The sequence below is a fragment of the Narcine bancroftii genome, chromosome 5 (assembly GCF_036971445.1).
Source record: "Narcine bancroftii isolate sNarBan1 chromosome 5, sNarBan1.hap1, whole genome shotgun sequence".
Classification (NCBI taxonomy): domain Eukaryota; kingdom Metazoa; phylum Chordata; class Chondrichthyes; order Torpediniformes; family Narcinidae; genus Narcine; species Narcine bancroftii.
The window spans coordinates 200,278,168-200,344,248 of NC_091473.1; the positions used below are offsets into that span (position 1 = coordinate 200,278,168).

The window sequence follows — 66,081 nt, forward strand, 5'->3', positions numbered from 1 at the left end:
TCCTGTCTTTTGCTAATAAAAGCCTTGATTTGGATCAACAAGTCTTTGATTCTTTCGATGAGCTCTACAGGCAAGGAGAGAGGTGGCAGAGTGACTCAGATGGGAGAGAGATGGCAGCACAATTCGGCAGGCGGTGGGGTGGAGAGAGACGGCAGTGCGACTGGAAGCAGTGGATACAGCAGCACAATTCGGGTGGGCTTAAATCTGGGACAGCTGGCTTTTGTTCTGAAATCCATAAAGATCCATAATTCAGAACACACTGTTCCCCAAGGGTTCTGGATAAAGGATCGTGTACCTGTACTGATGACACTGGCAGGAAGGGAGATGAGATCTTGCAGGTAGAGTCTGCAGCATCCAAAATTAGAAATGCAGTGTTGTCATCTCAGGATGTCCTGAACCAGTGATGTAGTGAGGAGAGAAATTGGAAAACCTTCCATGTGACTAAGGAGCTGGTGCATGTGTGATGGCTTCACATATATGGACCACAGGGCTCTCTTCCACTGTAGGTGTGATGGGTACAATGGGGCAGGTCAGTGTGGTTCTTTATACCAACATCAGCAATATAAACAGGATAAGGTTCTTCAAAGAAAAATCTGAGACTTGGGTAACAAGTTAAAAGCCCTCAAGAATTCTGATCTGAGTCATTTAAAGAATGGCAAACACAGAAATTTAATGATTTAAGAAGAAGAATAAACAACACAGAAGAGAAAATGAATAAAATAGATATGACCTTAACAGAAATGGGAAAGAAAATGGACAAGATGGAAGAGCGGGAAGCAGCAGTAGAAATGGAGGTAGAGGATTTAAAAAATAAATTAGAGGAATCTAATAAAAAAGTTACAGAGACACAAGAACTGTTAGCTCAGAAAATAGATATAATGGAAAATTATAACAGAAGAAATAACATAAAGATAGTGGGCCTTAAGGAAGATGAAGAAGGCAAGAATATGAGAGAGTTTATAAAAGATTGGATCCCGAGGATCCTAGGATGTCCAGAACTACAGCAAGAAATGGAAATAGAAAGGGCACATAGAGCATTGGCCTTTAAACCACAACCACAACAAAAACCAAGATCTATTTTAGTAAAATTCCTAAGATATACTACAAGAGAAAAGGTACTGGAGAAGACAATGGAAAAAGTAAGAGAGGGCAACAAGCCACTGGAGTACAAAGGGCAAAAAATCTTCATTTATCCAGATATAAGTTTTGAACTCCTAAAGAAGAGAAAGGAGTTCAATACAGCAAAGGCAATTTTATGGAAGAAAGGGTATAAATTTATAATAAAGCATCCAGCGGTATTGAAAATATTTATTCCAGGACAACAAAACAGACTATTCTCGGATCCAGAAGAAGCACGAAAATTTGCAGAACAATTACAAAATAGACTGAGGGATGAGGACGTGTAATGAGAGTAAAAATGACCACGATTTATATGTATGTGGGTAAAGAGGTATAAGTGTTTAGATGTATAATGTGCATACGTGAATGTATCCGTATTTAGAGGAAAATATAGATAGTATAGACAAGAATTAATAAGGGAAGGAAATGGAATAGACGGAATAAGGAGGGAACTAAAAGAGTGACCTTTGTTACATATGAAAAGTGAAACATTTTCTGGGGGGGGCTGGGTGGGGAGGAGTTGCGGTCACTGCAAAATCAGCTGACGCTTGCGAGTGAATTCGCAAACCCAAATGGAGAGGGGAGATGTGGTTGTCCGACAAGGGATAAAGGACAACTCAGGAGGGGAAGGGGAGATTGGGGCTAAAGAAGTTTTAAATAGGAGAATAAGGAAAATGTTTGATGTTTTAGGAATGTTGTCTTATAAAGGGTTTAAAATAAGAAAACAGAAATGGAAAAGGAGGAAAGGTAATGATGGAAAAACGGAAAGGGAAGATAAACAAAGTATAAAATGGCTATGTTGAACTATATGACTTTAAATATTAATGGAATACATAACCAAATTAAAAGGAAGAAACTGCTAAATTTACTGAAAAAAGAAAAAATTGATATAGCATTTGTGCAAGAAACACACTTAACTGAATTGGAGCACAAGAAATTAAAGAGAGATTGGGTAGGACATGTAACAGCAGCATCGTATAATTCAAAAGCAAGAGGAGTGGCTATATTAATTAGTAAAAATGTGCCATTTAAAATAGAAGAGGAAATAATAGATCCAGCAGGGAGATATGTAATGATAAAATGTCAGATATATTCAGAGTTTTGGAATCTACTCAATGTATATTCACCTAACGAAGAAGATCAAAAGTTGATGCAAGATATCTTTTTGAAGGTAGCTAAAACGCAAGGGAACATATTAATAGGAGGGGATTTCAACCTGAATTTGGATTCAAATATGGATAAAACTGGGAAAAAAATTAACAGAAAGAACAAAGTAACCAAATTTATAATTAAATCAATGGAAGAAATGCAACTTTTGGATATATGGAGGAAACAACACCCAAAAGAAAAGGAATATTCATATTACTCGGCTAGACATAAAACATACTCAAGAATAGACCTATTTTTGTTATCAGCTAGTATGCAAGATAGAGTAAGAAAAACAGAATATAAAGCTAGAATACTATCGGACCATTCACCCTTAATATTGACAGTAAAGCTAGAGGACATCCCTCCAAGAATGTATAGATGGAGATTAAACCCCATGTTACTTAAAAGGCAGGATTTTAGAGAATTTATTGAAAAACAAATAAAAATGTATTTTGAAATAAATACGGAATCAGTGGAAGATAAGTTTATACTATGGGATGCAATGAAAGCATTCATTAGAGGCCAAATAATAAGTTATGTAACCAAGATGAAGAAGGACTATAATCAGGAAACAGAGCAGTTGGAAAGGGAAATAGTAAATATAGAAAAAAAATTAGCAATGAAGGAAGATACAACTAAAAGAAGAGAATTGGCGGATAAAAAAATAAAATATGAAACACTACAAACATATAAGGTGGAGAAGAATATAATGAAGACAAAACAGAAATATTATGAACTGGGTGAAAAAACGCACAAAATCCTAGCATGGCAGCTTAAGACAGAACAAGCTAAGAAAATGGTATTGGCATCAAGGAAAAAAGACAAACAAATTACATATAATCCAAAAGAAATTAAGGAAAACTTTAGAGAATTCTATGAACAATTATACCGAACTGAAAACGAAGGGAAAGAAGGGAAAATAGATGAATTTCTGACTAAAATTGAACTACCAAAACTACAAATAGAGGAACAAAATAAATTAACAGAACCATTTGGAATAGTAGAAATACAAGACATAATAAAAAAATTACCAAATAATAAGACACCAGGAGAGGATGGATTCCCAATAGAATTCTACAAAACATTTAAAGACTTATTAATTCCGCCCCTCCTGGATGTAATCAACCAGATTGATGAAACACAAAGCTTACCAGATTCATGTAAAATAGCAATAATTACAGTAATACTAAAGCAAGGGAAAGATCCACTCTCACCAGCGTCATACAGACCAATATCTTTACTAAACACAGATTATAAGATAATAGCTAAACTATTAGCAAACAGATTAGCAGAGCATGTACCGAAAATGGTAAATTTAGACCAAACTGGATTTATCAAAAAAAGACGCACAACAGACAATATTTGTAAATTTATTAACTTAATTCATGCAGTAGAAGGAAATAAAGCACCTACAGTAGCAGTTGCTTTAGACGCAGAGAAGGCCTTTGACAGAGTAGAATGGAATTATTTGTTCAAAGTATTGCAAAAATTCAGTTTACCCGAGAAGTATATTAATTGGATTAAAGCATTATAGAAGGGACCGTTAGCGAAAGTGACAGTAAATGGACATGTATCAAAGCAATTTAACTTAAGCAGGTCAACGCGGCAGGGATGCCCACTATCACCTTTATTGTTTGCGTTAGCTATAGAACCACTAGCAGAATTGATAAGAATAGATAATAATATAAAAGGAATAAAAATAAAAGACAAGGAATATAAAATCAGTCTATTTGCGGATGATGTTATAGTGTACTTAACAGAACCAGAACTATCAATAAAAGAATTATATAAGAAATTGAAGGAATATGGAGAAGTGTTGGGTTACAAGATAAACGTAAATAAAAGTGAAGCAATGCCTATGAATAATGCGGATTTCTCAAAATTTAAGAAGGAATCTCCATTTAGATGGCAAATGCAGGCAATAAGATACCTAGGTGTACAAATAAACAAAAATCTCGGCCAACTATATAAACTCAATTATTATCCACTAATGAAAAAATTACAGGACGATTTAGAGCATTGGAAAGATTTGCCACTAACACTAATAGGAAGGATAAACTGTATTAAAATGAACATTTTTCCAAGGATATTATACTTATTTCAGGCATTGCCAATACAACTGACAGAAAAATTCTTCAAGGAGTTGAAGAAAATAATAAGGAAATTTTTATGAAGACGGGGGAAACCGAGGATAGCACTAGATAAATTAACAGAATGGTATAAACAAGGAGGGTTACAACTGCCAAACTTTAAAAATTATTATAGAGCCGCACAATTAAGATACCTATCGGATTTTTATCAAACAAGGGAAAAACCAGACTGGATGAGATTAGAATTAGATAAAATAGGGGAAAAGATACCTGAACACATATTATATAAATGGGATGAAAAATTGGTACAACATTCAAAATTCCCTCCAAAAGGTGTGATATATAAATTATATAATTTATACCCACACTCCTGTTCGGCTCCGAATCATGGGTCCTCTACCGGCACCACCTACGGCTCCTAGAACGCTTCCACCAGCGTTGTCTCCGCTCCATCCTCAACATCCATTGGAGCGCTTACACCCCTAACGTCGAAGTACTCGAGATGGCAGAGGTCGACAGCATCGAGTCCACGCTGCTGAAGATCCAGCTGCGCTGGATGGGTCACGTCTCCAGAATGGAGGACCATCGCCTTCCCAAGATCGTGTTATATGGCGAGCTCTCCACTGGCCACCGTGACAGAGGTGCACCAAAGAAAAGGTACAAGGACTGCCTAAAGAAATCTCTTGGTGCCTGCCACATTGACCACCGCCAGTGGGCTGATAACGCCTCAAACCGTGCATCTTGGCGCCTCACAGTTTGGCGGGCAGCAACCTCCTTTGAAGAAGACCGCAGAGCCCACCTCACTGACAAAAGGCAAAGGAGGAAAAACCCAACACCCAACCCCAACCAACCAATTTTCCCTTGCAACCGCTGCAATCGTGTCTGCCTGTCCCGCATCGGACTTGTCAGCCACAAACGAGCCTGCAGCTGACGTGGACTTTTTACCCCCTCCATAAATCTTCGTCCGCGAAGCCAAGCCAAAAAAAGATAATATAATTACAAAAATAAATTCTGGGACTTTTGAAAAGTTTAAAAATGATTGGGAAAGAGAACTCAACCTTCATATTTCTAATGAAAATTGGAATAAAATTCTGCGACTGGTAAACTCTTCTTCTCTATGTGCAAAACATTCACTAATACAGTTTAAAGTTGTTCATAGAGCTCATATGTCTAAAGATAAACTCCATCGCTTTTATTCTCATATCGATCCTATATGTGATAAATGTCAATTGGAAATAGCTTCCCTTACACATATGTTTTGGTCCTGTCCCTCTTTACAGAATTATTGGAAGGAAATTTTTTCCATTATATCTACTGTTTTGAATATTGATTTACAACCACATCCCATTACTGCAATTTTTGGATTACCTATGATAGATTTGACTTATTTATCTCTTCCTGCGGATCGTATGATTGCTTTTCTTACACTAATGGCTAGAAGATCTATACTATTAAATTGGAAAGAGGTAAATCCTCCCACTGTTTTCCAATGGTTTACCCAAACTATACTATGTTTAAATTTAGAGAAAATTAGAAACTCTGTCTATGAATCCCCTTCGAAGTTTGAGTTAACCTGGCGACCATTTATTCAATATTTTCATTTGTGGTGAGTTGATCTGGCTCTGTTTTCTTTCTATGATTATGTATGATAATTGGGCTGTAAGATGAGATCGGAGTGATCGGCGTGGTTTAGCTATATCTGTAGGTTTTTTTTAGTTTTTTTAAAGTTTTTTTTAAATTCAGATTTGTTTTTTCTTCTTTTTTGGTTTTTTTTTCTCTTTTTTCATATATTGTTATTAATTATATCTTTTTTTTTAGAGATAGTTCACACCCTAAACTGATCAAAAAAAATTTTTTATGATATATTTTTATTCTGTAATATTATTGTTTAATATCTCTGTATTAATTCATTACTTACTATGTATTTTTTTTATATCTCTTTGAACTGTATGTGTTTATAAATTATAATAATAATAAAAAGATTGAAAAAGAAAGAAAAATTGGTACAACATAGAAGTTCTCCAGTATTACATCATCTCCTCAATATTTGGAAGAAGATTCATGTAGAAAGAAATAAAACAAATTATCAATTACCAAAACTAATATTGACGCAAAACAAGTTACTCCCTTTTACAATAGATAACCTTTCCTTTAGAGAATGGGAAAAAAAGGATTAAAAGAATAGAAAATTGTTTTTCAGGAAATAGATTCTTATCCTTTGAACAAATGAAAGATAAGTACAATATAACTCAAGATACAGCGCTGGCATATTACCAATTGAGATCCTACTTGAAGGATAAATTAGGAAGCAGTTTGAGTTTGCCAGAGGCAAGTAACCTTGAATATGTGATTACAGATACAATGATAATCAAAAGATTTATAACAAATATGTATATTAAACTGCAAGAAAAGGAGAATGAGGAAACAAATGGTAAAACTAAACAAAAATGGGAACAAGATTTAAATATAGAGATAAAAAAGGAAACGGGAGAAATTATGTTCTGGAACGATGAGAAATACAATAAATACGAGGCTACGTATGATACAATATAACTGGATACACAGACTATACATTACACCTCAAAAGTTAAATAAATGGGACCCAACAGTATCTGATAGATGTTTTCGATGTAAAAAAGAAATGGGAACAACAATTCATGCAATCTGGACATGTGAGAAAGTAGAAAAATTTTGGGAAGATCTCAATCAGATATAAAATAAAATAACAGAAAACAATATACCAAAGAATCCAGAGATCTTTCTCCTAAGTAACATAAAAAACAAATAATTTGGAATTGATTTGGAGGATGCACAAAAAAGATTTGTTAAGATAGCTCTAGCCGTAGCAAAAAAATGTATTATGTCAACCTGGAAATTGGAAGATAATTTGAAAATACAACAATGGTATATAGAAATGAATAAATGTATTCCATTAGAAAAAATAACATATAGTTTAAGAAATAATATTGTAATATTCGAACAAATATGGGAGCCTTACATTAAATACAATAGCGAAAACCTACCGGGGACAATCAATACCTAAGTTGATTGAAGGAGAAGGAAAGAAAAGAATGGACTCAGTAGAATTTCTGGTGTATTTTTGTTGAGTGACAACATTGTCTGACTGGTTTAATGTATCCTAGATTGTATACCTTAAATGGGTGTGAGGGGGGGTGGGGGGGTGGGTTGGGAGGAGGGGGGGGGGGAGAAAATGTCACTGTATATGTGTGAAAATGAAAAAGTGTGTATCATGGCTAATGTGATTTATGGTGTGAAAAATAAAAAAATATAAAAAAAAAAGAATTCTGATCTGAGGTTTACAGCATGAACCACAGAGCGGCAAGGAATTAAAAGATGGTGAAGTTGATTCTGTGGTTGAGGATCTGGTGCAGGGTGGGGGCAGGTTGGCCTGAAATGGAGGAGCACCCAGATCATGTCAGGGAGATGTGCTGGGGCTGGTCTGGCTGGGGGTTTGACCCAAAACAGTCGTCTTGCAGATGGAAATGCTGTGGCTGATAAACAGATGAAAGGACACACATTGAATGGACAAGAGAGTCAGAGGCAAGGGTGCTGGCCCTGCATCTGTTCACAGTCTACATCAGCGATCTGGAAGAGGGAACAGAGTGTAGTGTATCGAAGTTTGCTGATTACACTAAATTGAGTGGAAAAGCAAATTGTGCAGAGCAATTGGAGAGGCTGCAGAGAGATAGAGATTGGTTACGTGAGTGGGCGAGGGTTTGGCACATGGAGTACAATGTTGGTAAATGAGAGGTTGTCCAATTTGGAAAGAAAAATAGAAGATCAGATTATTATTTAAATGGCAAGTGATTACAGCATGCAGAAGGTTGGAGGTCCTTGTACATGAATTGCAAAAGGTTGGTTTGCAGGTGCTATCAAGAAGACAAATGTTGTCCTTCATTGCTATAGGGATTGAATTTAAGAGCAAGGAGGTTATGCTGCAACTGTTCAAGGTACTGGTGAAGCCGCATCTGAAATAATGTGTACAGTTCTGGTCTCCTGACTTAAGGAAGAATGTACTGGATTTGGAGGTGGTTCAGAGGAGGTTCACCAGTTGATTCTAGAGATGAGGGGGTTAGTATATGAGGAGAGATTGATGGGACTTAGAAGAATGAGAGGGGATCTTCTGGAAATGTACAAAATAATGAAGGGCACAGATAAGATTGAAGAGGGTAAATTATTTCTTTTGGTGGGGGGAACCAGAAAAAGGGACATCACCTCAATATTCAGGGTAATCGATTTTGGATGGAGATGAGGAGAAATTGGAGGAGTCACATGATGGAGTAGTGGCCGGTTGGGGAACTCCAGCCCTCTCCGGAAAAGTTAAAAAAAGACAGTAAAAAAACAAAGGCACAAACACAAAAACCAAAATAAAGTGAAAGTAAAGGTGTGGAGAAAATGGCAGCGAAGAAAGAAAAGCCAAAAGCAACGGGAAGAAGAGAAGAAGAAAAGACGTCGGAAGAAGAAGGTGAAGGCTTTACCTGTCCAATGAGGCCCGCCGCGGAGAGAGAAGCCCGCTCCCTCAGGTCAGTTGAAGCCCTGAACTCGGGACTACAAAAATGGCTCACGGAGCCAAATAAAAGTGCGCAACCGTGCCTGCACGAGGAGTCACGCATGCGCGAGGCGCAAGACAAAAATAACACTGACGGGAGGGGGAACCAGCTGAAGAGTCGATCTCCACAGCTGAAATTGACAACTACAACACAGCAGCAAGAGGAAAACATAGAAGATAACGAGAACAAGAAAGAAGAGAGTAAAAAGAAATCAAAGAAACAACAGAGGACCAACCCAGAGGAAGAAGACCAGCATAAAGACACTTCTAGTAAAAATAAGAAGACCAAAAATACCCAACAAAATAAAACAAACAACCCAACAAGCAAACCAGAAAGACAGAGGTAAAGGACACAGATCCTGAAGTGGACTCAGAAGAGGAGGAGGAAGAACACAGAGAAATGGAAGATGAAGGGAAGGGCAAGTACATGGATATATTTTTTTAAAGAATATATGGAATCAGTAAAAGAATGGCAATCACAAGAATTCAGTGAAATAAAAAGAAGAATAAAAAGTACAGAAGAAAAAGTGAATAGATTAGAGATGATCATGTCAGATATAGGAAAAAGAGTGGACAAGGTGGAAGAACGAGAAACAGCCATAGAAATGGAAGTAGATGACTTAAAAAAGAAATTAGAATAATCTGATAAAAAAGTTAAAGAGACACAAGAGCTGTTAGCTCAGAAGATAGATATAATGGAAAATTATAACAGAAGAAACAATATAAAGATAGTGGGCCTTAAGGAAGATGAAGAAGGCAAGAATATGAGAGAATTTATAAAAGAATGGATCCCCAGGGTCCTAGGAAGACCAGAATTACAGGAAGAAATGGAAATAGAAAGGGCACACAGAACATTAGCCCCTAAACTGCAACCACAACAAAAACCAAGATCCATTCTAGTAAAATTCCTAAGATATACAACAAGAGAAAATATATTGGAGAAAGCAATGAGGAAAATAAGAGAAGACAAAAAGGTCAAAAAATTTTTTTCTATCCAGATATAAGTTTTGAACTCCTGAAGAAGAGGAAGGAGTTTAATATAGCAAAAACGATCCTATGGAAAAAAGTACCCAGCGGTACTTAAAATAGATATTCCAGGGCAGCAAAACAGACGATTCTTGAATCCGGAGGAAGCACGAAAATTTGCAGAACAACTACAAAACAGACAAAGAGATGAAGACATGTAACGAGAACAAAAATGACCACAAACTATATGTATGTGTGTATGTAGGTATTATATATATATATATATATATATATATGTATATGTGTGTATGTATATATAAAAAAATAGAGTATAGGTAAGAACTAAGAAGGGAAAGAAAGGGAAGAAAGGAAGTATGGGGGGAATTAAGAGTGTGACCTTTGTTATATATGAAGATTAAAATCTTTTCTGGGGGGGCTGGGTGGGGAAGAATTACGGTCACTGCGAAATCAGTTGACGCTTGCGAGTGAATTCGCAAATCCAAATGAAGAGGGGAGATGTGGTTGCCCGACAAGGGACAAAGGGCAACTCAGGAAGGGGAGGGGATAGTGGGGTTAAAGGAATTTTAGATAGGAGAATAATGGAAATATTTTATGTTTTAGAAATGTTGTCTTATAATGTGTTAAAAAAAGAAAGCAGAAATGGATAAGAAAGAAAGGTGATGATGAGGAAACAGAAAGGAAAGATAAACAAAGTATGAAATGGCTATGTTGAACTATATGACTTTAAATATTAATGGAATACATAACCAAATCAAAAGGAAGAAAGTGTTAAATTTACTCAAAAAAGAAAAAATTGATATAGCATTCGTACAAGAAACACACTTAACTGAAGTGGAACACAAGAAATTAAAGAGAGATTGGATAGGACATGTAACAGCATCATATAATTCAAAAGCTAGAGGAGTAGCTATATTAATCAGTAAAATTGTACCAATTAAAATAGAAGAGGAAATAATAGACCCAGCAGGGAGATATGTAATGATAAAATGTCAGATATATTCAGAGTTTTGGAATTTACTCAATGTATATTCACCTAAATAAGAAGATCAAAATTTTATGCAAGATATCTTTTTGAAGATAGCAGACATGCAAGGGAATATACTAATAGGAGGGGATTTCAACCTTAACTTGGATTCAAACATGGATAAAACTGGAAAAAAAAACTAACAGAAAGAACAAAGTAACCAAATTTATAATTAAATCAATGCAAGAAATGCAACTTTTGGATATATGGAGGAAACAACACCCAAAGGAAAAGAAATATTCATATTATTCGGGCAGACATAAAACATACTCAAGAATAGACCTATTCCTGTTATCAGCTCGTATGCAAGAGAGAGTTAGGAAAACGGAATATAAAGCTAGACTATTATCGGACCACTCACCCCTGTTATTGACAATAGAGTTAGAGGACATCCCACCAAGAATGTATAGATGGAGATTAAACTCCATGCTACTTAAAAGGCAGGATTTTAGAGAATTAATTGAACGACAAATTAAAATGTACTTTGAAATAAATACGGAATCAGTGAAAGATAAGTTTATACTATGGGACACAATTAAAGCGTTCATCAGAGGGCAAATAATAAGTTATGTAACTAAGATGAAGAAGGACTACAATCAGGAAACAGAACAGTTGGAAAGGAAAATAACAAATATAGAAAAAGAATTAGCAATAAAGGAAGATATAACTAAAAGAAGAGAATTGGCAGATAAAAAAATAAAATATGAAACACTACAAACATATAAGGTGGAGAAGAACATAATGAAGACAAAACAGAAATATTATGAACTAGGAGAAAAAATGCACAAAATTCTAACGTGGCAGCTTAAGACAGAACAAACTAAGAGAATGGTATTGGCATTAAGGAAAAAAGACAAGCAAATCACATATAATCCAATGGAGATTAATGAAAACTTCAGAGAATTCTAAGAACAACTATATCAGACTGAAAACGAAGGGAAAGAAGACAAAATAGATGAATTTTTAACTAAAATTGAACTACCGAAATTACAAATAGAGGAACAAAATAAATTAACAAAACCATTTGAAATAGAAGAAATACAGGAGATAATAAAAAAACTACCGAACAATAAAACACCAGGAGAGGATGGATTCCCAATAGAATTCTATAAAACATTTAAAGATTTATTAATTCCTCCCCTTCTGGAAGTAATCAACCAGATTGATAAAACACAAAGCTTACCAGATTCATGCAAAACAGCAATAATTACAGTAATACCAAAGACAGGGAAAGATCCACTCGCACCAGCGTCATTTAGACCAATATCTTTACTTAACACAGATTACAAGATAATAGCTAAACTATTAGCAAATAGATTAGCCGACTATGTACCAAAAATAGTAAATCTAGACCAAACTGGATTTATTAAAAAAAGACGAACAACAGACAATATCTGTAAATTCATTAACTTAATTCATGCAGTAGAAGGAAATAAAACTCCAACAGTAGCGGTTGCTTTCGACGCAGAGAAGGCCTTTGACAGAGAAGAATGGAATTATTTATTCAAAGTACTACAAAAATTCAGCTTACCAGAGAAATATATTAATTGGATTAAAGCATTATATAAGGGACTGTTAGCGAAAGTGACAGTAAATGGATATATATCAAAACAATTTAACTTAAGCAGATCAACAAGGCAGGGATGCCCACTATCTCCCTTATTGTTCACGTTAGCCATAGAACCACTAGCAGAACTGATAAGAACAGAAAATAAAATAAAAGGGATAAAAATAAAAGACAAGGAATATAAAATCAGTCTATTTGCAGATAACGTTATAATATACTTAGCAGAACCAGAAATGTCAATAAAAGAATTATATAGGAAATTGAAGGAATATGGAGAAGTGTTGGGGTACAAAATTAACGCAAATAAAAGTGAAGCAATGCCAATGAATAATGCGGATTTCTCAAAATTTAAGAAAGAATCACCATTCAGATGGCAAACGCAAGCAATGCGATACCTAGGTATAAAAATAAATAAAAACCTCGGCCATCGATATAAACTCAATTATTATCCACTAATGAAAAAATTACAACTTAGAGCATTGGAAAGACTTACCACTAACACTGATAGGAAGGATAAACTGTATTAAAATGAACATTTTCCCAAGGATACAATACCTATTTCAGACATTACCAATATGCTTAACAGAGAAATTCTTCAAGGAGTTAAAGAAAATAATAAGGAAATTTTTATGGAAAGGGGGGAAACCGAGGATAGCACTAGATAAATTAACAGAATGGTATAAACAAGGAGGCTTACAACTACCAAACTTTAAAACTTATTATAGAGCCGCACAATTCAGATACCTATCACATTTTTATCAAACAAGGGTTGATAGTCCAGATTGGACTAGATTAGAACTAGATAAAATAGGGGAGAAGATACCTGAGCATATATTATATAAATGGGATGAAAAAGTGGTACAACGTAGAAATTCTCCAGTATTGCATCATCTGCTCAACATTTGGAAGAAGATTCATGTAGAAAGGAATAAAACAAATTACCAACTACCAAAACAAATAATCAGCTAATCCCTTTTACAATAGATAACCTTTCTTTTAGAGAATGGGAGAAAAAAGGGATCAAAAGAATAGAAAATTGTTTTTCGGGAAATAAATTATTATCCTTTGAACAAATGAAGGATAAATATAATATAACTCATGATACAATGTTGGCATACTACCAACTGAAATCCTATTTGAATGACAAATTGGGAAACAGTCTGAGGTTACCAGAAGGAAGTAATTTTGAATATGTGATTACAGATACAATGATAATCAAAAAATTTGTAACAAACATGTATATTAAACTACAAGAAAAGGAGAACGAGGAAACAAATGGTAAAACTAAACAATAATGGGAACAAGATCTAAACATAAAGATAAAGAACGAAACATGGGAGAAGTTATGCTCCAGAAATATGAGAAATACAATAAACACAAGGTTATGTTTGATACAATATAACTGGATACATCGGCTATATATTACACCTCAAAAGTTAAATAAATGGGACCCAACAGTATCAGACAGATGTTTTCGCTGTAAAAAGGAAATGGGAACAACATTTCGTGCAATTTGGACATGTGAGAAAGTGAAAAAATTTTGGGAAGATCTAAACCAGATATTAAATAAAATCACAAAAAGCAATATACCAAAAAACCCAGAGATCTTCCTCCTAAGTAATATAAAAAACAAAGAATTTGGACTCGATTTGGATGGAGCACAAAAAAGATTTGTTATGATAGCAAAAAAAATGTATTATGTCAACCTGGAAATTAGAAGATAACTTGAGAATACAACAATGGTATATAGAAATGAATAAATGTATTCCATTAGAAAAAATAACATATAATTTAAGAAATAATATTACAATATTTGAACAAATATGGGAGCCATACATAAAACACAATAGAGAAAACCTACCGTGGACAACTACCACCTAAAATGACAGAAGGAGAAGATAATGAAAAGAACTGACTCAGTGGAATTTCTTGTTTATTTTTATTGAGTGATAACATTGTTCGACGGGTTTAATGTATCTTATATTCTGAACTTTAAATAAATGGAAGGGGAGGTGAGGGAGGGAGGGAGGGAGGGGAGGAGGGAAGGGGGGGATAAAACGACACTGTATATATTTAAGAAGGAAAATGTATGTATCTTGGTCAATATGGTTTATAGTGTGAAAAATAAAATATTTTAAAAAAAGAGATGAGGAGAAATTGGTTTTCCCAGAGGGTGGTTAATCTATGGAATTCTCTGCCCATTGAAGCAGTGGAGGTGACCTCAGTAAATACATTTAAGACAAGGTTGGATCGATGTTTACATACAGTAAAAGTCCTCAAATTCTGACTGCTCAGGAATCTTGTCTGTCCAGATTTTTGGATTTTCCAGATTCTCGGGCAATGCTTGTAAATCTCAAATTTAATAAACAGGTAAATTTTAATAGTTTATTAATGAAAGTTTTCAAATAAAATACAAAGAAAAAAGAATCAATATTTTGCCTTGCATTTCTGCAGCTTCTGCATGGTCGCTTGTTGCTGCTGGGCTTCTGTGGCACAAAGGCTTAGTGTTTTTGAGAAGTCTAGATTATGGAATGGTCCAGATTTCAGCCAAGACTTTCCTAGAAGTCCAGATTTTTGGACTTTGACTGGACTAATGGAATTAAGGGACATGGGGAAAAAGGCAGGTCAGTGCAGATGAGCTAATCATCAGATCAGCCATGATCTTGTTGATTGGCGGAGGAGGCTCGATGGGACACATAGCCTACTCTTGCTCCTATTTCTTATCTTCTTTTGCTTCTCTCTCCAAAAACACTGCCTGAACAACTGAAGATTCCCAGCAGTTTCTGTCTTTATTTGGGGTTTCCAGCCTCTGCAGTGTTTTCTTTCCTTCGAAAATTGGAGCCTGAGGTCAAGGCCTGAACTGAAGTGAAATCGGTCTGTACATGCTGGAGTTGAGAAGGATGGGAGGTGATCTGATCGGCTTCTCTTGTGGTTTGCAGATTGATGTGGAGATGGAGAAGGCGGTGATTGCATCAAACGAGCTGGTCCTTGCTCTCTGCCATTCTCATGTGGGTTTTTGACCTGACTTGTGGCCTGACTGTTCATCCACTGTGGACCTCGGTGCCTTCTCTTCCTGCCTGGTTGGCAGTGAACAGTGAGTGTCTGCCAGAATCAAGTTTATTGTCATGAGCACTTGTAACAAAATTTGTTGTTATATGGAGTATTTTTGTGCATTCCAGGTGTAAAATTCCTATAAATTAAGGATCTGTAAATATAATATTAGAACCATAGAACATACAGCACAGAAAATAGAGCATTTGGCCCATCTAGTCTGTGCTGAACTATAATCAGCTGAGTTTCACTGACCTGTACCCAGTCCATATTCCTCCATTCCACTCCCATCCACGCACATGTCCAAATTTTTCTTAAGTATTAAAATAAGCCCACATTTATCACCTCAGCTGAGAGTTTATTCCCAACTCCCACAACTCTCTGTGTGAACAAGTTCCCCCTAAACATTTCCCTTTTTGCCCCTAACCCATGACCTCTGGTTTCCCCTCAGTGGAAAGAGCATTCTTGCATTTACTCTGTCTACACCTTTCATAATTTTGTCTCCATCTATCAAATTTCCCCTCATTCTTCTACGCTCCAGGGAATTGTCCCAATCTGCTTAACTTTCCCCTGTATCTCAGTTCCTGAGGTCTCAGCAACATTGATATTCCAAGATCCCCGTGTTCTCCCAGATGCCTCATTGCCCTTCTGTTTACCATGTGTTAGAAATAGAAATACCTTAACAGAAATTGCTCGAGACAAAAATTGAGAACAAAGAACATTTATTATAACAACAATGCAAAGTTGGGTGCTTCCCCTTACCCTGGGAATACACACATACACTGGGGCTCACCCAACTTTTATACAGTGAATTTCAGTATCAGAATACCCTCCCCCTTACATTCTTCTGACCCTTGGATGGGTTTGGCATAGGCAATCCTTCCTGCCTACGTGCAGTTTTAGTGGACTTGGAGGACCAGGGGGTATCCTGTCGGTGTCTTCTCATGTCATTATCCCCATTGTCCTTATTCACAACCTTGCCCTTGTCCCCATTCACACCTTTCCAACTCTCAGAGCTACAGTCCCTTCATATGCAGAGTTCGCTAATCCTGTCTCGGGTTTACTAATTAAATATGCCTAACTTGATAAATCTGTGTATGGCTTACTAATTATATATGTAGAAATTGGTACTTCTGTCTAGGGCTAGGAGACCCTTATCTCATCCAGACTATCTCAACTTCCTACATTCTATTATTCCTTACCTCTCCTTATCTTATTCATACAGTGGGCTCACTGATCCTGTCGAAAGGACTAGAAGGTTCTTATCTTACATAGGCTGACTCTGCTTCCTGCATCCTAATTTCCATGCTTAGCATGCTTAGCCTGTTCATACTGGTTTAATCCATCACTCCATGTGTCTGTACTAGTTTCCCCATCTTTCATATTTTTATGTCAAGTTTACTCATCTCTCACACCATGTCTGTCCTAACTTGGTTTATCATTTCATTTGTCCGCATTAAATTCCATCTGCCATCATCAGCCAATTTTTCCATCAAGTCCAGTTCCCCCTGCAAGCTTTGAACCCTTGATCGCTCTCCACAATACCACCAATCTTTATGTCATCTGCGAAGTTGCTAGTCCAATTTACCACATTATCCTGCAGATCATTGATAGAGATGACAAGCAACAATGGTCTCAGCACTGATCTGGGAGGCACATGACTCGTCACAGGCCTCCAGCTGAGAAGCAGTTGTCCACAACCACTCTGGCTTCTCCCTATTGGCATTTGTAGGGTGTCATCCAGGACTCAACCCCTGCGCACCACTTGAAGGGGGCACCACTGCCCTTGCCTCTCCCACCCAATCTCAAACTTCGAGCCCAACAAAGAATCTGAAAAAATAACTTTGAGGTATGGGCGACTATTCTTAAAATGATATTAGATTAATGGGAGAGCGCAGACTGTCTCAAAAAGGCAGTGCCTGGGGTTAAAGCGCAAAACAATTCCAACTGTCCCAAGCCCATCATCTAACTCCCGACACCCGACTGCCTCGGCCTCACTGATCCTACTGTACGGTGCCACTTCCCCTCCCTCTCACCCCTCCCCTTTCCCCTCTCCCCTCTCCCACCGTCCCCCTCCCCTCCCCCACCCCACCCATGGGCCCCCACCCAGGCCCCGGCATCTCCCACCCCACAGCCCCCCTGGCCCCTTCCCCCACCCCTCCCCCTCTCACAACCCCCCCTCACAACATCCCATCTCACGAACCCCCCCCCCTCCAGCACCAGATCCCGGAACAGAGGGCTCCCGTGGTTCAGTGGCTTGCAATGCCTGGTTAGAGGATGCTTCTCCCCGCGTCATGGCCCTAGTCCCAGCCTTGTTGATGTTTTAACCGGCGGCCCAGATCTCTGGGCACCTCCATCAGGCTGCGCACACACAGAGGCCCCAGGCCAGGACTGCATTGATTTAGCCCCTGGCCACATCCTCTCATCCCCACAGCAATGAACTCATTTCTCTTCCTTTAAAAGGTTGTTATTTAATGAGACACCAGCAGATCCACACCAGGGAGAGATCGTTCAACTGCCCCGAGTGCAAGAAGGCCTTCACCAGGTTGTCCAGCCCAGAGATACACCGGAGGGTCCACGCAGGGCAAAGGCCCTTCACCTGCCCCAAATGCGACCTGCTGACCCATCAGGACACATTTCTTCTGCCCCAAGTGTGGCAAAGGCTTCACCTACATCTCCAGCCTGCAGAGGCACCAGCAGGTCCATACCAAGGAAAAGCTGTTCACCTGCCCGACTGCAAGACGTCCTTCACCAGGTTGTCCAGTCTTGAAAAGCTGTTCACCTACTTCGAACGTGGGAAGGGCATCCTGCTGAAACACCATTAGAGCTCACACATAAAGTTTGCAGAGTGTGGAATATTGAAGAATCACTCAGACTTCGGGCTGGTGGCTGCATGAGGCTGGTGGCCGTCGTTATGTGCTCCTGCCAATGTTCAAACATTTCTCACTTAGTCATCTTTAACCAAAGTGCCTAAAACTTATCCCCTTCGTAATTTAATATCATTGCCTTTGGAGATGACGACTACCAGAGGAGCTAAAGCAGCAAAAAATGGTAAAAAAAAGATTCTGCCCCTCTGACTGAAGACCGTTTCAAACATGTTGAAAAAACAATCACAGGAGATAACACGAGAAATAACCACATCCGTAAAAGAAGGTCAACGATAGATTAATTCTAGACTTGAGAAGGTTTTACAAGTGATTTCAGCAATTGATGAGAGTTTGTAAACTGTGGAGAATAGTTTGAAGTCTGTTCATGTCTGTATAAAATGGAGTCTCTAAAGTGGTTGATGTCGACCCCCAAGGGTCAATGGGACCATTCAGGGGGTCGAATATACGAGAGTCAATTTAAAATAGCACCTCCACATGTTCCTCCCTCCCCCCAGGTTCATCTGTGGAGGGGGTGGAGGGTGGTGGAAATGGGAGAGGCTGACCTACCAGGAAGCTTTGTGCGTCACCGTTAAACTTCCCCCTCATCCCGTATGCATCAGCCAGCACTTTGAGCTTCGCCATCATATTTTCACCTCATCGTGCATGGGGTGAAGAGTTTACACCACCAAATGGAGGACAAATTAACGTCTGGCTTGAGGTGGCCTAAAACTGGATGACTGGCCACCCTACCCAGCCCCACCCCCATCAGCCCCCCATCCTGTCCAGCTCCCCTGTTGACTCCCTTCCCCCCAGTCCAGCATTGGGATTCCAAGCCTGGGGGTCAATGAGGAACCACGTAGTCTCCGAAGGGGATGAGGGTCTAAAATGTTTGGGGACCCCTGGTATAGATAATCTAGAAACTCGATGTGAAGTAATTGTCAGCCTCCAACTCCAAGTTGATCTGGAAGGTGGTTGATTTACCTGGAGAGCAGGTATGGACGCCACAATAATCAGGTCCTGGGCTGAAAGAAAGACACTGAAAAAGGCCAGTTAACTGACTTCTGCTCATGGTGAGATTTGGAAGAGAGTTTTTTTTGACAGAGCACATCGGTCTCTGGTTCCCAAGGCAACCTCGGAACATTGTTCACGTTCGGTAATTCTTCATTTTCATTATTACCAAGGAAAAAGAAATTTGAATGATCAGGGTCAACAAGTTAGATTTGTGGAATATTTTTTGCCATGAAGTTGTGGAGATGTGGAAAGATTACAGAGAGGTTATAACAGAGCTGTACAAAAAAGGTTCAAACCCACTTTGTTGTATCTGGTTTGTCTGTGGATCACCTTGGAAAACGGCCACAAGAATTTTTTTAATTCGGTGGATGAAGCTTGCAAAGTTTTAGTTGATTCTGTTCCAACTGCAAGTTTAATATGAACAAATAGTCTGTGTCTGAAGTTTTTTTCTATCTTGAAGGGGGGGTCTTTTTTCAAATGGGGGAAGTCTGACCGCTCTTTTCTTGTGTCAATTGAAGGGTTAATTGATTTAATAAGAATGGTTTTTATTTTAATTTTATTCATTTAGTTTATTTTGTTTATCTTTGATATTAAAGATTTAATAGATTGTATTAATCTTACTTTATTAATGTTGACAGTATTTGCCTCTGTTGCTTATTCATTTATTAACACCACAAGTGACATAATGTATGTCGTTTATTATTCAACAGTGGGAAAGAAGGTTTGTACGGTTCGTTTATTCTAGGACCCTGGGGAACTACAGTCAGCATTGGAATAACGGATATGCACTTCATCTAGTTTAGGTGGGAAAACGTCTTATAATAAGCAAATATAAGTTCTTGTGTTCATGTTACTGAGTTTGGTAAGTTAAATGTAGATTTTTATAATTTAAGGAGCCTTCCTTTTTAATTACTAATGATTTGATATTATTTTGAAGGTTTAAGGCTTTTTAAACAAATTTTGGTATTTCAGATATTTTGAGTTTTAAAAAAAATCCTAACAACAGAGAATATTTTTTTGAAATGTACATCGTCCCGATATTCACATTGATTATTTTTAAATAGATAATCAACTAATTTCATTGACTCAATCATGTGAATATCAAAGAATAGTGATATCTGATCATCTCCTGTTATCTTGTCTTGGAATTTTCCCAACATTCCTTTTACAAAGAAACGTTGGTGTTATCTGATGCTCAGATAATGATGTTTTGAATTGTATGGAAGAGCAAATCCAATTTTTCTTCACTCTTCTCCAACAATTTCTAACCTGATTGTCTGGGACACTATGAAAACATATCTGAGGGGACAAATTATTTCTTATACAGCTAATATAAAGAAGATGTGGCATCGGGCACACAAAACTCAAAACGGTCAACCAGTTTACCTATCTCGGCTGCACCATTTCATCAGATGCAAGGATCGACAATGAGATAGACAACAGACTCGCCAAGGCAAATAGCGCCTTTGGAAGACTACACAAAAGAGTCTGGAAAAACAACCAACTGAAAAACCTCACAAAGATAAGCGTATACAGAGCCGTTGTCATACCCACACTCCTGTTCGGCTCCGAATCATGGGTCCTCTACCGGCACCACCTACGGCTCCTAGAACGCTTCCACCAGCGTTGTCTCCGCTCCATCCTCAACATCCATTGGAGCGCTTACATCCCTAACGTCGAAGTACTCGAGATGGCAGAGGTCGACAGCATCGAGTCCACGCTGCTGAAGATCCAGCTGCGCTGGATGGGTCACGTCTCCAGAATGGAGGACCATCGCCTTCCCAAGATCGTGTTATATGGCGAGCTCTCCACTGGCCACCGTGACAGAGGTGCACCAAAGAAAAGGTACAAGGACTGCCTAAAGAAATCTCTTGGTGCCTGCCACATTGACCACCGCCAGTGGGCTGATATCGCCTCAAACCGTGCATCTTGGCGCCTCACAGTTTGGCAGGCAGCAACCTCCTTTGAAGAAGACCGCAGAGCCTACCTCACTGACAAAAGGCAAAGGAGGAAAAACCCAACACCCAACCCCAACCCACCAATTTTCCCCTGCAACCGCTGCAATCGTGTCTGCCTGTCCCGCATCGGACTTGTCAGCCACAAACGAGCCTGCAGCTGACGTGGACTTTTTACCCCCTCCATAAATCTTCGTCCGCGAAGCCAAGCCAAAGAGAAGAGAATATAAAGAAGATAAGGAAAGATTAGATTTAATCAATCAGATTAAACAAGTTGATTTACAGGATGCACAAGTTAAAAATCCTGATTTATATAAAAGGAGAGTTGAACTTAAAACAAAATTTGATCTTATCCCATTGAACAGCAGCTTTTGAAGTGTAAGAGTCAGTTCTACATCCATGGTGAGAAATCTGGTAAACTTTTGCCCAGCCATTTGAAAGCAATGGCTGCTAAGAGACAAATTAGTAAGATTCAGATGGAAGATGGTATGGTCACTAAAGACCATTCTGAAATAAATGATACTTTTAGAGAATTTTATTCCAGATTGTATACTTCTGAATCTAATAATGATAGTACTTCACTGTGGGAGTTTCTGGCTTGCCTTAATTTGCCTACTCTTTCTCAGAATTATCGTATGAGTCTGGAAGCACATATTCCTCAAGAGGAAATACCTTTTGCAATTTCCTCTTTACAATCTGGTAAATCTCCAGGACCCTGTGAAATGTTATGAATCCTTTTCCAAATTGCTTGTACCCCAATTAAGTCTTTAATGACTCATTTAAACAAGGGAATCTTCCATCATTTTTAATTAAGCTTGTATTTCTCTAATTCTGAAAAAGGGAAGGATCCACTTGAATGTGTTTCTTATAGGTATATAAATAGTAGATATGAAGATTTTGTCCAAAATATTGGCCCAGAGATTGGAGAATATTTGACCATTAATCATTTCTGAGGATCAAACCAGTTTTATTAAAAAATCATTATTCTTATTTTAGTCTACATTGTTTGTTGAATATTTTATATTTACCTCCCACTTCTGCCCCTGAATGTGTTCCCTCTCTAGATGCAGAGAAGGTGTTTGATTGGGTGGAATGGATTATCTATTTTCCAATTAGGAAAAATTTAATTTTGGACCATATTTTATTAAATGGGTTAAATTATTATATTTATTTCCTTCTGCCTCAATTCTTGCTAATTTACAGTAGCCAAAACCTTTTAATCTTCAACGGGGTACTTGTCAAGGTTGTCCTTTAAGTCTATTACTTTTTGACTTGGTATTAGAACTTTTAGCAATTGCTCTTCGTGAAGGTAGAGATTTTACAGGGGTTCATAGGAATGGTATTGAACACAAGGTTTCTGTATATGCAGATTATTGTTTGCTTTTTGTATCTAATCCAATGTTTCTTTTCAAGGAAATTAGCTTTGTTTTCTCATATTAATCTGTTTCTTGGGTACAAGTTTAATCTGCATAAAAGTGAACTTTTACCTTTAAATGGTTCTATACCAAGTTACTCTAATTTTCCTTTTAAGATTGTGAAAGATTGATTTACTTACCTCGGTATTACAATTACTAGGAGTTATAAATATCTTTTTAAGGAAAATCTTTCTACTTTATTTAATCAGATAAAATTACTGCTATCGAGTTGGTCGCCTTGATTTCATTCCATCATAGGTCACGTCAGTTCTTTTAAAATGAGCATTTTACCTATGCTTTTGTCTCTTTTCCAATTTTCTTATCCAAATCTTTTTTTAACTTACTTGATTCACTCATGTCTTCCGACATATGGCAAGGAAAATGCCCTCATTGACATAAAGCTCATCTTTAAAACACTAAAAGGAGTGGTGGATTGGTGTTTCCTAATTTTAGATTTTATTATTGGGTGTCAATATACGGAATTTGCTTCTTTAGTTACATTTTGATAATCTAATTGGCTACCTTTCGTGGTTAGAAACAGAATTGGCTTACTAAAAATACTTATTAGTTGGCAATTCTCATGTCTTTTTTTAATCTCTTTCCTTATATAAATTAATTGATGATCCGATAATCAGACATAGTTTCAGAATATGGGCACAATTTAGAAAGTTTTTTTTAATTTCAGAGCTTTCAGAACTTTTCTCTTGCCAGCCCTATTTTATCTAATCATATTTTTCAACCTTCTTTGCAAGATACTGTTTAATGACTGGCACAGATTGGGTATTAAAAGTTTTAAAGTCATTTTTATTTGAAACAATTTAAACAATTGGAGGTAAAACACTCAGTTTGTTAGAAATTTACAAGTTACACATTTTGTCCAATCTCAGATCACTGACTTTCCGAGGTAAACATCCTTGATTTATGTTTTGATTTACAACTTTCTCATGAAGGTTTAATATCTTATTTATAATTGCTTGATTTAAGAATTGCCTCGTTAGTTAAACTCAAGAGCAATTGGGAACAGGATTTGAATCTTTCATTCTGAGATGAGGTTTGTGACTCTATTTGGAATCTGATTAATACAACTTCCTTTTGTTCACCACCCTGTTTGTTGCAATTTAAAGTAGTCCATAGATCTAAAGTAAAATTGGCTTGTTTTTATTCAGATATAAATCCTCTATGTGATAAATGTAAAATTGTTGTTGCCTCTTTGGTTCACATGTTCTGGACTTGCCCTTGTTCAGAAAAATCTGGAAAGCTATCTTTCGGTCTAAATTAGAGCCTTTTTTTTTAAACTTTTTTATTTTTCACACCATAAATCACAATAGCCATGATATACACTTTTTCTTTTCCACACATTTACAGTGACTTTTTCTCCCTCCCCCCTCCCTCCTCCCAAGCCACCCCCCCACCCCCCCCTCTCATCCATTTTAGGTATACAATCTAGGTTGCATTAATTCAGTTAGACAATGTTGTCATTCAACAAAAATACACCAGAAATTCTACTGAGTCCATTCTTTTCTTTTCTTCTCCTTCCATCAACTTAGGTAATGTTTGTTCCCGGTAGGTTTTCGCTATTGTATTTAATGTAAGGCTCCCATACTTGTTCGAATATTTCAATATTATTTCTTAAACTATATGTTATTTTTTCTAATGGAATACATTTATTCATTTCTATATACCATTGTTGTATTTTCAAATTATCTTCCAATTTCCAGGTTGACATAATACATTTTTTTGCTACGGCTAGGGCTATCTTGACAAATCTTTTTTGTGCATCTTCCAAGTCAATTCCAAATTCTTTATTTTTTATGTTACTTAGGAGAAAGATCTCTGGATTCTTTGGTATATTGTTTTCTGTTATTTTATTTAATATCTGATTGAGATCATCCCAAAATTTTTCTACTCTCTCACATGTCCAGATTGCATGAATTGTTGTTCCCCTTTCTTTTTTACATCGAAAACATCTATCAGATACTGTTGGGTCCCATTTATTTAACTTTTGCGGTGCTATGTATAGTCTGTGTAACCAATTATATTGTTCCTTCGCAGCCTCGTATTTATTGTATTTCTCATCGTTCCAGAGCATAACTTCTCCCATGTTTCCTTTTTTATCTTTATATTTAAATCTTGTTCCCATTTTTGTTTAGTTTTACCATTTGTTTCCTCATTCTCCTTTTCTTGCAGTTTAATATACATATTTTTTATAAATCTTTTGATTAACATTGTATCTGTAATCACATATTCAAGGTTACTTCCCTCTGGTAAACTCAAGTTGCTTCCTAATTTATCTTTCAAGTAGGATCTCAGTTGGTAATATGCCAGCGCTGTATCTCCAGTTATATTGTACTTATCTCTCATTTGTTCAAAGGATAAGAATCTACTTCCTGAAAAACAATTTTCTATTCTTTTAATCCCTTTTTTTTCCCATTTTCTAAAGGCAAGGTTGTCTATTGTAAAAGGGAGTAGCTTATTTTGCGTCAATATTAGTTTTGGTATTTGGTAATTTATTTTATTTCTTTCTACATGAATCTTCTTCCATATATTGAGGAGATGGTGTAATACTGGAGAAGTTCTATGTTGTACCAATTTTTCGTCCCATTTATATAATATGTGTTCAGGTATCTTTTCCCCTATTTTATCTAATTCTAGTCTCGTCCAGTCTGGTTTTTCCCTTGTTTGATAAAAATCTGATAGGTACCTTAATTGTGCGGCTCTATAATAATTTTTGAAGTTTGGCAATTGTAAGCCTCCTTGTTTATACCATTCTGTTAATTTATCTAGTGCTATCCTCGGTTTCCCCCCTCTCCATAAAAATCTCCTTATTATTTTCTTTAACTCTTTGAAGAATTTTTCTGTCAGTTGTATTGGCAATGCCTGAAATAAGTATAGTATCCTTGGAAAAATGTTCATTTTAATACAGTTTATCCTTCCTATCAGTGTTAGTGGTAGCTCTTTCCAATGCTCTAAATCGTCCTGTAATTTTTTCATTAGTGGATTGTAATTGAGTTTATATAATTGGCCTAGATTTTTGTTTATTTGCACACCTAGGTATCTTATTGCCTGCGTTTGCCATCTGAATGGGGATTCCTCCTTAAATTTTGAGAAATCCGCGTTATTCATAGGCATTGCTTCACTTTTATTTACGTTTATCTTGTATCCCGACACTTCTCCATATTCCTTCAATTTCTTATATAGTTCTTTTATTGATAGTTCTGGTTCTGTTAAGTACACTATCACATCATCCGCAAACAGACTGATTTTATATTCCCTGTCTTTTATTTTTATTCCTTTTATATTATTATCTCTTCTTATCGATTCTGCTAGTGGTTCTATAGCTAGCGCAAACAATAATGGTGATAGTGGGCATCCCTGCCGCGTTGACCTGCTTAAGTTAAATTGCTTTGATACATGTCCATTTACTGTCACTTTCGCTAACGGTCCCTTATATAATGCTTTAATCCAATTAATATACTTCTCCGGTAAACTGAATTTTTGCAATACTTTGAACAAGTAATTCCATTCTACTCTGTCGAAGGCCTTCTCTGCGTCTAAAGCAACTGCTACTGCCGGTGCTTTATTTCCTTCTACTGCATGAATTAAGTTAATAAATTTACAAATATTGTCTGTTGTGCGTCTTTTTTTGATAAATCCAGTTTGGTCTAAATTTACCATTTTCGGTACCTGTTCTGCTAATCTGTTCGCTAATAGTTTAGCTATTATCTTATAATCTGTGTTTAGCAGATATGACGCTGGTGAGAGTGGATCTTTCCCTTGTTTTAGTATCACTGTAATTATTGCTGTTTTACATGAATCTGGTAAGTTTTGTGTCTCATCAATCTGGTTGATTACATCCAGGAGGGGCGGTATTATTAGGTCTTTAAATGTTTTGTAGAATTCTATTGGGAGTCCATCCTCTCCTGGTGTCTTATTATTTGGTAAATTTTTTATTATCTCTTGTATTTCTACTGTTCCAAATGGTTCTGTTAATTTATTTTGTTCCTCTATTTGTAGTTTTGGTAGTTCAATTTTAGTCAAAAATTCATCTATTTTCCCTTCTTTCCCTTTGTTTTCGGTTCGGTATAATTGTTCATAGAATTCTCTGAAGTTTTCCTTAATTTCTTTTGGATTATATGTAATTTGTTTGTCTTTTTTCCTTGTTGCCAATACCATTTTCTTAGTTTGCTCTGTCTTAAGCTGCCATGCTAAGATTTTGTGTGTTTTTTCACCTAGTTCATAATATTTCTGTTTTGTCTTCATTATATTCTTCTCCACCTTATATGTTTGTAATGTTTCATATTTTATTTTTTTATCCGCCAATTCTCTTCTTTTGGTTGTATCTTCCTTTATTGCTAATTTTTTTTCTATGTTTATTATTTCCCTTTCCAACCGCTCTGTTTCCTGATTATAGTCCTTCTTCATCTTGGTTGCATAACTTATTATTTGCCCTCTAATGAATGCTTTCATTGCGTCCCATAGTATAAACTTATCTTCCACTGATTCCGTATTTACTTCAAAGTACATTTTAAATTGTTTTTCAATAAATTCTCTAAAATCCTGTCTTTTAAGTAGCATGGGGTTTAATCTCCATCTATACATTCTTGGAGGGATGTCCTCTAGCTCTATTGCCAATAACAGGGGTGAGTGGTCCGATAATAGTCTAGCTTTATATTCCGTTTTCCTAACTCTCCCTTGAATGTGGGCTGATAACAGGAATAGGTCTATCCTTGAGTATGTTTTATGTCTAGTCGAGTAGTGTGAGTATTCCTTTTCTTTTGGGTTTTGTTTCCTCCATATGTCCACAAGTTTCATTTCTTGCATTGATTTAGTTATAAATTTGGTTACTTTGTTCTTCCTGTTAATTTTTTTCCCCGTTTTATCCATATTTGGATCCAAATTCAGATTGAAATCCCCTCCTATTAGTATGTTCCCTTGCGTATTAGCTACCTTCAAAAAGATATCTTGCATAAACTTTTGATCTTCTTCGTTAGGTGAATATATATTAAGTAGATTCCAAAGCTCTGAATATATCTGACATTTTATCATAACATATCTCCCTGCTGGATCTATTATTTCCTCTTCTATTTTAAATGGCACATTTTTGCTAATTAATATAGCCACTCCTCTTGCTTTTGAATTATACGATGCTGCTGTTACATGTCCTACCCAATCTCTCTTTAATTTCTTGTGCTCCAATTCAGTTAAGTGTGTTTCTTGGACAAATGCTATATCTATTTTTTCCTTTTTCAGTAAATTTAGTAGTTTCTTCCTTTTAATTTGGTTATGTATTCCATTAATATTTAGAGTCATATAGTTCAGCGTAGCCATTTTATATTTTGTTTATCTTCTCTTTCCATTTTTCCATCATTACCTTTCCTCCTTTTCCATTTCTGTTTTCTTATTTTCAACTCTTTACCAGACAACATTCCTACAACATCCAACATTTTCCTTATTCTCCTATTTCTATCTTCTTTATCCCCAATCTCCCCTTCCCCTCCTGAGTTGCCCTTTATCCCTTGTCGGACAACCACATCTCCCCTCTCCATTTGGATTTGCGAATCCACTCGCAAGCGTCAACTGATTTTGCAGTGACCGCTCTTTTCCCCCACCCAGCCCCCCCCAGAAAAGATTTCGCTTTTTATATGTCACAAAGGTCACTCTTTTAATTCCCTCCTTATTCTCTCTATTCCATTACCTTCCCTTATTAATTCTTGTCTATACTCTCTATGTTTTCCTCTAATTACAGATACTTTCACATATGCCCATTGTCTCTATTCACTCTTATACCTCTTTACCCGCATACATATCAATCGTGGTCATTTTTACGCTCCTTACCCGTCTTCATCCCTCAGTCTATTTTTGTCTTTACCCACATACATATCAATCGTGATAATTTTTGCTCTCATTACCCGTCTTCATCCCTCAGTCTATTTTTGTAATTGTTCTGCAAATTTTCGTGCTTCTTCTGGATCCGAGAATAGTCTGTTTTGTTGTCCTGGAATAAATATTTTCAATACCGCAGGATGCTTCAGTGTAAATTTATATCCTTTCTTCCATAAAATCGCTTTTGCTGTATTGAACTCTTTTCTCTTCTTTAGGAGTTCAAAGCTTATATCTGGATAAATGAAGATTTTTTGCCCTTTATACTCCAGTGGTTTGTTGCCCTCTCTTACTTTTTCCATTGTCTTCTCCAGTACCTTTTCTCTTGTAGTATATCTTAGGAATTTTACTACAATAGATCTTGGTTTTTGTTGTGGTTGTGGTTTAGGGGCCAATGCTCTATGTGCCCTTTCTATTTCCATTTCTTGCTGTAGTTCTGGACATCCTAGGGCCTTAGGGATCCATTCTTTTATAAACTCCCTCATATTCTTGCCTTCTTCATCTTCCTTAAGGCCCACTATCTTTATGTTATTTCTTCTGTTATAATTTTCCATTATATCTATTTTTTGGGCTAGTAATTCTTGTGTCTCTTTAGTTTTTTTATTAGATTCCTCCAATTTCTTTTTTAAGTCTTCTACCTCCATTTCTGCTGCTACTGCCCGCTCTTCCATCTTGTCCATTTTTTTCCCCATTTCTGTTAAGGTCATATCCATTTTATTTATTTTCTTTTCTGTGTTGTTTATTCTTCTTCTTAAATCATTGAATTCCTGTGTTTGCCATTCTTTAAATGACTCCATGTATCCTCTAACAAGAGCAAGTATATCCTTTACCTTGCCTTTCCCTTTATCTATTTCACTGTATTCTTCCTCTTCTTCTTCCTCTAGGTTGGCCATCTGTTGTTTCTTTGCTGCCCTTTCCTCCTCTTCTTTCTTGTTTCCATTGTCTTCTGTGGTCTCTTCTTGCTGCAGGTGTTCTGCAGCTGTCGTTGCCGGCTGTGGAGATCGACTCCCCAGCTGGTCCCCCCTCCCGTCGGTGTGTTTTTTTTCATGCGCGACTCCTCGCGCATGCGCAGTTGCGCACTTTTACTCGGCTCTGTGAGCCATTGTTGTAGTTCTTTTTCTACCGACCTGAGGTAGTGGGGTCTTCTCTCCACAGCGGGCTTCTTCGGACAGGTAAGGCCTTCACCTTTTTCCTCCGTTGTCTTCTCTTCCTCTCTTCTTTCCGTTGATTTTGATTTTTCTCCTTTTGTCTCCATCTTCTTTCCACCTTTATACTCACTTTTCTTTAACTTGTATTTCTGTGCCTTTGTATTTTCTCTTGTTTTTCCCGACTTTTCTGGAGAGGGCTGGAGTTCACCGTCCGGCCACTACTCCATCACGTGACTGGTCTAAATTAGAGCCTTGTCCTTTAATTGCTCAGTTTGGACCATTTCAGAATGATGATGTTTTACTGACTCCAAGTCAAACCCGAATTTTATATTTTACTTCATTGATGGCCAGACGTGCAATTTTGACTAAATGGAAAGACAATTCTCCAGCTCCACATACACAATGGTTCAGTGATATTATGTCTTGTTTAAGATTAGAACAAAATAGATATGCCATTAAAGATTCAAATATTAACTTTCAAAAGATCTTGGGCCTATTATCATAACCTAAAGAATTTGGGCTATTCTGAAGCTGAGGTTCTGTTGTTACGAGCCCTGGGGACCCCGAAACCCAGCAGCAATAGAAATTCACCAAGATAAATGGTTACTTTAAAAAGTTGCTTTTAAATATCTTTAAACATAAAACCAGGATCAAAATCTAACTTATTACTAATAACTTAATTCTAAGCGCATGTGTATAATGGAAATAGCAACAAAATATTTTTAAAAAGAAAGAAAAAAGGTTTACACTATTTAGGATATGAATTATGGATCTCATTTACAATTTATGTCCGTTAGTGATTTATAAAATATTTTATTTAGTGTATGTAATTGTTCATATTGAATTGTGCCATTTTTGTTTGTATAATTTCTTTATTAAAATCAATAAAATATTATAAAAAGAAATAGCATCACTCACTCAAACACCAGGAGGAACTGGAGGCCACAAATCAAAACGGGTCTTGGTTTTGTTTTCAATTTGCAATTTGTTTTCAGGTTCAAGTTTATTGTCACGCGTACAAAGGTGCAATGGGGAAATTTGTTTTGGAACAGTCCAGCTGAACATCCCGTTCATAGTCCAGTAATAAGTCACCCTGCAGGAGTCCAAGTTCCAGGGACAGATCAGTTGGTACAAAGCAAAAGCAGCATTTTACGAGGATTATTCAAGCGTCTGATAACACGGGGAAGGAACTGTCCTTGAATCTAATCTGGTGGGGTGTGATCTCACACTGGGGAATCTTCTTCTCCATGGGGAGGAGGGGAGAGGGAGTGTGTCTGGAGAGGGAGTGTGTCTGGAGAGGGGTGAGTCATTTATTATGTTGGTTGTTTTTCCAAGACAGCGGGTAGTGGAGGTGGAATGGATTCTCCCGTCAATGTTAGTGACTCCGATTAAATATTTTTAAAAATTAACAATACAACACGGTTGAAGGTTTTCCGGCCCATGCAACAAGTGCCGCCCATTTAACCTACCAATCAGGGTGGGAACATACAGACTCCATACAGACAGGACTGGATTCGAACCTGAGTCGTTAGTTGGACAGCGCTTTTAACGCTCCTGTCGGAAATCTAAAATCAACGGGCTCAATGACCGTCTTCGTTACCCAGAATCCCCCCCACGCAGCTGGACCCGCTCTGCCTGTGCCAGCGCCGGGGAAGGCATTCCTGTGCCGAGTTATGCCGTTAAAACGCGCACTGTCACACACACACACAAATAAAACCACATTCGGCAATGCATCGCAAATCAGAATAAACGCACACGCGGCTGCTCCAGCAAATAACCAACACAAACTAGTAGCTGGGAAACAAGGTGTGAAACTCTTCCGTCTGCCCCTGTCGGCTGGAGACGCCTGGCCCGCTCGGTTGGTTTGGACCCAGGCAGGATCCCACCGTGAAATCCAGCGCAACTCGTCATTAGATTGGTAAAACACTCCCGTTCATTTCTCGAGCAGAGGGGACGAATTCTGTGGAAACGAGACGCATTATCGATCATCCAAGCTTGAAACAACATTCTTATTTTGCCAAGTTGTATCATTTCCTCGCGTTGGCGACTTGCAATGAAATGGCCAGTGTGGGATGACCGGTCACATCCCAGAGAGAACGACATTTGAACCACCCCTCCCGAAATAAAGCTTTTCCGAATTTAATCCTTTCAAAGCACCAGCACCACCCCCACCCCCCGCCTCCACCCCCACCCCCCGCCTCCACCCCCACCCCCCGCCTCCACCCCCACCCCCCGCCTCCACCCCCACCCCCCGCCTCCACCCCCACCCCCCGCCTCCACCCCCACCCCCCGCCTCCACCCCCACCCCCCGCCTCCACCCCCACCCCCCGCCTCCACCCCCACCCCCCGCCTCCACCCCCACCCCCCGCCTCCACCCCCACCCCCCGCCTCCACCCCCACCCCCCGCCTCCACCCCCCCAAACTCAGTTGGAAGAAAATCTGTATTAAATTTTATATGGCATATCTTTAAAAAAATCATGCTTTCCAAATTGCTCATCAAATATTGAGGTTAATATATAAATGCATCATTTCAGGCTCTAACGACGCTCAGTGACCGACGGTACATTATATTCATAAACACTGCCTGACTGAGACGTGATGCAGACCCACGAACAGGTAACACTGAACACAACATTAATCAGATAAAGTATTAATTTCTCCTTCAGTTGTGCCTTGGAGGGTCATGGGTCAGGTGAAGGGAGATGGGATTACCCCATGTTAGTTGGGCTGAAGGGCCTATCCCACACTGTTTGACTTTATTAAGGGACAGACAGAGTAAATGTGGATAGGCTTTTTCAATTAAGAAAGGGGGAGATTCAAACTAGAGGACATGGTTTAAGATTGAAGGGGGAAAATTATAAGGGGAACATGAGGGGAAATTTCTTTATGCAAAGGGTGATGGGGATGTGGAATGAGCTTCCGGCAGAAGTGGTCGAGGCGGGATCATTGGTTACATTTAAGGAAAGACTGGATCGTTACACGGATAGGAGGGGACTAGAGGGGTATGGACCGGGTGCTGGTCAGTGGGACTAGGAGGGTGGGGATTTGCTACGGCATGGACTAGTAGGGCCGAACTGGCCTGTTCTGTGCTGTAAGTGGTTATATGGTTATTAACATACCGTCCAAAATGTCCTGCACCCAGTGGTCCTATTCCTAACGTTGCCGACGTCCACTGATCACTGCACCCGGTGGTTCATGGCACTCAGTGACACATCTTTCCTCCCCATTGGGCATCATGACATTTATTTCCCTGTGGGGGGTTGACAGTGGAAGCAGAGTGGATAAGAGAACGATGTTGGAAGATGCTCCACTGTTGGCTTCTGGGCGAGCTGGTGGGGGCAGGATCTTTCTCCGTGTCCAATGTATTTCGATCAGTGGTTCTCAACCTTTATTTTTCCACCATTCCCAATTTAAATAATCCCTGACGACCCACAGAGCATCTATTCTCTGACACAGGATGTCACAGGCGCTCTGTGGGTCATCAGGGATTACTTAAGGCGGTAGGTGAGTGGAAAAATGTTGCGTGAGATAAACTCTTTAAACAAGATGAGATGGAAGACCATGCTGAGCAGAACGTGATCTTTAGACAGCATGAAGGGTCTTCCTCGTGCCAGAGTTTGCATTGAGGATCCTTTGCGCTTCCACTGGCAGTCGGATGGGAGCGTTATCGGCCCATCACGGGGGGGGGGGGGGGGGTCAGAGCGGAGCGGCTGACGGGGCATGGGTCACTACGAGAAACCACAGAGAAAGCTGAGGAAACTATAGGCTTTAATACACGGAAGAAACTTGCTGGCCCGGATCCCAGGATAGCTTCACCTTTATGGCCCAAGACCACGGGGAGGAGTCATAGGGTATGAGTCATCAGTGGGCAGGCCAGCTCCAGATATACAATAGAGGAAACATATCACCACAGTGAGGGGCCGATGGGTGGGCAGGGAATGGGGACACGGACAGTCTGGCAAACGCTGGTGGGGCCTCGTGGCTTGGGCAGCGCCCACGGAGAAGAGCGGCGTCAACGAGAGGGTGAGGGAGCGGGCATTTCGGATTAATTCAGCCCATTCTCGCCAACATGAACCGCAATGTCCCGAAACCAGCCCGAAGGGGCGGAGAACAGCGGGAAAGGCTGAAGCCGTCAGGAGCCCAATATGAGCTCGGCTCATATCGGACAACCACATCTCCCCTCTCCATTTGGATTTGCGAATCCACTCGCAAGCGTCAACTGATTTTGCAGTGACCGCTCTTTTCCCCCACCCAGCCCCCCCCAGAAAAGATTTCGCTTTTTATATGTCACAAAGGTCACTCTTTTAATTCCCTCCTTATTCTCTCTATTCCATTACCTTCCCTTATTAATTCTTGTCTATACTCTCTATGTTTTCCTCTAATTACAGATACTTTCACATATGCCCATTGTCTCTATTCACTCTTATACCTCTTTACCCGCATACATATCAATCGTGGTCATTTTTACGCTCCTTACCCGTCTTCATCCCTCAGTCTATTTTTGTCTTTACCCACATACATATCAATCGTGATAATTTTTGCTCTCATTACCCGTCTTCATCCCTCAGTCTATTTTTGTAATTGTTCTGCAAATTTTCGTGCTTCTTCTGGATCCGAGAATAGTCTGTTTTGTTGTCCTGGAATAAATATTTTCAATACCGCAGGATGCTTCAGTGTAAATTTATATCCTTTCTTCCATAAAATCGCTTTTGCTGTATTGAACTCTTTTCTCTTCTTTAGGAGTTCAAAGCTTATATCTGGATAAATGAAGATTTTTTGCCCTTTATACTCCAGTGGTTTGTTGCCCTCTCTTACTTTTTCCATTGTCTTCTCCAGTACCTTTTCTCTTGTAGTATATCTTAGGAATTTTACTACAATAGATCTTGGTTTTTGTTGTGGTTGTGGTTTAGGGGCCAATGCTCTATGTGCCCTTTCTATTTCCATTTCTTGCTGTAGTTCTGGACATCCTAGGGCCTTAGGGATCCATTCTTTTATAAACTCCCTCATATTCTTGCCTTCTTCATCTTCCTTAAGGCCCACTATCTTTATGTTATTTCTTCTGTTATAATTTTCCATTATATCTATTTTTTGGGCTAGTAATTCTTGTGTCTCTTTAGTTTTTTTATTAGATTCCTCCAATTTCTTTTTTAAGTCTTCTACCTCCATTTCTGCTGCTACTGCCCGCTCTTCCATCTTGTCCATTTTTTTCCCCATTTCTGTTAAGGTCATATCCATTTTATTTATTTTCTTTTCTGTGTTGTTTATTCTTCTTCTTAAATCATTGAATTCCTGTGTTTGCCATTCTTTAAATGACTCCATGTATCCTCTAACAAGAGCAATTATATCCTTTACCTTGCCTTTCCCTTTATCTATTTCACTGTATTCTTCCTCTTCTTCTTCCTCTAGGTTGGCCATCTGTTGTTTCTTTGCTGCCCTTTCCTCCTCTTCTTTCTTGTTTCCATTGTCTTCTGTGGTCTCTTCTTGCTGCAGGTGTTCTGCAGCTGTCGTTGCCGGCTGTGGAGATCGACTCCCCAGCTGGTCCCCCCTCCCGTCGGTGTGTTTTTTTTCATGCGCGACTCCTCGCGCATGCGCAGTTGCGCACTTTTACTCGGCTCTGTGAGCCATTGTTGTAGTTCTTTTTCTACCGACCTGAGGTAGTGGGGTCTTCTCTCCACAGCGGGCTTCTTCGGACAGGTAAGGCCTTCACCTTTTTCCTCCGTTGTCTTCTCTTCCTCTCTTCTTTCCGTTGATTTTGATTTTTCTCCTTTTGTCTCCATCTTCTTTCCACCTTTATACTCACTTTTCTTTAACTTGTATTTCTGTGCCTTTGTATTTTCTCTTGTTTTTCCCGACTTTTCTGGAGAGGGCTGGAGTTCACCGTCCGGCCACTACTCCATCACGTGACTGGTCTAAATTAGAGCCTTGTCCTTTAATTGCTCAGTTTGGACCATTTCAGAATGATGATGTTTTACTGACTCCAAGTCAAACCCGAATTTTATATTTTACTTCATTGATGGCCAGACGTGCAATTTTGACTAAATGGAAAGACAATTCTCCAGCTCCACATACACAATGGTTCAGTGATATTATGTCTTGTTTAAGATTAGAACAAAATAGATATGCCATTAAAGATTCAAATATTAACTTTCAAAAGATCTTGGGCCTATTATCATAACCTAAAGAATTTGGGCTATTCTGAAGCTGAGGTTCTGTTGTTACGAGCCCTGGGGACCCCGAAACCCAGCAGCAATAGAAATTCACCAAGATAAATGGTTACTTTAAAAAGTTGCTTTTAAATATCTTTAAACATAAAACCAGGATCAAAATCTAACTTATTACTAATAACTTAATTCTAAGCGCATGTGTATAATGGAAATAGCAACAAAATATTTTTAAAAAGAAAGAAAAAAGGTTTACACTATTTAGGATATGAATTATGGATCTCATTTACAATTTATGTCCGTTAGTGATTTATAAAATATTTTATTTAGTGTATGTAATTGTTCATATTGAATTGTGCCATTTTTGTTTGTATAATTTCTTTATTAAAATCAATAAAATATTATAAAAAGAAATAGCATCACTCACTCAAACACCAGGAGGAACTGGAGGCCACAAATCAAAACGGGTCTTGGTTTTGTTTTCAATTTGCAATTTGTTTTCAGGTTCAAGTTTATTGTCACGCGTACAAAGGTGCAATGGGGAAATTTGTTTTGGAACAGTCCAGCTGAACATCCCGTTCATAGTCCAGTAATAAGTCACCCTGCAGGAGTCCAAGTTCCAGGGACAGATCAGTTGGTACAAAGCAAAAGCAGCATTTTACGAGGATTATTCAAGCGTCTGATAACACGGGGAAGGAACTGTCCTTGAATCTAATCTGGTGGGGTGTGATCTCACACTGGGGAATCTTCTTCTCCATGGGGAGGAGGGGAGAGGGAGTGTGTCTGGAGAGGGAGTGTGTCTGGAGAGGGGTGAGTCATTTATTATGTTGGTTGTTTTTCCAAGACAGCGGGTAGTGGAGGTGGAATGGATTCTCCCGTCAATGTTAGTGACTCCGATTAAATATTTTTAAAAATTAACAATACAACACGGTTGAAGGTTTTCCGGCCCATGCAACAAGTGCCGCCCATTTAACCTACCAATCAGGGTGGGAACATACAGACTCCATACAGACAGGACTGGATTCGAACCTGAGTCGTTAGTTGGACAGCGCTTTTAACGCTCCTGTCGGAAATCTAAAATCAACGGGCTCAATGACCGTCTTCGTTACCCAGAATCCCCCCCACGCAGCTGGACCCGCTCTGCCTGTGCCAGCGCCGGGGAAGGCATTCCTGTGCCGAGTTATGCCGTTAAAACGCGCACTGTCACACACACACACAAATAAAACCACATTCGGCAATGCATCGCAAATCAGAATAAACGCACACGCGGCTGCTCCAGCAAATAACCAACACAAACTAGTAGCTGGGAAACAAGGTGTGAAACTCTTCCGTCTGCCCCTGTCGGCTGGAGACGCCTGGCCCGCTCGGTTGGTTTGGACCCAGGCAGGATCCCACCGTGAAATCCAGCGCAACTCGTCATTAGATTGGTAAAACACTCCCGTTCATTTCTCGAGCAGAGGGGACGAATTCTGTGGAAACGAGACGCATTATCGATCATCCAAGCTTGAAACAACATTCTTATTTTGCCAAGTTGTATCATTTCCTCGCGTTGGCGACTTGCAATGAAATGGCCAGTGTGGGATGACCGGTCACATCCCAGAGAGAACGACATTTGAACCACCCCTCCCGAAATAAAGCTTTTCCGAATTTAATCCTTTCAAAGCACCAGCACCACCCCCACCCCCCGCCTCCACCCCCACCCCCCGCCTCCACCCCCACCCCCCGCCTCCACCCCCACCCCCCGCCTCCACCCCCACCCCCCGCCTCCACCCCCACCCCCCGCCTCCACCCCCACCCCCCGCCTCCACCCCCACCCCCCGCCTCCACCCCCACCCCCCGCCTCCACCCCCACCCCCCGCCTCCACCCCCCCAAACTCAGTTGGAAGAAAATCTGTATTAAATTTTATATGGCATATCTTTAAAAAAATCATGCTTTCCAAATTGCTCATCAAATATTGAGGTTAATATATAAATGCATCATTTCAGGCTCTAACGACGCTCAGTGACCGACGGTACATTATATTCATAAACACTGCCTGACTGAGACGTGATGCAGACCCACGAACAGGTAACACTGAACACAACATTAATCAGATAAAGTATTAATTTCTCCTTCAGTTGTGCCTTGGAGGGTCATGGGTCAGGTGAAGGGAGATGGGATTACCCCATGTTAGTTGGGCTGAAGGGCCTATCCCACACTGTTTGACTTTATTAAGGGACAGACAGAGTAAATGTGGATAGGCTTTTTCAATTAAGAAAGGGGGAGATTCAAACTAGAGGACATGGTTTAAGATTGAAGGGGGAAAATTATAAGGGGAACATGAGGGGAAATTTCTTTATGCAAAGGGTGATGGGGATGTGGAATGAGCTTCCGGCAGAAGTGGTCGAGGCGGGATCATTGGTTACATTTAAGGAAAGACTGGATCGTTACACGGATAGGAGGGGACTAGAGGGGTATGGACCGGGTGCTGGTCAGTGGGACTAGGAGGGTGGGGATTTGCTACGGCATGGACTAGTAGGGCCGAACTGGCCTGTTCTGTGCTGTAAGTGGTTATATGGTTATTAACATACCGTCCAAAATGTCCTGCACCCAGTGGTCCTATTCCTAACGTTGCCGACGTCCACTGATCACTGCACCCGGTGGTTCATGGCACTCAGTGACACATCTTTCCTCCCCATTGGGCATCATGACATTTATTTCCCTGTGGGGGGTTGACAGTGGAAGCAGAGTGGATAAGAGAACGATGTTGGAAGATGCTCCACTGTTGGCTTCTGGGCGAGCTGGTGGGGGCAGGATCTTTCTCCGTGTCCAATGTATTTCGATCAGTGGTTCTCAACCTTTATTTTTCCACCATTCCCAATTTAAATAATCCCTGACGACCCACAGAGCATCTATTCTCTGACACAGGATGTCACAGGCGCTCTGTGGGTCATCAGGGATTACTTAAGGCGGTAGGTGAGTGGAAAAATGTTGCGTGAGATAAACTCTTTAAACAAGATGAGATGGAAGACCATGCTGAGCAGAACGTGATCTTTAGACAGCATGAAGGGTCTTCCTCGTGCCAGAGTTTGCATTGAGGATCCTTTGCGCTTCCACTGGCAGTCGGATGGGAGCGTTATCGGCCCATCACGGGGGGGGGGGGGGGTCAGAGCGGAGCGGCTGACGGGGCATGGGTCACTACGAGAAACCACAGAGAAAGCTGAGGAAACTATAGGCTTTAATACACGGAAGAAACTTGCTGGCCCGGATCCCAGGATAGCTTCACCTTTATGGCCCAAGACCACGGGGAGGAGTCATAGGGTATGAGTCATCAGTGGGCAGGCCAGCTCCAGATATACAATAGAGGAAACATATCACCACAGTGAGGGGCCGATGGGTGGGCAGGGAATGGGGACACGGACAGTCTGGCAAACGCTGGTGGGGCCTCGTGGCTTGGGCAGCGCCCACGGAGAAGAGCGGCGTCAACGAGAGGGTGAGGGAGCGGGCATTTCGGATTAATTCAGCCCATTCTCGCCAACATGAACCGCAATGTCCCGAAACCAGCCCGAAGGGGCGGAGAACAGCGGGAAAGGCTGAAGCCGTCAGGAGCCCAATATGAGCTCGGCTCAGATCCTCGGAATTGATGGGCTTATTCCCCAAACCTGCTCCACATCCACACAGACTCGTCCTCTGATGAGAGCGGGGATCAGCTTCAATTTCAACAGCGGAATCTTCCATTGAAACACACGAGCGTTGCAACTACAGCCGGTTCAAAGTCGTTCCCCCTCCCAATTTTATTCCACAAATTAAATTAAATTGACCACCTCCACGCCCCAATTTGTACTGAAGCTCCACTGAACCAGCCACCAAGCTGTGGGACAACGTGTGGGGGGGGGGGGGTGGTGGAAGGAGGTGAACAGTTGCCCCCCATGACGCAGACACCGGGGGAGCCTTACTGAAGCTCAGCCTAAGGGTCCGGGTGGTCGTTCATCCACCACTGGCATTAGGTCCGACCCCCCTCTCAACGTTACCGAACCGCCCCAACCCAGTCCCTCTCCCCGCATCCCAGAGGCGCCATCACTCTACTCCACCACGGAACAGTCACAGCCTCATCCACACGGATGGGTCAAATGACTTCATCCTTCCTCCACAAGCTGGACGGATCTGAGATGATTCCACACTTGCACATTGTGAGGAGTTTGATAAAAAGTAGTCAATCGTCCTTTCTTCATGTGTTTCCAAACTCTTATTATTGTCCTTATTGCCCTGTTCTTGCACTTTTAATTATTCTTCATGTTTCATGCAAAATAAAAGCCAAAAACTCTGGCAAATGCCAAAAACAATTAATAAATGAGGCTATTTCTTTGCTTCATAAGTTTGTGATGACTGAGTGGACTTGATCCATGGGAAAGAAATAGCGAACAAGGCCAAGTCCAGGCAGGCTGGAGAGTGCAGTCCGGGTCATTTACATGGTTCCAACAGCAAGGTGTGCACTAATGGGTGGGGTGGCACCAAACCTTGCTTGGCAGCTGGTGTGTCCTCCAATTCGCTGGGGGTCAGTGCTGTCACATGACAGCCACAACCCTTCCCAATACACCTTGAGAGACACCAGTGAGTCCCCACTGGCGAGAGGCCCTTCTCCTGCTCTGAGTGAGGCCCTTCTTCTGCTCCTCCAACCTGCAATTGCACTAGCATGTCCACAGTAGGGAAAAGCTATTTATCTGTCCCGATAGCAGCAAGAGCTTCACCCAGATCTCCAATCTGCGGATCCACCAGAAGATTCACAGCAGTGACAGGCCTCTTGTCTGCCTTGAGTGTGGGAAGGCCTTCCCCCAGCCTCACATCTGCTGAACCACCAGCAGGTCCACACCAGGGAGAGGCCATTCAACTGCCCCCAGTGTGGAAAGCCAAAAACTCTGGCAAATGCCAAAAACAATTAATAAATGAGGCTATTTCTTTGCTTCATAAGTTTGTGATGACTGAGTGGACTTGATCCATGGGAAAGAAATAGCGAACAAGGCCCAGTCCTCCAACCTGCTGATCCACCAGTGGGTCCACACTGGAGTGGCCCTTCACCTCCTCCATGCAGGAAGGCCTTCACCCACTCCTCCCACCTGCAGACCCACCAGCTGCTCCACACTGGGGAGAGTCCGTCTGTCTGCTCGAGGGCTTCATCCAGATCTCCAACCTGTGGAGGCATGAGTGGGACGACACCGGGGAAATGCTGTTCCCTGAGTGTGAGAAAGCCTTAACCCCACCCTTGAGACACTCCCACGATTGCTTTGAATGCGGTGAGAAGTTCAGTGAGTCCAGCAAGTTGAGGAGGCCCCAGCGGGTTCATACCGGGGAGAGGCCCTTCACCTGCCCCCGAGTGCGGGAAGGGCTTCCTGGGATGGGGAGGAGAATAGGTGGTGTCATTTCTATTCTAGAATCTCATGGATTAAACATAACGCCTGGGTCTTAGTTTATCGGGGCCCAATCCAGTGATGTGGCACCAGAGCCTCGTGCTCAGCAATGGCCTCACCTGCCGCAATGTCACAACTTTCCCTCAGCAGGTTTTAGAAAGATACCAACTAGGAATAGTTCTTTTCACCTGCTCCAACCTTCAATCAGATCTTGATTGTAAGCTCAGCTGCACATTTCTCTCCACCCCTGGAAACCTTTCATTCCCCCACCCACTCGTATTTATCAAGAATTGATCAACTTCTTCCATAAAAGCATTCAATGACATTCTGCTATCATCCCTTCAGAAAGGGAGTTTTGAAAACTCACAATCTTTGGATTGAAAAATATGCATCTTTAATGAAAATGGATGTCCCCTTTTTAAACAGAGAGCACCTTGTTTCAAATTTTCACCAAGAAGAAACATACATTGTCAAGACCTCTCAGGGTTTAATACATTTAAATCAAGTCACCTGCGACTCTTCTAAACTCCAGCAGTGAAAAGTCAAACATCCTCATGAGATGCCCTGCCCATTACATCTACCAGTTCTGTAACCCTTCTTTGACCTGCTCCCAGCTAATTAAATAAGATTTATTCATATTCTTTACAGACAGCAATAGATTTGAACCCAGGTCACTGGCTTGGTAACAGCACAAATATTGTTTACACAAATGGCCCTGATGAATAATGTGGAACGTCAATGTAGCCCCATCCCAGAAAGGGATAGTGCCCGTACTCCAGCTGGAAATGGTCCCTGATCTGTCAAAGGAAGCAGGACAAGATGACGGAAGTAATCCTGTGTGGTGTCAAATAACTGGATGTCGAGGATGTGCAAGATGGTCAATTATGCATCTCAAGTCCTGCAAATTACTGCAGCCGGGATCATTCTGACAAATGTTTCCTCCTCCCCTTAACTTGGACCTTCAAGAAGTTGAGAGGCTTTGGTGAGCCAAGGGTGAGCGACCAGTCACTGAATATGCAGTCTCTTACCTGCTTCAACAAATTTTATTGTCAGATCCAAATCCGTTTCTTTCTATGGATATTATTCACCTTTTCACATAAAGAGCATGACAAAAATAACAGGGAGTAAGGGTTCAAAGGTGAGTGGAAATTTCCAACAATCCTTCCTGGTTGGAGAAAAGATCGGGTAAACTATGGGACCTTCAGTTATTGGAGACACTTCTCTGGGGGACTGAAGTACAACCTCCTCACCTTTGTATTCAACCCTCCTTGCAATAAACACAAATATTGTTAGTTTCACAAACTACTTGCTGTATGTGAACTTTGCTTTGGTGAACCGTGCACCAGGAAACCCATCTCCATGCTCTGCATTCTTTCCCCCATTTAAATAATAATGCTTCTTTTATTTTATATTTTCCTACAAAAATGGAGTTTCACATTGTCTCCTATTCGACTCCATTTGCCAGGTTGTTGTCCACTCATTTATTGTGTCTCTATTCCTTTGTGGTTTCCTCAAGGCCTCTTTGCAATTTATTTTCCTTCCGACCTTTGAGCAACCAGTGCCCACATCTTTGTAACTTTGATAAACTTCTATAATGTTGAGGACCCAGCACCAAGACCAGTGCCATATTTTGGAGTTGTCCTCATCGGCAACAATGATGGGTTGGCTGACAGAGAGGAGGATGAAAGCCTTGGACAGTGGTGCAAGAGCAACAACCTGAGTCTCAATGTAGACAAGACAAAGGAGATGATTGTGGACTTTAGTGCACATCTAAAGGACAACTTATCCTTGACCCACAACATCTCCTCGTGAGGCTGGAAGGCACAGCTACATCTTCATGTCCACAGGAAGTTGATGAGGGCGAGGCGACCATTCACCATCCTGACCAAATTCGACAAGAGCACAGGAGAATTGGCTGGTGGCATTATAGGACAGGATGGTAGCTGCAAAGCAGCAGTGACCAGAAAAACACTGGCAGCAACGTAGACAGCAGCTCGGGCTTGTAGCGCGTGCAGATGAAACCACGTGATGTGAAGCATCATGGTAACTGGGTAATAATGATGGCTCTGACTGGAGCACATTAGAAGGTTCAAAAAGTAAATGTGCATTGAGTTTTAGCCTTGGGGGTACATTGATACATTCAGCTGGGCTTACGAGAAATGTTTTGTTGTTAAAACTAACTACAGGAATATTTTTACAAAGCATATTTTTTTAAAATTCTGCTGGAAACACTGCATAAAAACTTTGCAATCATTTTGGTGTCCACCCCCTCTGATGGTATCACCCGGTGTGGTCCGCACCCCACAATCACCATGTGGTGAAATGTTTCCTCCATGGTATATAGTTATGGTTGACTACTGTATATATGTAGCTGGCCCACCCACTGACTCATACCCTATGACTCCTCCCCCATGGTCTTGGGCCATAAAGGTCGAGCCACCTTTCCCTTCCCGCCATTCCTATATTGGGATCCAGGCCAGCAAGGTTCTTCTGTACATTAAAGCCTATTGTTCCCTCTGCCTCGTCTTTGTGGTTACACCCCCCACCCCCCACACCCTCCATACATCCCCCACCCCCAATGATGCCATTGGTTACTGTGTAGGAAATATGGCAGCCAATTCTCATCAAAACATCTCCCAAATGGTAACGAATTCACATGCTGGCTGAAAGATATATGTTGGGGACTCCCCTTTGTTATACAAAAAATGGCTCTTTAGGACCTTGTCATGTGCAGGTGAGGGCTTGGTTTAAATCTCCATCTCCAAGGAGGCAGCCAATCAAATGTAGCTCTCAGCACTGATGGTTTAACAGCAGCACAATTTGGTTTTACTAAAAATAGACTTTATTCACAATAAATTATTTACAAAGTGAAAACTGTTCCAAATCTCTTCCCACCCTCAGTTTCGTATCCATACATTTCCATCACTGCACATTGTAACATTCATTTCTGTTTACCCCGTTACCACCCCTGTGGCACCTTGTCCTTACTCCCCCTCTGTTGTTTGAGGAGCTTCCCCTTGGTCTCAGCCCCAGTTCCCAGGACTCTAGACCGTGGTCCTTCCCCGCAGCGACCTCACGTTGACTGCACCAAGCCTCAGTGCATCCCTCAGAACATACTCCCGCAGCCTAGAATGAGCCAGTTGGCTGAATTCCTTCACCAACAGGTTTCGGGCTGACCAAAGTACGTCTTCCAGCATTTCTGGATGTCTGACTGTATCCAACCCCAGGTACAGCCTGGAGGTCAGAGAGTTCTCTGCCATGCTGCTGTTGGGGTTGAACCATGACACAGACCCCTCTTCCTTCTCCACACTCGTAACAAATCAGCATCCTGCACAGAGGTGGGGGATGGGTCACCTGTTGCTGCAGGGACTGAGGTGTTAGTGTGAGGATGACAAGGTCAGTGGGAGACATTGTTTGGCCCACCAGCCCCTGACTGAGGAGAGTGATATTTACTCTTTGGAGCAGGATCTGCTACTTTGATCTCAGCTGGACGCATTCATTAAAAATGACAGGCGCCTGTTTCAACCGCAGGATTCTAGGATCATTACAAACGAAGAAGGTTAATTCAGCAAAGTTCTGTTCATCCAGTCAGAAAACCTCTGGCTTCTTCATTTGTTCCATTAAATGTTCTGGAGGGTTTTTTTTCTTTTGAGGAGAATGAGAAATGTAAACTTACACTGAAGAGAAAATCAGGAGGCAAAAAAGGGCACGAGAGGCATAGACAGTCAAATAACATCCAAAGAAAGTGTATGTTTCTGAAGAGCCAAAAGTGAGTCAGGAGGGATGATGGGCCTCGAAGCATCGATGATATTGTTTCTGAGAGGAGTCACAGTCGCAGAGGCAAAATCTTCAATGAATATTCCTTGTCTATATTTACACTGGTCATGGAAGCCAGGGAATTCAGGGAAGAGAATGGTGATATTTTAAAACAAGCATTTTACATATGAGGTGGTGCTAAAACCACCTAAAACCAACTTCTTAAACCTCATAAAGGTGAAAAAGTCCTTTTATTATTTATTGGTTTTTGAATGGGGTGGAGAGGGGGGAGGGATGAAAGGGGGAAAAAGGGGGGGGGAATAGAAGAAGTGTTACTGTTTATATATTAATGATGATCATTTGTGAATGTTGTTATTGATATATATGGTGCTTGACGTCCTGTTTTGCGGAAACTGCCAAAATGTTTGGCCTGGAAGTCAGCCTGAAGAAAACTGAGGTCCTCCATCAGCCAGCTCCCCACCATGACTATCAACCCCCCCACATCTCCATCGGGCACACAAAACTCAAAACGGTCAACCAGTTTACCTATCTCGGCTGTACCATTTCATCGGATGCAAGGAGCGACAACGAGATAGACAACAGACTCGCCACGGCAAATAGCGCCTTTGGAAGACTACACAAAAGAGTCTGGAAAAACAACCAACTGAAAAACCTCACAAAGATGAGCGCATACAGAGCCGTTGTCATATCCACATTCCTGTTCATCTCTGAATCATGGGTCCTCTACCGGCATCACCTACGGCTCCTAGAACGCTTCCATCAGCGTTGTCTCCGCTCCATCCTCAACATTCATTGGAGCGACTTCATCTCCAACATCGAAGTACTCGAGATGGCAGAGGCCGACAGCATCGAATCCACGCTGCTGAAGATCCAACTGCGCTGGGTAGGCCACATCTCCAGAATGGAGGACCATCACCTTCCCAAGATCGTGTTATAAGGCGAGCTCTCCACTGGCCACTGAGACAGAGGTGCACCAAAGAAGAGGTACAAGGACTGCCAAATAAATCTCTTGGTGCCTGCCACAGTGACCACCGCCAGTGGGCTGATATCGCCTCAAACCATGCATCTTGGCGCCTCACAGTTCGGCGGGCAGCAACCTCCTTTGAAGAAGACCGCAGAGCCCACCTCACTGACAAAAGACAAAAGAGGAAAAACCCAACACCCAACCCCAACCAACCAATTTTCCCTTGCAACCGCTGCAACCGTGTCTGCCTGTCCCGCATCGGACTTGTCAGCCACAAACGAGCCTGCAGCTCACGTGGACATTACCCCTCCATAAATCTTCGTCTGCGAAGCCAAGCCAAAGAAGAAGAAAGAAAAGATGGTGCAAGAAATAAAAAAAATTAAAAGAGGTAAAGTCCCTCAAGCCTGAGTATCCTCGGACTTTGCAGGAAGCTAGGAAGAAATTGCTGATGCCCTGACAGAGAATTTCGTATCATCATGAGCCTTGGGTGAGGTAGCAGAAGGCCGGAGAGAGGCTCACATTGTGCCTTTATTTAAGGGCTGAAAGGACAAGCCCTATTGGCAGATGAGCCCAATGTCAGTGTTTGGAAAGTTACTGGAGTGAACTGTAGAGACAGGAACTTCCTGCCTTTGGAAAGACAGGGATTGATTCACGATCATCAGCTTAGCTTTGTGCATGGAAAATATCGACTCACAAATGTAGTTGAGTGTTTGGAAGAGGTGACCAGGAGGATTGATAATGGCAGGGCAGTGACCAGAAGTGTGTCACATGGATTGATATTGGATGAGAATGTAGTTGGGTGAGTCAGTAGATCCACAAACAACAGCAAAATAGGTGGAATAGTGGATAGTGATGAAGGATCCTACATAATCCAGATGAAATGGGAAAATGGCCAATGGAATTTAACTTGGATGAGTGTGGAGTTGCCTTTTTTTGCTGAATAAGTCGATCATTTATTGAGCACAAGTGGATCTATGAAACACTACAGATGTTATTTTTCAATCCAAACACTAGAGATGATGGAAATGTGAAATTATAAAAAGGGCGGTGGGTGTGATGTTTCTTTTATTGTAATAAAGAAACTTGGGTTCTTTTAGAGAATACTTTATTAGCTAAAGTACAAGGCCGTGTGGAAGCATCCATCTTGAATCCAACCGAAGCTGCAACCAACGAGACTCCCACTCCCTCTAGTGGTCAGGAGGACTACAGCACTTGTCACTACAGTGGGCAAACGGAATGAGCTGCCAGAGGAAATGGTAGAGGCAGGTTGAATTGTGTTTTAAAAGAACATTTGGACAGGGAGATGGATATAATAGGTTGAAGGCCACATCAGGCCACTGGGACTATCTCGGGATGGCAAGTTGGTTTGCATTGACAAGAGCTGTTTGGCTGCCATTACTGATGATTCTCTGTTTGTCAAATGTATAAGTACCATTCTCAAGTAATCTTTTTGAATTTATTTCTACTCCAATTTAAATAAACATAACATTTCACTATGAACTTTTCTCCCCCAATCCCTGAGGTCCCTTTAATTGCTCTGACAGAACAATAACAGGGCATCTCTGTTCAATGTTGAATAGTTTCCTTTATTTTCTGGTATAAACCCTATAAGTCCTTCAGCTCGAGGTCTCCTTGGTGTCCCTGCAGTTTTGATGCTGAAAATTTGAAAGTACAAATCAGGAGAGAGGAACGGAAACCAAACTTATTTTAATTAGCATTGAAAGGAAAGGACAGTGAGAAGAAAACGGTGGGAGTGGGTGCACGGACACAGCAGGGGTGTGGCTGAGTGAGGGGGGATGAATTTTTGTTCGTTGCAGTTGATCTGTCTGAAGGAGGCATCAATAAAAGGAGTTCACAAAGACAGGAAAGAGTTGAACAAAGGCAGGAGAAAGAGCAGTTATTGAGTCATCGACACACTCCTCTGCTGGGAATGTGAAATAAAGGAGAATTACTGCAGGGGGCAACTTCTGTACCTGCAGAAGAACATGGGGACAAGACAACACCTGTCATCGGGTGTCAATCACTCTCCGGGATATAAGCCTGAGCCTGTTGTACAGTCTTTTGGTTTTGTGTGTTTGCTTCTGACTGACAGCGCACCACGTATTGTATACAGTAACAATGAAGAAAACGAGAGGCCAATTAGTGAAGAAATTACATTTTAAAAGAGCAAAAAGTGCAGAGGAACTGAGGCCTACCTTCCAGAAGGATCCACGGGAGTTGAGTGGAAAAGCCCCAAAACCACAGAGGACTCTCCAGACAAAGTTAACAGTTACACCAGTGCCCTCGTTGCATTCAGGAATGCAAGATGGAACCGGTGCAGTTAGTCCTACCTCGGAGTGGGGCGCGAGTACGGCACCAGACATGCGCCTGAAGAGGTTGGGGAGCGCGAGGGTGAGTGCCCCAATTGTGAGCGCAAACACATGCGCGCGGCTGGTGGCATCGCTACCGCTAGCGCAGGGTCAGAGGATATACGAGCCCTGGCTGATCTGGGGATTCGCAAGGAGTCGTGCATGCATGCTGCACCCGATCAAGCCCAGGCTGCGGGGTTGACTGGCCTCTGTCGGGCCGACGATGTCGGCTCAAAGTGGGATGGGGATGGTTTCAGACCCGCAGCCAAGTGGCTCGTGCCGTGATGGTCTCGGTAGAGCAGAAAGAAGAGTAAGAGATGCTGACGATGCTGGAAGAAGCAGAAGAAGAAGCAATTCTGCAAGCAGCCAGAATTATAGAAGGTTGGCCTCAAAGGTACAAACCTATTCAATTACAAACTTTTAAAACTTCAGTTGTTGAAGGTGAAACTACAGTATCTTTAACAGAAGAATTTATAAGAAAAATGGACAATATGGCTGTACAAGTAACTCAGGGGTTTTTTAGATAATAAGACCCAATTTGCTGAATTGAGAGGGAAAATGGCTAATATATAAGAAGTGTCTGCAATTAAAATGGACATTAATAAATGTTTGAGAGCGGTGGATACGGTGCAATATGAATTTAAAGAAATTAAACTGGCATTTTGTGATTGTATTGATAAGGTGGAGAGATATACTGAGAGGATGGATTATGTTGAATTGGTTGGGATGTACAGAAACGAGAGTTATTGAAGAAAATCGACTCACTGGAAAATCAAAGTCAGCGTAATAATGTCAAAATAGTAGGTTTACCGGAAGATATAGAGGGAGCGGACCTGGTGAAATATTTTTGGAAATGGATTCCAGAAACTTTGGAGGAAGATGCGTTTCCAGAAGGGTTGGAGTTAGATCGAGCACATAGAGCGATAAGGAGAAAACCTTTTCCAGACCAACCCCCTCGGGCTGTTCTTATTCGTTGTTTGCGGTATCAGGATCGTGAGTTGATTTTATGACTTGCAGTACAGAAAGCTCGTCAAAATCAGGGCCCTTTGATAATTCAAGGCAATAGAGTTTTTTTCTGGGCCGATTTGAGCCAAGATGTAAGGAATTTAATCCTGCGAAGGCGGTGTTGTGGAAGAAGGGGTATAGATTTGCTTTCAGATATCGGGCAATACTAAAAGTGTTCTATGGAAATTTTCAGGCTCAATTTTTTGAGAATGAAAGTGATAGTTTAACTTTTGCTAATTCTTTACCAAATAATTCACCAAGTTCTGAGTTGCAGAAATAGTTGAAGCTGCAGGTATTCCTGAAGAAGAACAGGAATGGGAATGGAAAGCAGGTTCCAAAAGTACAGCAATTGATTGAGATTGATGGAGAAGATCAAGCTGTTAGAGGCTTGGATTCCGGAGGTTGAATGTCTAAATTTTGGGTTTTTTTGACGATTGGCTTGGGGGTGGGGTGGGGGGGGTGGGCGGGTGGATGACTCTGAAACGAAGTTGTCTACCACTAGCGGTCTCAACCACACCCATAGAGGGGGGGTACCACTGAGGTGTTTTTTTTTTATTTTATTCTGAAAAGGGGTTTTTAAATAAAATTTGCTTTTTTTCCCACTTTTTTTATATATAAAAACCCTATAGTTTTTGGGTTTTTTTTTCTTGGAGCTTTCAATTTGTGTAGGGGTTAGCTGTGTCAGGTGCCACTCTAATGGGAACAATGAATAATCTGAATTTTGCGGCATTTAATGTTAAAAGAATTAATCATACGATAAAACGGAAATGAATACTGGATTATTTTGAGAAGATGAAGGTGAACGTTGCATTTTTATAAGAAACTAATTTGACTGAGAAAGAACACTTGAAATTGAAATGGAATTGAGTAGGTCATGTGATAGCATCATCTTTTAATTCTAAGGCGAGAGGGATAGAAATTTTGATACATAAAAAAGTACCTTTTATTTTGGAGTCTTTCTCTGCCAATGCAGGTAGAGTGTTGAAGGTTACTGTAAAATATTTTCAGAAGCCTGGATCCTGATGAATGTGTATGCACCAAATAAAGATGATGTAGAATTTGTTTTGGATCCATTTGTGAACCTGATTAATCGAATGAGAATCTTTTGGTAGGAGGGGACTTTAATTGCTATTTGGATCCATTATTGGATAAATCTCCAAAAACTGTGGAAAAAAAAACTAAAATGGCTAAAAGAATAACTGAGCTGATGAGACACTTAAATTTAGTGGAAATGTGTAGGCGGATGAACCTGACTGAAAAAGATTTTTCATTCTATTCTGCCCGTCATGAATCATTTTCTAAAATTGACTTATTTTTGGTATCAGCACAATTTCTGAATATAAGAGTAGGATTTTGACTGATTATTCATTGTTACTAATTTCATGTACTGGTGGCAGAAATTACTTACTGTTGGAGATTTAATGAAGTGTTGTTAAAGAAACCTGAATTTATTGAATATGTTAGAGATCAGATCGGCTTTTTTTTGCAAATGAGTGAAGGCTCAGTACAAAGTACATTAAAGGTATATTTAAGGGGTCAGGGTTATACAGCGAGAGTGAAGAAACCGTATTTGGCAGAAAGTCAAAATTTAGAGAAAGAGATAGCAGTGTTAGAGAAGAAATTTCAGAAGAGTTTGACTGAAGATTATACAATTATCTAAATTGAAAATACATTATAATACTTTGCAAACATAATTATGAGAAAATTATTCAACGATCGAAACAACCTTATTATGAGTTAGGTGAGAGGGCCCATAAGGTTTTAGCCTGGCAGCTGAAGATTGAACAAGTATCTAGAATGATCAATGCAGTTGATAACATATAAACCCCAGGAAATTAATGATGAATTTCGCACAATTTATCAGGATATCTGGGGGACTCAAGATACTGATCAAATTGAATCTTTTTTGGCTAATTTAAATTTACCTTTGTTAAATGAAACAGATTTTGAGCTTAAGGGGGCATTGCAATCTATGCGCAGTGGGAAATCTCCAGGAGAAGATGGATTTACAATGAAGTTTTATAAAGAATTTTATGATTTGCTACTTCCTGTATATACAGAAGTACTTAAACAAGTGACAGAAATGGGTTCATTTCCAGAGTCATTCTCAAGGGCGATAATAACTGTTATTCCAAAGAATGACAGGGATCCATTAAAAGTGGCTTCATAAAGACCAATATCTTTATTGAATGTGGATTATGATTGTAGCAAAGGTATTAGCAAAGAGATTGGTTAATTTTTTACCAAAATTAGTATATGTGGACCAAGCAGGCTTTATCAAGAATAGATATTCAACTGATAACATTTCTAAATTGATCAGAATAATTAATGCTTCAAGATGGCAGCTCAATCAGCCAGATGCGGAAAAGCTTTTGACCATGTTGAGTGGAATTTTTTATTTAAGGTGTTAGAAATATTTAAATTTGGACCACTCTTAATTGGTTGGATTAAGGCAATCCTTCTGCTTGGGTGGGGATGATTGGGCAGGTTTCACCTGTATTTAATTTGTTCAGATTAACTAGACAGGGCTGTCTGCTGTCACCAGCCTTATTTGCATTATAGAACCTTATTATAGAACCTTTGGCTCAAGTGGTAAGGAGATATTAAGGGAATCAAGAGTATAAAATTAATCTGTTTGCAGATGATGTGTTGATATATTTATCTTATCCTAAAAATTCTTTAGAACCATTACAAAATTTGTTGAACCAATATGGAGTGATCTTGGGTTATAAAGTTAATTGGGATAAAAGCGAGATATTATCAATATTGAATAAAGACTATTCAGATTGTAAACAGCTTACGAAGTTTAGATGGTCTAATAAAATTAAATATTTAGGAGAAATAGTGGATAGAGAATATCAAAATCTATAGTTTAAATTATATACTGTGGCGGCGCACATCCTCATGGCGAACCGGCCCCACTTGTATCACCATGTGGTGGGGCAACCATGGAGAAATGGCATCATCAGAGGTTTCTCTCTGATTCCATCCTCCCTTCCAGCGCACACCCTGGGCAATGATTATGATGTCACAATGCACCAGATGACTGAGTTCCTGCTCCCCTTAAAGGGGGGCCGAATTTGAATAAAAACTGTCATTAACGACCCTCAATGTTTCTCCCACTGCTCACACCATCACAGTGGTGACCCCGACGAGCCCAGACATTTTCCTGGACTCAAAACACCATGGATTCAGCAGAGGTTAACGCTGTCTCCATCAAGCTTCCCTCCTTTTGGTCCCACCGACCTAGAACGTTGTTCAGGCAAGCAGTAGCACAATTTTAACTCTGCAACATCTCCTCAGACACCACAATGTTCTATCATGTCATGAGCACTCTGGACCAAAATACGGCAGTGAGGGTGGACGACATCATCCACCATCCACCACCCCCACCCCCCCCCCCCCCCCCCCGGCTATGGCAAGTATACCATCCTCAAAGACCTGCTGCTGGAACTTTCAGGCTAACTCCCTAGCAACGGGCTTCCAGGCTCCTTCACCTGGATGGGCTTGGGGACCATAGTCCGTCGGTGCTGATGGATGAAATGCTGGCCCTTGCGGAAGACCACAAGCCTTGTTTTCTCTCCCTCCAGATATTCCTGGAACTGATGCCAAAGGACATCCAGCTGCTCCTCACAGATGAAGACTTCTCGAACCCTAGGAGAGCAGCAGCCCGTGCAGATGCCCTCTGGTGCATGAAGAGGGAGAACGAGGCAGCCCTCAACCAGGTGGCATGACCAGGAGTCAACTGACCGGAAGCCACTCCCAAGACCAAGCCAGAGGAGGACCAACTGACCTGGTGTTTCTACCACCAGCGCTGGGGAGCACAAGCCCATGTGTCACCAGCCCTGTAGGTTTCAGGAAAACAACCAGGCCAGCCGCCATTGATGGCTGCGATGGGTGGCCACACAAACAGCCTCCTTCATGTGACAGACAGATCCACTGGCCACCGATTCCTGGTGGACATAGGGGCTGAGCTCAGCGTCCTTCCCCCCCCACAGCATTAGACTCACACCCGATCTCAAGGTCCAACCCTGCGGGCAGCCAATGGCTCCACCAACAGGACCTACGGCACCCACAGGGCACAGATCCAGATTGGGAAGGAGAAGTTCTGTCCTATCTTCAGTGGGCACCATGCTGTTAGGGGCCAACTTCCTCAGAGCTCACGGCCTACTGGTTGACATGAAGGGCAAAAGGCTGGTCAATACCCGAATGTTCCACTCCACCCAACTGGTCACAGCAGAAACCCGCAGGCCTGAAATCACCACCATAGCTGCCGCCAGGGACGAGTTCAACGAGATCCTTCATGAATTCCCTGCTATCTTCGAATCACAGTTCAATGCTGCTCTGCTCCAGCATGGGATCTTCCACTACATTGCCACACAGAGCACCCCGCTGCACACTTGACCCAGACGGATGCCCCCCGAGAAGCTCCAACAGGCAAAGGAGGATTTCTCCAGGCTCCAGGAACTGGGAATCGTCCGGCGCTTGGACAGCACCTGGGCTTCGGTGCTCCATATAGTCCCAAAATCATCCAGGGGCTGGAGACCATGTGGGAACTACCATCAGTTGAACGACACAACCACCCCTGACAGCTACCCGGTGCCCCACATACAAGACTTCTCCGCCAACCTCCACAGCGCATGGGCCTTCTCCAAAGTGGACCTCGTGCAGGGATACAATCAGATTCCAGTGCATCCAGACGATGTGGGTAAGACGGCCATTATCACCCCTTTCGGCCTCTTCGAGTTCCTGTGTATGCCCTTCGGTCTAAAGAACATGGCCCAAATGTTCCAGCGCCTCATGGACACGGTTGGGAAAGACTTGGACTTTGTGCTCATTTACCTAGACAATATTCTTATTGCTAGCCGCAACTGTGACAAACATAAAGCCCATATCCGCACACTCTTTGCCTGGCTGGCGGACTTCGGCCTCACAGTCAATGCGGCCAAATGCCAGTTTGGCAAGGAGTCCCTCCAGTTCCTGGGGCACAACATTTCAGCGGCTAGGGCCACACTGGCACTGGAGAAGGTAACGGCTGTTCAACGATTTCCTAAACCCTTCACCCTGAAAGGCCTCCAAGAGTTCGCAGGGATGGTGAACTTTTACCATTGTTTCATCCCTGGAGCCGCGTGCACCATGCACCCATTGTTCATGCTCATGGCCACCAAAGAAAATACTTTTTCATGGTCAGAGGAGGCGGACAGGGCTTTCATCGTGACAAAGGAGGCTCTAGTCAGCACCACGCTGCTGGTGCACCCGCGGCCAGAGGCGTACACGGCGCTTTCCGTGGATGCCTCAGCTTCAGCAGTGGGAGGGGAGGTTCTGGAAGAGTGGCTCGAGGGATAATGGCACCCGCTTGCCTTTTTCAGCAAGTGGCTGCGCCTGTCGGAGGTCAAATACAGTGCCTTCGACCAGGAGCTCCTGGTGCTGTATTTGGCCATCCGCCATTTCCGCTGCTTCCTCAAGGCCAGGCCATTCACAGCCTTCACGGATCACAAGCCCCTCACTCAAGCACTGGCAATGGCCAAGGATCGATGGTCCACCAGAGAGCAGCACCACCTCTTGTATGTGTCTGAGTTCACGATCGACATCTGACACAGGGCCGGCAAGGACAATGTAGTGGTAGATGCGTTCTCCCATCCAGCCATCAACACTCTCGCACCTGGCCTGGATTACGAGCAACTGGCTCAGGCACAGAGGAATGATTCAGAGATGCAGGCCTTGCGGTCCACCCATCTCGGGCCTCAAACTCAAGGATGTCTGGGTGCCCAGCAGCCCAGACACATTGGTCTGTGACGTTTCAACAGTCACGCCACGCACGGTGGTCCCGCCGCACTGGAGGGCGAAGTTCTTCAGTCTGATCCATGGCCTTGCTCACCCAGCAGTAAAGACAACCTTGCAGATGGTCACAGAGCAGTTTTTGTGCATGGGCTGAAAAAGGAGGTGGCGGAACTGTACCAGGTGCCAGATCTCCAGGGTCCAGCGACATACGCGAGCCCCCATCCAGAACTTTGACCTGGCGGTTCACAGATTCCATCACATCCACGTTGATTTTGTCAGGCCCCTGCTTGTGTCCAAGAAGGCTTGTTACCTCCTCACAGTGGTGGACCGGGACATAAGGTGGCCGGAGGCCGTCCGATTAAAGAGGCCTCCACGGAGACATGTGCCAGGACTCTAGTCAGCTCATTTTCAGAGTCCCGGCGCACATCACTAGCAACAGAGGGGTGCAATTCATGTCTTCCCTATGGACTCAGATGGCGAAGCTCCTGGGGGTCAAGTTCCACCTCCACAGCATACCACCCACAGTCCAACGGGTTGGTGGAGAGGTTCCACAGGCACCTGAAGGCATCACTTATGACTAGGCTCTCCAGACCAGACTGGGCGGACGAACTACCCTGGGTCCTCCTCAGGATTAGGACGGCACCCAAGGAGGACCTGCAGGCCTCAGCAGCAGAGATGGTCTATGGTGCAGCGCTTTCCCTGTCAGGTAAGTTTTTCGGCCCAGACCCTGACACCACGGCCACTGACAAAAACCAACTGGCAGACCTACACAGGCGACTGGCCTCACTAGCTTCCCTACCCCTGGCATGCCATGGCACCCGGCCATTTCATCTCCCCAAAGAGCTCAACTCAGCCCAGTTTATTTTCGTGTGGAGGGGACCAGAAGGTGGACTGCTGCAGTGACCGTTCGAGGGGCCATGAACCTTCACCCTGGACATTGGGGGGGGGGGGGGAAGAGAGAAACTTTTCACTGTGGACCATCACAGCCAGTGCAGACAGCCGTGCCCAAGTGCCGGGGCCGGCCACCAGTGATAGAACGCATTGCCGGTTCTGGGGGGGGGGGTGGGATTGTGTGGTGCCACACATCCTCATGGCAAACCGGCCCCGCTTTTATCACCACGTGGCGGGGCAGCCATGGGGAAATGGCGTTTTTCAGAGGTTTCTCTCTGATTCCATCCTCCCTTCCCGCTCGCATCCTGGGCAGCGATTATGATGTCACAATGCACCAGGTGACTGAGTTCATGCTGCCCTTAAAGGGGGGGGGGTCGCTGAATTTGAATAAAAACAGTCCTTAACGACCCTCAATGTGGTGGTTGTGTTTCTCCCACTGCTCACACCACCACGATACCATTATTAAATAAGATTAAATTTGACTTAAATAGATGGAAAGATTTACCCTTAACTTTGATTGGACAAGTAAATTATATCAAAATGAATATATACCCTCATATCCATTATCTTTTTTTTGTCTGTATTCACGAGGGAAAGGGACATTGGGCTATCTGAGATAAGTGAGGGAAATGGCTTAGTTATGGAAAGGATAGGGATTAGTAAAGTGAGGGTTTTGGAGCTTCTTGGGTCAATAAAGTTGGATAAGTCTCCTGGTCCTGATGGGATTTTTCCCAGGATGTTAAGGGAGGTCAGAGAGAAAATAGCGGGGGCTCTGTCAGTGATTTTTCAACTATCACTGGAGGGTGTGGTACCACAGGATAGCTGAGGTTTAAAAAGGCACAAGGTGCAGGCCAAGTAATATTCAGCCAGTAAGTTTGACTTCGGTGGTGGGGAAAATTATGGAGGGTATTCTTCAAGATAGTATATATACATATCTGGATAGGCAGGGATTGATTAGGGGAACCCAGCACGTGTTTGTAAAGGGAAAGTCATGTTTGATTAACCTTGTTGAGTTTTTTAAGGAGGTGACAAAAAACAGTGGATTAAGTTAGGGTGGTTGATGTAATCTATTTGGATTTTAGTAAGGCTTTTGATAAGGTTCCACGTGTAAGGTTAATAAGGAAGGTTCAGTCACTAGGGATAAATAAAGAGATAGTGAGATGGATTCAGAAGTGGCTGGAAGATAGACAGCAGAGTGTCATGGTGGACAACTGTATGTCAGTATGAAGCCAGTGACAAGCAGGGTGCCTCAGGGATTGGTGTTGGGTGCCTTGTTGTTATCATTTATATTAATGATTTGGAGGAGGGTGTGATTAACTGGGTAAGCAAATATGCAGACAATTTGGTGGATAGCGAGGAAGGCTTTCTTGGATTACAGAAGGATTTGGTTTGTTTGGAAAAATGGGCTGAAAGATGGCAGATGGAATTTAATGTAGACAAGTGCGAGGTGCTGCATTTCAGAAAAAATAACCAAAATAGGACATATGCAGTTAAAGGGATGGCATTGAAGTATGCAGAGGAACAGAGGGACCTTGGGGTTATGATAGAGTTCATTGAAGGTGGATTCCCATGTAGATAGGGTGGTTAAGAATGCACATGGTATGCTGGCCTTCATAAATCATAGTATAGAGTATAGGAGCTGCGGCTGTTTAAGGCATTGGTGAGGCCAGGTTTGGAGTATTGTGTGCAGTTCTGGTCTCCAAATTATAGAAAGGATATAGATAAAGTGGAGAGGGTGCAGAGAAAATTTACAAGGATGTTGCCTGGATTACAGCATTTAGAGTATGGAGAAAGATTAAGGAGACTGGGACTTTATTCATTGGAATGTAGATGGCTGAGAGGAGATTTGATAGAGCTATTTAAAATTATGAAGGGAATAGATAAACTAGACATAAATAGACTCTTTCCCCGAGGGAAGGGGAGATTGGAACAAGAGGGCATGTTAAAGGTAAGGGGGCAAAACTTTAGGAGAAATGTTAGAGGATGCTTTTGCACTCAGAGAGTGATGGCAGAATGGGATGATCTTCCAGAAGAGATAGTTGCAGCCGGAGAAGGTTGGATGTATATATGGATGTAAAGGGGTTGGAGGGGGGAGCTAGTGGAGTTGTTCAAGTGAACTGGTGTGGACTCAAAAGGGCTGACACGGCCTGTTTCCATGCTTATTCCGAGTGCCGTACTGAGGAAATTTTTAAGGAATTAAATAAAGTAATTCATTTGTTTTTATGTAAAGGTAAGTTGTCGAGAGTTTCTATGCAGAAGTTGACATGGAGGTATGATTTAGGTGGACTTCAATTACCACATTTTCAGAATTATTATGAAGGTGGAGTTGGATCAGATTTCCAAAAATAAAATACATCAATTTATATATAAATGGAATCCTTCTCTTTTGCAAAAGTATAAATTGCCAGCATTGAGACATTTAATGGATATATGGTATAAACGGGACCAAATTAAAGGAACTAAAGGTAAAATTTCAGCTAAGACACCATTATATCAGAATAAGATCATTCCTTTTTCTCTTAACAACCCCTATCTGAAAGATTGGGAAGTGAGAGGTGTGAAGTTGGTGGAGAACTGTTTTGAAACAGGTATGTTTCTTTTTTTTTAATAGCTTTAGAGTTTGGTATTTTACCAAATTCTCTATTTGGTTATTATCAAGTTCAAGATTTATTGTTAAAAAATTTTGGATGAGATTTGGTGTTACCTGGTCAAATGAAATTTGAGATATTAATTGCTGATAAGGGAAAGAAAGGGTTTATTTCTGAAATGTATATATTATTACAGGAAAATATAACTAAGGTTTATGTACATAAAATGAAGGACAAATGGGAGAAGGATTTATCTATTGTATTGGGAGGAATGGTTGAATATGTGTGTTGATAGTGTTACAAAGTTAATTAATGTGAGATATAGTTTGGTTAATTATAACTTTTTACATAAATTGTATTTAACCCCTGAAAAGTTGAAAAAATATGGTTTTAGTTCTTTCGATTTGTGTTTTAGATGTGGAGAACAGACAGGTACTTTCTTGCATTCAGCATGGGTATGTACAAAAGTAGACCTTTTTGGGGAAAAAAATTATCAAGTTTTTAGATTTATTTAAGATAGATTTGTAACTTGATCTGATGGTATGTTTAATGGGTTATATGAATACACTAATGACAGGATTGTGATTGGATAAATCTCAAATTGCATTTATGCGTTTAGGGTTGGCAGTAGCTAGGAAATGTACAGCTGTTGCGTGGTAAAATGATGTTGAATTGAATATATGAAGATGGCATAATGAATTACAATCGTGTCTTTATTTGGAGGTCAACTTATAATTTGCAAAATAATTATCCTTTTTTTGTTAAAATGTGGAATTTATATTTAGAATGATTAGGCTTGGATATTATGTAAATGTTTTTTTTGTGATGTAAAGGGTTGGCACACCAAGCAGCAACCATTAAAAACCCCACATAATTGCTTTTTTTTAGCTCGGGGGTGGGGGGGAGTTGCAGTGGGTGGGCTAAGTGGGAGGTGGGGGGAGGGAGGGTAGTAGGGACTTACTTTTTTTTGTTAGATTATTTTGTATGCATGTATTTTGCAAAACATAAAAATTTCAAAGTGCATCCATCCTATTTGCCTTCCCTGTCATATCTACCTATGACCCCTTCTCTGTCATTCAGTGATCTTGCCCCTACCCCATCATTTATTCAGGCCCATGGCTCCTTTTTGCATGTAGAGAACCTTAATAAAGATGATGTACCATCAATTACACTAAAAGGCTGAGCAACAAGGTTTTATTACCATCAGACTGGACACATATTCCTGTTCTGGTCTGATTTTAGGGCTCGTACTGAGGGAGGGTCTCGGGTATAACCACCTTTATGAGGATTCCAGGGGAGGAGTTACAGAGGAAAGGTGGGCCAGCTATACAAAGGGATGCAGAGCCAGTGACATAGTAACAGCACACAGTGGTGCATCACCACATTCACCCCCTTTTTTAAACAAAAGTCCCAGGGGTGGGAAAGTTCAGCGTCCATCACAGGTTCAGCCAGTCCAGTGGTCTTCTGTTCCTTGTGATGCACCTGCCGGTTCCTGGTTGGTTGGTGGTATGTTGGCATTTGGAATATCCAGGGCCAGGGGCAGGATAGATGGGGCAGGTCCAGGTAGGGTGCAGGGGGTTGGCCGTGGTGGTCATAGCAGCTGGTGCTTGGGTTGGGGTGGGGTGCCGGGTGTGGACGGGTCAATGTATGTGCGAGGCTTTTCTGGGTCTGCAGTGGTGTCAGGATCTCCTGCGCAAGCCTGGTCCAGGACAGAGACTGTGTCCTCATGCCCGTCCATGAATGCCACGTAGCTGTATTGGGGGTTTGCATGGAGGAGGTGGACTTTCTCGACCAGTGAGTTGGTTTTGTGGTCCCGTACATATCTCAGTAGCAGGACAGGTCCCAGGGACGTCAGACAGAATGGTAGCAATTACCCTGATGCGGACTTCCTGCAGAAGGAAAACATTCTTTCATGTGGCGTGGTATTGGTGGCAGTACACAGGAGGGAATTAATTGCGTGGAGCACCTCAGGAAGGTCTTCCTGCCACTGGGAGATGGGTGGGCCTCTGGACTTCAATGCCAGGAGGACAGCCTTCCAAATTGTGGCATTCTCCCACTCCACCTGACCATTACCCCTGGTGGTTCAGCTGGTAGCTATGCCCCCTGCCAAAAGTTACTGCCGCAGCTCATCATTCATGAATGAGGACCCCCGATCACTATGGATGTAGCTCAGGTACTGAATAGGGTAAAGATACTGCTTAGAGCCTGTTTAACAGTGGCCATGGTCATATCTGGGCTGGAGAAGGCAAATGGGAATCGGGAGTACTCGTCAACATTGTTGAGGAGGTACCGATTACAATTGGAGTATTGGAGGCCCTTGAAATCCATACTCAAGTGCTCTAAGGGATGAGTGGCCTTGATCAAATGTGACTTATTAGGCCTGTAGAAACGTGGTTTGCATTCAGTGGAAACCCAGCAGTTTCTAGTTAGGATCTGGATGTTGTCAATGGAGTAGAGGAGGGTTTTGACTTTGATGAAATGAAAAAGCCTGGTGATGCTGGGGTGGCAGAGGTCTTCGTGGAGTGGTTGGAGCTGGTTGGATGGAATGTTCAGGTCGTCATGATGCATAGTCAATGATTATCAAGCATTGTTCTACTTCAAAGCGCGTAGTCACCAGGCTGGAGGAGGGGCACCTGTTTGCCACCAATGGGTTCCTTGTGATGCCTCTGGGTCTCTTACATCTGTGAGTGTTGGACTGACAGTGCTTCGGGTTGTTGCTATACACAGGTGACTATTTTGTCACTTAACGCATGTATATCTAAAGTAAGTCAGTCTAAAGTCAGTCTTCGTACTGCCATGTGGGTGAGATGCATTTCAAATAAAGTCAACGGCAATACCTTTATCCAATTCAACTCAGTTTCTTCTGACAACTTGGCCAACTTATTCTTTAAGGCGCCAGGTAGATCAATACACTACATAGTTATTCTATAAAACCAGTCTGTAAACACTGAAATGAGAGGCATTCATGTCCTTCCCTGAGGGCATTTAATTTCTCTATCAGGATTATTTTGCTGACAGATTATACATTTCTGCCTCTTTTCTCAAACCATTCCTCCTTAGTCAAATATATTATTATATGTATATAATTAAGCAGTACAGGTAAAAAGGTGCATTAGGTACAGAAATTGTCCGGCAGGGGTGGTTTCTGGATTTCTGTTTGCAGAGGTGAATGAAATTAGCAGGGCAGGGGAGTCCCCTGAAGTTATACTACATCCCCATATCAGACAAGACCATTCTATATTCAAGCAGTTCATCACTTTCTGAATAAATGGTGTGTAATCATCCCCAAAGGCTACAGGGTTCCTGTACGGGCAGAAGTATTCCTTTCCCGATCATGGAGGCTCGAATAAGGGCAAACAATTCAAATTGTTGGGAAAGACTTGAAGCAGCCGTCTTTATTACTTCATCTGTATCTTTCACAACAGCAAAAACTGCACAGTGTAGACCTGTATCATCAACAAAGGCTGACCAGGGGCGATATTGTGGAGACCCCCCCGGCTCTCCTTGGAAAAGTTGATAAAAAGTTCTATAAAAGTTACAGAAACTATAAGGAAGAACTGTCTACAGACATACAGAGGACATTAACAACGCCACCAAAGGAAGAAAAAGGACAGGTAAAAGAAGCGAGGCCTACCTTGAGAAAGTTTCCTGGAGTTGACCACAAGGTAATATCCAAAGGAGAGAGGCCAAAAGCCTGAGAAACCTTGAACACTGCTCCACAGGGTCTCCTCCGACAATGGCTGCCAACATCAAGTGAAGAAGTGAATTTGCACATGTGTAGAGCACACACAAAAAGACAGAGGAAATTTTAAAAAAATACAAGATACTCACAGCTCCAATGATCAAGAAGAGGACCTGGAAAAGCAAAGGAAAGACCAAGAACGATCTACAATCTGGAGAAATTAAACAATTTTTAGATTCTTTTCAACAATCTATGGAAGTATTAACTGAAGAAGGAGGAATGTTGACAAGATGGAAAGATTAATGCAACAAGTTGACACAAGATTCAAAATAGTGGATGGGAAAATTAAAGGAAATGAATTTGAGATTCAAAATATTACAGATCGAATGAAGAAAGTACATGCAGAAGCTGCTGCCAAGAATGATCAGTTAATGCAAAAAATAAACAATGTGGAAAATTTTAGTAGACAGAATATCAAGATTGTTGAACTTAAAGAAGGTGATGAAGGTCAAGATTTGTAAAAGGTTTTGCAACGATGAATCTTTGGGTCAGGCCGAATTTCATGGATATTTGGAGATTGAGCAAGCCCATAGGGCACTGAGACCTAAACCTCAGCCTGGCCAAAGGTCCTGTCTAATACTTGTCCAATTCCTTTGATATGAAGTAAGAGAGAAGATATTGGAGTTGGGAGTGAAACAAGCTAAAGAAAGACAATCACATTTGATTTATAATGGAAATGAGATTTTCTTTTATCTAGACATAAGTTTTGATTTGTTAAAAAAGAGAAAAGTTTAATCTGGTTAAAGTTGTGTCATGGAAAAAAGGCAATGCCGAGGAGTCACGTGATGGAGTAGTGGCCGGACGGTGAACTCCAGCCCTCTCCAGAAAAGTCGGGAAAAACAAGAGAAAATACAAAGGCACAGAAATAAAAGTTAAAGAAAAGTGAGTATAAAGGTGGAAAGAAGATGGTGACAAAAAAAGAAAAATCGAAAGCAACGGTAAGAAGAGAGGAAGAGAAGACAACGGAGGAAAAAGGTGAAGGCCTTACCTGTTCGAAGAGGCCCGCTGTGGAGAGAGAAACCCGCTCCCTCAGGTCGATAAATAATGGACTTCAAAAATGGCTCGCTGAGCCGAGTAAAAGTGCGCAACCGCGCATGAAAAAAAACACACCGACGGGAGGGGGGACCAGCTGGGGAGTCGATCTCCACAGCCGGCAACGACAGCTGCAGAACACCTGCAGCAAGAAGAGACCACAGAAGACAATAGAAACAAGAAAGAAGAGAAGGAAAGGGCAACAAAGAAACAACAGATGGCCAACCCAGAGGAAGAAGATGAGGAAGAGGAAGAGTACAGTGAAATAGAAGAAGAAAAGAAAGGCAAGATAAAGGAGGTACTTTCTCTTATTAAAGGATACATGGAGTCATTTAAAGAATGGCAAACACAGGAATTTAATGATTTAAGAAAAAGAATAAACAACACAGAAGAGAAAATGAATAAAATAGATATGACCTTAACAGAAATGGGAAAGAAAATGGACAAGATGGAAGAGCGGGCAGTAGCAGCAGAAATGGAGGTAGAAGACTTAAAAAAGAAATTGGAGGAATCTAATAAAAAAACTAAAGAGACACAAGAACTACTTGCTCAAAAAATAGATATAATGGAAAATTATAACAGAAGAAATAACATAAAGATAGTGGGCCTTAAGGAAGACGAAGAAGGCAAGAATATGAGGGAGTTTATAAAAGAGTGGATCCCTAAGACCCTAGGATGTCCAGAACTACAGCAAGAAATGGAAATAGAAAGGGCACATAGAGCATTGGCCTCTAAACCACAACCACAACAAAAACCAAGATCTATTGTAGTAAAATTCCTAAGATATACTACAAGAGAAAAGGTACTGGAGAAGACAATGGAAAAAGTAAGAGAGGGCAACAAACCACTGGAGTATAAAGGGCAAAAAATCTTCATCTATCCAGATATAAGTTTTGAACTCCTAAAGAAGAGAAAAGAGTTCAATACAGCAAAGGCGATTTTATGGAAGAAAGGGTATAAATATATACTAAAGCATCCAGCGGTATTGAAAATATTTATTCCAGGACAACAAAACAGACTATTCTCGGATCCAGAAGAAGCACGAAAATTTGCAGAACAATTACAAAAATAGACTGAGGGATGAAGACGGGTAATGAGAGTAAAAATGATCAAGATTGATATGTATGTGGGTAAAGACAAAAATAGACTGAGGGATGAAGACGGGTAATGAGAGTAAAAATGATCATGATTGATATGTATGCGGGTAAAGAGGTATAAGAGTGAATAGAGACAATGTGCATACGTGAATGTATCTGTACTTAGAGGAAAATATAGATAGTATAGACAAGAATTAATAAGGGAAGGTAATGGAATAGAGAGAATAAGGAGGGAATTAAAAGAGTGACCTTTGTGACATATGAAAAGTGAAATCTTTTCTGGGGGGGGCTGGGTGGGGGGAAATAGCGGTCACTGCAAAATCAGTTGACGCTTGCGAGTGGATTCGCAAATCCAAATGGAGAGGGGAGATGCGGTTGTCCGACAAGGGATAAAGGACAACTCAGGAGGGGAAGGGGAGAGTGGGGATAAAGAAGATAGAAATAGGAGAATAAGGAAAATGTTGGATGTTGTAGGAATGTTGTCTTATAAAGAGTTGAAAATAAGAAAACAGAAATGGAAAAGGAGGAAAGGTAATGATGGAAAAACGGAAAGAGAAGATAAACAAAATATAAAATGGCTACGCTGAACTATTAATGGAATACATAACCAAATTAAAAGGAAGAAACTACTAAATTTACTGAAAAAGGAAAAAATTGATATAGCATTTACCCAAGAAACACACTTAACTGAATTGGAGCACAAGAAATTAAAGAGAGATTGGGTAGGACATGTAACAGCAGCAACGTATAATTCAAAAGCAAGAGGAGTGGCTATACTAATTAGCAAAAATGTGCCATTAGGATGCACAAAAAAGATTTGTTAAGATAGCCCTAGCCGTAGCAAAAAAAATGTACTATGTCAACCTGGAAATTGGAAGACAATTTGAAAATACAACAATGATATATAGAAAAAATAACACATAGTTTAAGAAATAATATTGAAATATTCGAACAAGTATGGGAGCCTTACATTAAATACAATAGCGAAAACCTACCGGGGACAAACATTACCTAAGTTGATGGAAGGAGAAGGAAAGAAAAGAATGGACTCAGTAGAATTTCTGGTGTATTTTTGTGAAATGACAACATTGTCTGACTGGTTTAATGCAACCTAGATTGTATACCTAAAATGGATGAGAGGGGGGGGGGGGGGGTGGGGGGTGGCTTGGGAGGAGGGAGGGGGGGGGAGAAAAAGTCACTGTATATGTGTGAAAAAGAAAAAGTGTATATCATGGCTAATGTGATTTATGGTGTGAAAAATTTAAAAAAAAACAATCCCTGAGATTTAAGTGAAATTGGTTGTTCCAAAAAGCAATGTTCAAAGTCATGGCATGTGCTAACTATTTCACTGGTTGAAATAAATCAAAACATTGAAAAAAAAAAGGCAATGCCTTTGTTTTGAGATATCCTGCTGCCCTGAAAGTATTTGTCCCGGGTGGGAGAAACAGATTTTTTTACAGAGTCCAATGAAGCAAAG

The 66,081-nt window shown here is 41.2% G+C and overlaps 1 long non-coding RNA gene across 1 annotated transcript; it reads right to left on the bottom strand.

The window, feature by feature from the left end:
• Positions 1–30,685: 30,685 nt before the first annotated feature.
• Positions 30,686–38,844, bottom strand: LOC138764571 (uncharacterized). Its single transcript, XR_011358192.1, has 3 exons — positions 38,566–38,844; positions 36,422–37,463; positions 30,686–31,793 (listed from the first exon to the last, which is right to left on the bottom strand). It is a non-coding gene; the product is annotated as an uncharacterized lncRNA (long non-coding RNA).
• Positions 38,845–66,081: the final 27,237 nt, after the last annotated feature.